The 72,089-nt window shown below is 38.6% G+C and overlaps 4 protein-coding genes and 1 long non-coding RNA gene across 6 annotated transcripts; 1 reads left to right on the top strand and 4 right to left on the bottom strand.

Moving 5' to 3' along the window:
- Positions 1-12,076: 12,076 nt before the first annotated feature.
- Positions 12,077-14,046, bottom strand: LOC120449639 (gamma-glutamylcyclotransferase). Of its 2 annotated transcripts, none has more exons than XM_039632230.2 (4): positions 13,721-14,046; positions 12,852-12,974; positions 12,550-12,683; positions 12,077-12,498 (listed from the first exon to the last, which is right to left on the bottom strand). In XM_039632230.2, exons 1-4 carry the CDS (start codon positions 13,730-13,732, stop codon positions 12,180-12,182), a joined length of 588 nt encoding a protein of 195 aa, XP_039488164.1. In that variant the 5' UTR covers positions 13,733-14,046; the 3' UTR covers positions 12,077-12,179. The 2 variants fall into 2 exon arrangements, with proteins under 2 accessions (XP_039488164.1, XP_039488165.1); XM_039632231.2 differs by lacking the exon at positions 13,721-14,046 and adding an exon at positions 13,241-13,381.
- Positions 14,047-14,521: 475 nt separating this feature from the next.
- Positions 14,522-15,581, bottom strand: LOC120449638 (gamma-glutamylcyclotransferase). The gene is made up of 2 exons (XM_039632229.1): positions 15,165-15,581; positions 14,522-14,877 (listed from the first exon to the last, which is right to left on the bottom strand). The coding sequence occupies exons 1-2, from the start codon at positions 15,509-15,511 to the stop codon at positions 14,565-14,567; spliced, it is 660 nt and encodes a 219-aa protein (XP_039488163.1). The 5' UTR covers positions 15,512-15,581; the 3' UTR covers positions 14,522-14,564.
- A 7,210-nt stretch (positions 15,582-22,791) lies between these two features.
- On the bottom strand, positions 22,792-23,813 carry LOC122756452. Its single transcript, XR_006356480.1, has 2 exons — positions 23,493-23,813; positions 22,792-23,147 (listed from the first exon to the last, which is right to left on the bottom strand). It is a non-coding gene; the product is annotated as an uncharacterized LOC122756452 (long non-coding RNA).
- Positions 23,814-35,733: 11,920 nt separating this feature from the next.
- Positions 35,734-52,308, bottom strand: LOC120448315 (somatostatin receptor type 2). Its single transcript, XM_039630263.1, has 4 exons — positions 52,255-52,308; positions 37,179-38,426; positions 36,800-36,847; positions 35,734-36,561 (listed from the first exon to the last, which is right to left on the bottom strand). Exons 2-4 carry the CDS (start codon positions 38,274-38,276, stop codon positions 36,046-36,048), a joined length of 1,662 nt encoding a protein of 553 aa, XP_039486197.1. The 5' UTR covers positions 38,277-38,426; positions 52,255-52,308; the 3' UTR covers positions 35,734-36,045.
- Positions 52,309-69,633: 17,325 nt separating this feature from the next.
- On the top strand, positions 69,634-70,077 carry LOC120447766 (bromodomain-containing protein DDB_G0270170). Its single transcript, XM_039629312.1, has one exon. It carries the CDS (start codon positions 69,637-69,639, stop codon positions 70,075-70,077), a length of 441 nt encoding a protein of 146 aa, XP_039485246.1. The 5' UTR covers positions 69,634-69,636.
- Positions 70,078-72,089: the final 2,012 nt, after the last annotated feature.

Genomic DNA, 72,089 nt, shown 5'->3' with positions numbered 1-72,089 from the left:
CGAAACTGGACCTGGGATCCCGGGGATCCTGAGACCTCTTCCATTGTTTCGGCCTGCCTTCCTTCCTTCCGTTTCGGTTTACGGGGCACTTGAGGAATATGTTTTACAATGATTAGTGTAAATATTTGAGGGCCAAACTGCTCACACAGCACACAATGCCGACTGCCCGAGCTCAAATTGGGACTCGAACCGAGAGGCATTTGTCGCTTAATTTTTGTACAAATACATTTCATTATATCGATGTTGCCCGGTGCGGTTTTGGTTTCACTTCCGGTCATGCGTCCGAAAGAGAGTCCATCATGTTAATTTGTTATTAATTGTGGCATGTTGATTTTTGTTTTGATTTCTCTTGTGCCGGAAGAAGGGTATTGTGTGAAGTGAAAAGCAACACTCTGGGAAAATTTCTTCAATATTTGTTGTTATATAAATACTAACTGGGCTTTAGGAACAGACATTTCTGCAGTTTATAAACATTTTAATTTAGAATATAGATTAGGTGGAAATCCTTTTCTCTGGTAACAACTACATTGGCCTGCAAACGACTGGTTCCCAACTTTAAAGCAATTTTAGACCATGCGGGCGCGTCGAATTTCCCGCAACTTGCATAAATTATAAAGCGGAAGAGCCTTTTGGATGGGAGCAGCTTAATCAACATCAGACACACGACCCACGTCGTAATCCCTTTACGATGAGCACCAGATCGAGTTGAAGGAAAGGGTTAAAAAACTAGGATGGGCCAAAAGGAGCGGGCGTGAAAAAGAGCAACAATGTGGGAATCCCCTGCCACACGGTCTTGCATGTTTTGAAGTATCTGCTGGATTCGGGATTCGGGATTCGGGGCAGCCCATCAATGTCAGTCATAAATTCATCACGCAAATCTGTTTTGCATTCGTGCGGTCACGTGACTTCATCCTCGGCATTAGATAATGTTTGACATTCGAGCATATTAATTGTTCAAATTAAATAGATCTGCTGCAGCCTCTTCGGAGTGTGAACAAAGTGCTGTTGCCACAACAACTTGAGTCGAGGGCAGATGCGAGTTGGTTAACTGGCAGCAGAAGTGGGCCCACAACTATTGGCAATTAAGTTAATTGTGCAAAATTCAATGTACGGCGAGCACCGCGGGACATCGTTGGCAAGTCTACGGGGTAGTTAGTATCGAGGGCGGATTTGGAAGTGTTTAAAAAAGAACTAACTTTGTTTTTTAGAAGAGAAGAGGCATGACAATTGCAGATAGTACTCCGACGATAAGTGTATGAGCATTTCCTTTTAATAAAGAAAGTCTTAATGTAACTACAAAATATCAAACATTCCTAAATGGTAAAATAAAACAAATTTGCTGTTAAATTACTATTTTTAGAAAACCTAGACAATATTTGTTTTCTTCTTTCTAAGAGTGTATAAAACAAAATGAAAATACTTTAAGAATTCTCACTCTTTCCTCATTTCTAATTGTAGGGCTTACTATATCGATGCCTTACCTGTTGAACTCCCCTCGTCGAATTCGTACATCCAAAATAAGCTGCTGCTCATTGTCCTCAGTTCCGTGGTAGCGTTCCTCTTACATAAGTGCAGACTGGAATTGTGGAACGGCATCAGCAGCACCATCGACAGCACCATCGAGGGCATTATAGTCATCGTCAGCAGAGTGTCAGGCGCAGCTTAGGCAAATAAATAAATATATATATAAATAAATCCTGGGACAAAGGACATTGCACAACAGTGTGTGTGAGTCAGACATACAAAAACAAATAATTACAAGTAAAAATCGCTGCGAGTATAATGGAGCAGATAATGAGGTGAGGTTGGGATGTGAGGTTGTTCGAGACCCAGACGATGCCAAGTCCCCGGCAATTAAACATTTTCAATAAAATTTACACCTGAGCTCATTTTAATTGAGTTGCAGGCGGTGGGTCTGCACTTGAAAAAGGATCGGCAGGAGCAGATAAACTTGTTCTCTTCCGGACTGAAGCGAGGTGAATTGGCGTGGAGTAGGACGGAGCCACTCGAATCCTTCAGATATAATTGCCCGGCCCGGGCAGAGATATTCAAGTTCAGTTCCCCGACTGTCTGTCTGCCACTTGAAAGCCCCCTCCTCTTGATTCCAATTGATTTTTGCTTCAATGTAGTGGAATTGATTTGTGTACGAGTCGCCCCGCCCACTCCACCAAATTAGTTGCCATAAATAAAAAAAAGAAAGGAATCCAAACCAGAGCGAACACAACACGAAAAAATTAAATAAGAAATTGGCAAAGAGAACGGAGCGGACAAGTGAAATATTTTTCTTATTTGGTTCGGAAATTTGCATAAATAAAGTTGCCATGACATCCCCGGGATATTGATATGATATGGAGAAGGTAGCCGCGGCTGGCAAATTTGCGTACGATTGCGTGATGCCCTAATTAAGGGCGGGTATATCGAATAGCAGTACCTCTTCAAGGAAAAATAAATACTTTTAAGGCAGGCATATTTAAATAGTTTTGCCTTTCATTTCATAATATCTTTTTTGATACTTGCTAGTAGTTGTGTTATAAATATGCTTAAATATTATATATTTTAGACGAATATTATGACTTATATGATCAGTTATGACTTCTTGGTTTGGTAAACGAGTCAAGTTTACTTAGAATCACGAGTTAGTTTACTTAAAACTACCTATTTAACTTGAAGGTACTAGAGATTTCTCAACACCGAATAGAGCATCTTAAATTCGAGCTGCCGCTTGCCATCGGAAAACTCTTATGACATCGTGAAATTCTTGCCTCAATAAACATAAATTTGCACTGGCATTCGTACAGAGACCCCAATAACACACCCCTCCCCGAAAGTGTGTGCAACCCTCAGTGAACTATAAAAATTGCCAATAAGTTGATCCCCGGTTCCCTTGATGGGAAATGGACTAAGGCGGAGGATGAGGTCCCGGAAAATGTTGTCGCATGCAAATTTGCTGCCTGATTTGTTCATTTTGTTTCAATTTTCGCTCGCCTCCATTTCCTTTTGCGCCTCAATAAAGTCCTCTACGAGTGCATTCCGCAAATAATTGCAATGATTCGCTTCCCCAAACAAAAAATTTGGCTGTGTTTGTCCTCTGCCCGGTATCATTTTCTATTTTCTGATTTCGATATGGTAATTTTGGATTCTTTTTTTTGCCGTACCGCCTTTGGCCAAACATTTGATACTTGACAATGGGAGGAGGTGCTGCCTGCTGTCATTATTAGTATTTGACTCCCTATTGAATCTCACAAGGAATTGTAGCCAAATTGAAAACTAAACTGATGGCCTTTGTCAACTCAATAATTTGAATGTTCATTAAGTATTAACAAGTATTAAAGTATTTCACACAACAGAAACAAATATGAATCTATTTGGAAAGACGGAGTAAGTAAAACGAGTCGAAAAATAATTAATATTATAGAATATTTTTAGTTGCAAAAAATGTAGTCGATTATTTTACGTAAAGATATGTATATTACATATTTAAAAATCAGCACCTGCTAATCGAGGCTACTTCCGTCTCCAATCAGTTAAATTAAATTTGTGAACCCTTTTTTTAGAAAAAGAAACCCTTGTCAGTTGGGGAATTAAATTCAGCATGACTTTAATTATATTTCAACAAATTTTAATAAGGCACCTCTAGACCGTGGTCGTCCTTCTATTTTCCAAATATAATTCAGTTTTTATAATTGCTGCCGGAAGAAAGGAAAAAATTGTTAACAACTTCAATTAAATTATCAACTTTCAGCACGTAAAGGTCTCGACCGATGGGCGAAGTCAGAAAAAATTGGCCGCTGAAAAGTTTTTCGGGCGAGTTTTAACTCAATTTGACTGCGGCAAAGTTTTCCATCTCCTCATTTTTCCTGGAAACGCTTAACGCGGCTTAATTGTGGTCACAGGTGCTGGAGGAAAAATTTTTATCGTTCTGTTCACAGTTTTCCAAAAAAAAATTGTGTACTTACCCCGAAGGGTGGGTGTCTGCAGCTGGGAGGATGGCTCATTTCGTTTAAGACAATTTTTATGACCTTTACGACTATTTGCCGAGTCGTTGCATTGGATTGGCTTTGATTGCGTTTATGGCCCTAAGCTTCTTGGGCCAGGAATAAAATTCCTCAATTTATTTGTTTGTCTTAGCCACATAAAAAACGCGTCTACACTTCGGACTGCTTTTTCGAGTAATTTGATCTTGGTCGCAACTTGCAACCCTTTTTCTTCCTTTGGAGACCAGAATCCTTAGCGCGCTTTTCAGCGTTGCGCATTTTTTAATTGCTTGAAATTTAATATTTTTTGGCGAGTCTCGATGTTTGTTTTATTTTATGCTAATTATATTCGCATGCAACGCGAAGCAGTCTCTGTTTTTATCTTCTCCCCCTCTTGTTGCCATTTTTTCCGAAAAGCCAATTATAAAATTTCATTTTTGCACTCTTCGCTTTTCAGTTTGTTATTGAAAATAGCTTTTGGCATTGGTAATCCGATAGCCGCAATTAGCAAGCGGAGTCCTGGGAGGTCAGACGAGATGAGAATTTAATAACAATAAGCAGATTGCCGGATTATTTTCACATAAGTGTAGCTTAAAATTAAAGTGATGGCTTTCGAGCGAATTGTGGACAATATGCTCAGCATTTCAATGTGTTACATTTCAAGGATTCTCCTGCTGAATTTTAATAATTTACGATACATAAATTTGTTTAATTAAAGCACTGGATAATGATAAAATTGAAATCTCTTTTCACCTTTATATATATGATATCCCAAACTAAATTTTAAAATTTCGCCAAAAGTCCCTAAACCCAAGTAAAAGGTGCCAGTGGATGCGCCTTAAAAATGCACACATCTATTTATATTTATGAGCTGACTCGAGTCCTGCTTCGCCAGTGCATTATAATTCAATAATTTCCGCGCTCGCATGGCGTCAGGATTTTTTAATTGCTTTTCAATAACCGGGTCGTAGGAAGGGGGGAAAGCGGAGGGCAGGATGTCCTGCGTGGAGCCTGTTTGGGTGCTGATAAGCCGCAGGATAATCATCGGCATGGCCAACGCGTTAAAATGCTGAAAAATTCATAGGTATGGAGCTGAAATATTTACGATGCGAATTAAAAAGCGCGCTAATGCAATTCACTCGGCCAGCGCTAATTTAAATTTGTAAGTGGCCCTGCAATATGCGAAAATAAAATTTGAAAAAAGAGCAATGCAATTTGCATTTCGAAACCCCGACGTGGAAAACACCCTTTGGAAAACATTTAAAAGCATCTTTCAAATCTTTAATGCATGTTAATATTTACTGCATTTTAAAAAGCAAATACAGTTCTTGTTTTAATTTTTTTGTAAAACAACGTGGTTATCCAAATGATGATGCCCTACTACGAATACCCTATGGTTTTTCCTATAAAAGAGCAACGCATGGCTGCCGCTGACGATGTGTGGTATGCAACAAATTGTTGCATGGCCTTTCAAACTAATGTTCGTTGCTGTCGCCCTCTCTGTCTATCCTGTACGCCGCTCTCGCTCCCTCTCACTCGGTGGGCGGGCAACAATGTTGTGTTAATGTTTACACATGTCCATGACACGACCACAATGAACACGATTCCGGAGCAGGCACCATTCCGGTCCCATTTCCAGGCCAGACCAAACCCTACACAGGCAGATTATTTTAAACTTATATCTTATATTCGAAAACAAATATTATTTAGAAATGGATTAAGTGTTTTTGATTTTTCTTAATCAAATGCAATGCAAATAAAGAATTTTAGGTCTATAAAATATGATTTTCAGCACTTAATACTTGTATTATATTTACTAGAATAGATTGTAGATTGAAACCCATCCAACTTATGTTTGTGCAGCTCGTAAAGTTTTGTTACACGAACATAGAGTCTTGTCCTTTTCTCGCGGTGTACCTGGTCAAGCCAATTCAATCCAATCCAGTCGGGTCTGTCCATAAAGTGCATCAGTTGCGCTGCACTGCACTTTGGAGTTCCGTTGAGCTGAGCTGAGTGGAGTGGAGTGGAGTGGAGTGCCTCAAAATGCACGGTGTCTGTTCGGGTGTCGATAGCAGGCCTTAATTAAAATTAACATTTTTTGCACAAAACTTAACAGGTCCTTTTTACATTGTGGGGCTATGCTTTTAGGCCAGAGTTAACTCAATTTGGGAGCCCTGGACACTGGGAGCCTGGAGTACCGCTGGGGATATGGGATGCATGGGTTGTGTTTTAGAGGGGCCTTTATCTCCTATGCAATATTTCTATTGATTCTGATGATGGTTATTTAATTTGGAGCGTCAAGTGTGCGTTATTGATGCGCACTGGATGGCCTTTGAGTGCATTTGCCGTTTTAATAGCCTGCGGATGTCAGGAGGGCTTCATTTTGTGGGAAGGCAAATTCCGGCGATAGGGGAATATTCCTAACGTGTCCTCGATTTGGGACTGCATAAATGTGTTGGGGAGCATAGGTGTAATTTGGCTTAGCAAATAATTACATAGAAATTGCTGGCATGAGTATGCATTTATTAAATTTAAATATTAATTTATTTTTAAAAATATCATAATTAATATATTATTTATATATTACATATAAGTATTAAACTAAATATTGTATTAGATCATCGCATATTTGTTTGAAAATAAACCCTAATTAATAAAGCCTTTCGATTTATTTGTATTATATATTTACTCATATTTTTAAGAACATTTATATACTGATAATAATATAGAATTGTATTATATATTATTCAGACTTATTGGAAAATTTCTCTTGTTTTTCTTTTCAGACAACAAGATTTAGCGCGAAAATAAACCTGATAATCTAATATTTATTCGCAGGGACATTTATTTCTGCTTGACTACACTATTTGCATGTCAAGCTATACTGGGTTTCCCCATAATCCGGGAAAACACAACATTTACGCACAGAAGGCGAAAGCCGCGCAAAAGCGTATTTAATAACCAGCTCATATTTCCACATAGTTTATTTGACTTTTTGCGAAAATGCATTTCCGCGCCAGTCGCGAGCAGCCGCCGGCGTCAGGGTTTTAACAGGTCTGCATGGGTAAATATCAATATTTACACCTTTAATTAAAAACGCTAACAAGGTTATTTAGTGTGTTGTGAACGTGGCAGAGGGAGCGGGGGGATTGGCCAGGAAATCTGGCAGGAAGTCAGCCGTGGCCTACAGCGAAGCTTCGGTTACGACGCTTTTGCCTCGGCGTTCGCTTATTTTCGACCCTTTCAGCCGTGTCCGGAAAAGCTTTTAAGCGAAAATGCCAAAATGAAAATGTAAAATTTATTTTTCATTCACTTGTTTAACTTAACATCAATGCACTGTTTGCAATGCACGCTCGTTTGTGCGGAAACTTGATGGAGCGGCGTAAAATTATGGCCAAATGATGAATTCAAATATTAATCATAGGGTGCACAAACCTGCCGTCATGATTTTTAATTTTTTTCCAAAGCTGAGCAAATTTTTTTCTGGTTCCATTCTGGAAAATTGGAAATTGAAGACAAAACTCGGATGTTAATACTATAAATAGTGCAATTATTAAATTTTTTCAATGCGGTGTCTTACCAATTTAGCTCATAATTTGTTATGTTCTGGAACTGCCTCAATCTATTATTTTCAAAGAATCTTTTTTAGTAACGGATATAAAGAGCATTTTTTTTTTAAATTTTATAAAGCAATTGGATCCGTAATCGAAGGGAGCTTAAAAGGAATTAGTCATCCGCTGGTCAGCATTCAGGCGACTTCACTTGCCTCTTCGGAGGCATCGACAGCCACTCCCGGATGCATTGTGTGCCTAAAATATTTGTCATATTGCACGTGCCACAAAAAGCTGCATTTGCCGCCCACGGCGCGAGGTGGTGACATTAAAATCCGGGCTGCGCTGCATGTCGTTTAATTAAAAAATGCCCCAAAAGCATTTACTCACACCCAACTTTGTATTTAAAAGGGCAAAAAACCAGTGCAAGCATTGATGCAATAGGAAGAAGGGATGTGTGCATTTTAATGAAAACGGAAACCAAATAATCAGCAAGTGACAATCTCCTAGGGTGGTGGTCAAGCTCAGATGGAAATATACTGCACTGGAAAGAATAAAAGGTACTACAAATAAATTTTACAAATTATTATGTTTTTATTTATTTATTTTCTGTAATTAAGGGTGAAAGTTAATACCTTACATTACTTAATTTTCTATATATAAAAGCTTTTTATTATTTTACTACCAATAGTTGGAATTTGTCCAGTGCAGAGTCGAACAAAGCGCCAGTGCCAAATGAGAAAAGTGCAACCCGTGGAGCGTATGAATTTAATGATTTAATCGCAGTCCGCCGCCCCTTTGGTGCCACGCCTTGTTGACACTGCATGCGTGTCAAGAGAATTTGTCAAAAAATGCAACCGCCGGTGGCAGCCTCAAGGGAAATTGGACAAAGCCAAGTGGACTTGGACCACGTGGAACGGGATTAGGGCTGCACTTGGCCAAGTTATTGACTTTGTGTCTCTGTCAAATCCTGGCATGTGGTCAACATTTAAGTGTAATTAATGCCCGCGGCCACTCGCCGGTTGCATTTTCAGCCGATCTCCTCCTCCGGAAGCCGGAATATGAAAACCAAATATTGCGCTTAATTTGATTAGCGTGTCTGCGCCCAGATTCCGATTGCATTTTTCGGTTTTATTTGTGCATCGCAGCCCGCGGCAGTTTTCGCTTCCGCAGTAGTGCTCATCATCAGAAATTGTTTATTATTCTTTTTCAGTACTGTGTATTTGAATGTGCGATGTTATATATGGTAAGCAGTTTTCAATACACCATATCTACAAAATGGAATGTTATACGAACTTCTAAGTAACTTCCCTTAGGGGATAGTTATCCCCAAGTTCCTCAAGTTTATTCCTTTCAATTTTCCCAGGAGGAGGCGGCTAATCGAAAGTGTTTCTGCTTTGGAAATTAATAGTTTTCCAACAGCAGGAAACTTTTAAACACTTTGAACTGTTCGAAACTAAATGCAAATGTGCCATCAAGTTCAGTTCCTTTTCTTGGCGGATTTTCTTAGGCGGGCAAATTGAATTTCACTTGGGTCCGTTGAAAGGTTTTCCATTCCCATAGTTGTCATTAACCCCCGCAAGTCCCGTGGGGCCTTTGACGCCTCGTGTGTGAAGCATAATTACAGGCACTAGCCAAGTTCTTCAATTAAAATTTATTTGGTTTTCGGTGGGGGGGATGGAATTCTGTTGAGTGTGTGTGTGTTATTCTTAGTTTTCATGTCAAACTAGAGAAGTTTTGGACTCGCTTCGATGCGGTTATGTGCGCTTTTTAATCCTTTGTGCCACTGACAAGCCAATTAATGATGATTTGTGGTCGCTTTGTGCAAACGACTTGCACTACACCTTATAGTGGGTTTAATGTGAAAAGAACAGCTTGCGAAAGAATGCAAGAAAAATGTAACAAAAGAATTCAGTTTGAAATCAAAAAATTAATAAATTAATTCATTAAAGTGTATCCTTTACGTATTTAATAAATTTATCATGTCCAAAGGCGCTGATGATGAATTAAGTAAATAGAATAGAATATACAAATATTTTTAGTTATTATCCAAGTAAGTACTGATGACAGATTTTGCAGTTAACAACATCAGAATTGGTTCTCTTAAACATTACCCTTTGAGCCCATTTGTTTAACTATTCGCACATTGAACACATTGTTCTCCAGCATTTCGATAAGGCTCGCTCATTGTTTAAAAGCTAAAAAACCCTGTGGCCATATCGAACACACTCTCACACTTAAGTGTCCAACAAAAAAGGGAAAAAACTCGTTGGCAGTCATAATGATGGCACACTTACCACATAAACCGCACGCACCACATATACCACCACATACATATAACCACCACCGAAACCGGATCCAACTCGGTGTGTTGCATGCCACCCACTTCGGGGTGGGGCAGAAGCGCCATAGAGCTGGGAAAGCCCCGAAAAAAGGGTTGGCAGGGAGGGAGGCTTGCCACTAAAATGCACGCTAATGAGTTTCAATTACGACCAACTGACAAGATGGGACGCTCTGAAACAGTTTTTATTTTTATTGACATGGCATTTGGGCGCCGCAGCCTCATTTCCCCCGCTTGTTTTCAGTTTCGGTGTCGTCGCTTCTGTTGTCAATTTGCGTAAAATTTTTGTCCTTTTTGAGTGTTTGCTTGTCGCTACTTTGATTGAAACTAAACGACGAGCTGAGCTGCGGCTGAAGGTGTGGGACGGAGGGGTTGGGGATCGCGAGTGCTTGATTTTAATTAAATTCCCATTCCCGCAGAATGCGGCACAAGCAGCTGAGCCTCATCGACCTTTCGTCCTGTGGCCTCAATGCCCGCTGCTCTGCATCTGTTTGTCACTTGTCATCCTGATTTCGGTTGCTCTACAGCGGGAGTACCTTGACTATTAAATCGTATTGGTCTTAGGACTGACAAAATTTCATAATTTTGTAAAGTTTCAAAATATATACATACATATCTACATTTACCACAATGATAATTCAACAAAATTGAAACCAGTAATGATTGTGGCTAAAATACTTATGTAAAACAGGCGCCTAATTATTGCAACTAAATCTATGAAAATCAAATTGCCTAATGTTTTTTTTATTTATTTTACACAGTATTTTATATTCCAACGCTACACATCCAATAAGGCGTATAGCAGCACCATTGCAATTCTTGTTTTTTAAAATCGTAAACTTTTATGATTACAAGAGCACCAGGGCGTTTGTTGTTATTTGTGTCCCTGCTCCTGGTATCCTGGTATCCTGGTGTCGTCGTTTACTTTGTGGCCTGTAGTCGGTGTTGCCATTGGCACATGTTACAGCAACCGAGACTCGTCTAAATGGTTATGGCGCCGAGCATTTTAAATAATTAATGGCCGAGTTGAGAGCGAGTGGAGTACAAGTGCACATCGCACTCAAACTCAAAGTCAAGCCGAAGAGCGGCAAAGTAAAGCAGCCAGCTCTACGGAGGCGCCACAAATGTAATAAAAATGTTGGGCCAAAACTTTGACCAAGATGCCGACACCGAGCAACGAAGCAGAAGTTTGCCGGCTTTGGCTAAAAATCGACTCGACTGCATTTCAATTCCCAAACGATTATAAACTACCGACCGTTTGCAAATTTAATTTACAACTGCACAAAGTGAACAAACCGCAACAAGAGCTCGAAACGAAGTTTCTACTTTGTTAAAGTCGCAGGGCAGACTTTTATTTGCCACCTACACAACAACTTTTGCTCGGGGGTCAGCTGCCAGTTCGTGCAACTGGAATTAGCTGCTAACTGGGGAGTGTATTTGCACTGAAAGGAAAGCAAGTGAAAGGTAGTTTTTTGATTTTTTTCAACCAAATTGGACTGTTGTCAAACTGCTTTTTAAAATTAATTTTAATCACAAACAATACCAATTCAAAGATAGAAGATATACACTGAGCTGTCCCATTGAGTAGATCAATTATTCTACGGAATATATATTATAATAATCGAAATTATTTTCCTTGGTGTGAGGAGTATAGAGAAAAGTTTGCCAGAACAGGAAATTATGTTTATTATTACTTTGGCACACACAAGTCGGACAGCAAGTGGCCAAGAGCTTTTCCCCGAACAATATGCAAATGTGCAGCAGCAAAAGGTGCTAAAAGGACTCAAGCAAGGAGTGCCTCAGTCCCATTCTGAGTCGCTGCCGAAAACTTCAAATTTAAATTAATAAGACAGCAGACGGTATCGCCCAGTTGGATAAGCTTCGTTAGCCTCGTGGAACATCATCATCAGAAGCAGCGTCTTTTTCCTTGGAGTGCTCACTAAATTGCACTTTAATTGCACTTTTGGCGAGAGCCAGTCGATGGGTAAAACTCAAAACTTTTGTTTTCCTTTTCCCTGCGAAAATTTTCGGCCATTTTCTGAATGGGGTGCAGACGGGAAATTGGCAATCATCATAAATAAGTGATTCAAATTAATTAAATTCAGTTTTGCGACAAAAGCTTTTTTCTGGGGAACGGTAATCAAAGTCTTGGTAAAGATTTCTGGAAGCTAAGAAAAGTTCAAAAGGATGTAAAAATAAATGCGTACACTTATAGTTCCTTATTATTTATATTATAAATCGAAATATAATACATTTTACCATAAAAGAACACAAATTGCCTCAAAATGCTTAATGATTGAAATATTTATCTGATCAACTAAGTTCCACTTCATCCAATTCAAGTTTTGCCTCCATAACTGCCACTTGTTTGCCATTGTGCTTGATGCCCCTCAGCCATTTGATGTAGTCCTCCGGAACTCCGGATTCCGTAGCTCCTTTTACCAGAACTTTGAGGTACGTTTGCGAGGGCTGGCGATCGAGTGGTATGATTTCCTGGCCACCTCCAGCATGGAGGTCTGTTTGAGGCTGATTTGTCAAGTGGTAGGCACGACAGGTGATGCTTGTATCAGTGCTCAATAGGTGAACGGGCACACTAATCGGGATATATACGCCATCGGGCACACTCTCCTGACTAAGAAACATGCGAAATTATATATTTTAAAAGCAATGGAGCAAAACATACTCATCCAAATCCTTTAGGTTGCACATATCAATCTCCCAAATGGCTCCGTACACATGTGATCCTGGAGTGGGTACGATTGTAGCGGGAGCGCCCAGCCAATTCCTCGATCCTGTGTGAAAGTCTAGTCTAAAGTTCTATAATGTATAAATTAAACAAATAATTTCATTGTATTATACAAATTTTAGGAACAAAGCTTACAAATATGGGATATTTTAATGTCAATAGTGTGTTTTATCAGTGTGGCAAATATATCATGTTAGTTATGAGTAGGTAATAATTATTATCTGTTCATTTCAGCTTACCTCTAATTTACCCACACCAATCCTTTTTGCAGTAGGATTTTGTATATGAATCCGACTGGCTAGCATATTGCTACCGAAACCGAAATAAAAGAATTTAGTGCCCATATTAGTCAGCAGGTGTACCTAAAAATTTAATAAAAATAATTTCAAAGTTTGTGTTTACATATCATAAAATTAAAAATAGAAACAAGAGTGAACGATTTATTCGAGTTCCCCGACTATGAAATACCCGTTACTCAGCTATTGAAAGTTAGTGAACGAAAAATGTCTACTTCTGGCATATTGATCAAATTAATTGGGAAAAAAGTAATATAATGAAACAAATTAGGGCCAGACCGACTCGGCTAGTGATCCTAATCAAAAATTTAGACACTTTATCTAATTCTTACATAATTTTCCACGGAACTATTATACCCTTTTACTCTACGAGTAATAGGTACAGTTTTGATAGCACAGCCCGTTTGTAAAACAGTGCGTCCAAAACTTTAAACTGCTTGTCTCGAAAGTTCGTTTACAACAAGCAGTGCAAAGGTTGATGTATTGGATAATGTAATATAAATGTAAAATTTTGCTCTTTTCCTACAGAAATTTGTATTCTTAAAAACAAAAGATATCTCAAAGCAAACTTATTCCTATTAGTAAATAAATTATATACACATTTAACGAAATACGAACTCTGTTTACTATTGTCTTCAAGTCGATTACAAATAGAACAGCCCAGCTGTTAAAAAAGCTTATTGTTGCTGAGCTTTAAAATCGTAAATCAAATCAGCTGTTCCCTTGAATAATTTTTATCATTTTATTTTTTATTTCAACTGGTAAATCTTACACTAATTTCAAACACAAAGACTCGTAATTATAGCACTTACTTTAGAATTCATGAAAATAGAACACGTCAACACTGAAATTTGTGTACACTTTTCAAACGGACGAACAGAATAAAGTGAAATGTCGCTGACAAAGTGATAACATCTGTTTGTAGAGCTACACTGTTCGCCAAGTTTCCTATCGATTACGTGGTTCAACAGATAGCAGCCGCTTTGTCTAAACTCTCGATTATAGGTATGGACATGCGGCCAAGGCTTTGTAATCAAATATTTCTGTTTACGAAACTATTTTATAAAATTATTTGGACTTAACAGTAATCAATGATTCTCTAATATAATTTAAGTTTATAAAAGATTTTTCTTAGATTCCTACAGTTTAGCTTGAATTGGCTAAGGTTCTTCGAATTTTCTTATGGTGTGAGTGGTTTGAAACTAAATAAATGACTGGGAACAACCTACAGGGAACTAAAAAGTGAACCTAGTTATGAATGTAAAACTTTATATTTGACTGTGCAGTGCGGACACCTTTTCATACGGACAATTTAAATTTAAATAAATAACTCTTCTACGGATGCTCATCAAGAATATATACGAAGAATAAAATTCCTTGATTTGTTACACTTTACAAATTAATATATTTGTTAAAGATTTGTTTTTAACAAAGAACGTCTTGACTGCATTAGTGTTTTGCTTAACAATAAACGCAATGGTTTAGTTTTATTAGTATTTATATATAGTATTATTTGGCTAAGTCTACACATATTTTGAAAAATCGTTGATCAAAATGTCCATGGCACCTAAACTCAATTTAAAGGTTAGAAAGGTAAAAGAGTTTATACCGAATAAGTGGTGCAAATCCAACTAATTTATTGAATGTTTTCATTACTTAGAGGGTTACATTTTTCAGTTCCAGTTTCTGCTCCATATCAGAATTCACTTTTCCATTATGCTTGATGCTCCTCAATCGCTGAACATAATCCTCCGGGACGGAGCTCTCGATAGCGCCTTTTACGAGGCATTGGAGATATGTTTTCGAGGGCTGTCTGGATAAGGGAATGGAGTCCTTGGGTAGCATGTAGAGATTGCTATTTGGCTGCTTGATCAGTAGGTAAGCACGGGCGGGAGTTAATTCGGATTCATCACGGAGTTTCACGTAAACCGTGCGGGGCTCATAAATGCCTTCACTAACGCCTTCTTGGCTGCGCAAAATATATATAATGAAGAGGTATTAGAAGTATAAGTAAATTAAACCGTGGATGGTACTAATGCTTTAAAAATATAACATGAGGGATCAAGAATATACATTATATAATATAAGTTATAAGAATATAAGTTAGACATTTTCTTATAAAAATTCATATTTTAAAATGAATTTTTTATTATAAAATTATGTATAAATTTCTATTAATTCATAGAGCTTTACAATTGAACGAATCGTACTGGAATAAATCAAGGCGCAATATATACTTATTTGTCTAAAGCTTACTTGTCTATATCCGGTAGATTACTCAGATCGATCTCCCACAGGGTTCCCCAGACATGATCATCGTTGGTGGGAACGATGGTCGCCACAGATCCGCTCCAACTGTCAAAATCGAGGGCAAAGTCCAATCGAAAGTCGGGTAGCAGGGCCGGTCCGACTCTCACGGCCGTTGGATTGTGGATGTGGATCCTTTGGATCAGCATATTGCTGCCGAAACCGAAGTACAGGAACTTGTCACCTCGAATCTCGGGTAGATTCAGGGTGGCATTTGCACCACTGATGCTGTGGCAATGAACTTTGGAAATGGCTACCAAAAGGCTAATAGCTCCGATAAAGCACCTACGATTCATTCTATAAAGATGTATAAAAAATTAAATTGACTTGACACCTGCCAGTGAACCGATCTGACTTGAGTTCGATTGACTACTGAAAGCTGAATTTTCAAGCTTGTCTTATTTGGACGCTTATCTCTTGATTGTGGTTACATGCAACGTCATATACGCTTTGTTTTGTATTAATATAAAAATATATATATTATATATATAATGAATGAACATATATATGAACAAGCAAAACTTTTCAAGAAGGTAAATGGTCGACATAGAGTTTCAAGCTGAGGTTATCTAATATCAATAGCTGAGAGAGCTTGAGAGAGCATCAAGTGTAAGTGTGTGTTTATAAACCTCAATTACTGTCTCCTTTTGTGTTGCATTAATGGACGCAATCTTGATGTTAAAATTTTGTTGTATGCTCTGAAAGCTCGTTGATTTATACAAGTGATGAACAATATATTTATATGTACTAATCAAAAAACAAACAACGAACAATACATTGAAATCGGTTGATAATCCAATTCTTACATAGCACGTCAATATTGAGTATTTTCTTAAAGTATTTTAACGATTTGTTTATATTTATTTGTTTATATATTTAGTTTTTATATTTGTTGTCAGCAGTGGAAAATTGATCAAATGCGTATTCTTTAGTGAACTTAAATTACATTAGAAATATTAACAGTAAAAAAATATTTTCACTCCGTTGCGTAAAAGGGTTAGGTGTTTTATAGAGCTGTAAAAAATACTATTTATTCTCAGTAGAATTTATCAAATTTCACGTTGGTTTAATTTCCAAAAAGGCTGCCCTTGTTGCAGTTGTTAGCCTTCCAATTTATGTCCACATAACAATTTCACCCTAAAATAAATTGTAAAAATCAAAACAAACACATGGACAATGACCGTCACCAAAAACCATATCGTTTGGCTTTCGAGTTCAATATTTGGTGACATGATGGGTAACATATCATGGGAAAAGGACAATTTGCTTATGTTTGTTCGGGGTGCCGGAGTAACAGCCGTTTGTTGCGCGAATATGTGCGAATGCATTTAAAATGATTTTTGCGATTTTATTGCGGATTTGTTGCACGTTTTCTATGGATGTTGGTGTGGCATGCGGCGGAACTCTGTCCAGTTTGACATGGTTTCTGGCCAAAGCCGAAACCAGATCGCTTCAGAACAGGACAGGCGACAGTAGTTGGTGAGCTAAGAGGTCTGACATGGTCGTCATGCCAACAGAACTTTGTGTTGATTTATGCGATTTTAACTGCGAGTGCCATGTGGAAACATATGCACATATTATCAATTATAGGCAGTATTTTAATGATTTTGTGGACATTTTATTTAATATATTAGGGCTGGAGTATTAGCAATGTATTTTTACTGCATGGTGAGATAATTCGAATTAGTTTTTTATTTAAGTTGGTTGTGCCATGCAAGTAATGTGGCGTAACCCTAAGATAAATCCACTTGCAGCCACTTGAGTACGTCACTTAACTTGGTGAATTTATGGGCCGCCTTGCCGTAAATCATTCAATTGGCTGCCTCGTCTCAGACCTGATGAACAGAAACAAAAACAGGCGCCAGCATAAATATTCATACTAGCGTGTCATCCCGAGGGCCCATTCAACCCGGTAAATACTTGTCATTGTCCTCGTATCGTGGCTGATTTTCACGCACACATGAGCACATAGAGAACACAAATGATCATCGTTTTCCTCATATTCAGCATTACCATTATTATCAGTGGTATTCACGACAAGCTGGGAGAAAGCATACGCATATTTACAGTCAAAACATATATATGTGATATCGGAAACACTGTCTACACCATGGCCACACTTATAGATACTCGAAGCGAAAGTAATTTGAATATGATGCCATTCAAGGTTTTCGGTGCCATCGGAATGCCAACTGTGCAGTTTTCATTTATTTCATGCACCTGCCGCTAGTTTTTGTCATGTAAATATCGCGCATCAAGTGTCTTTCGTTACGTTTTCAGTCGTAAAAAAACATTCACATACAGACAGCAGACACATGATAAATGGATTTTCCGCCCCACAAGCTTTGGATGTCGCATGCAGGACTAGGCTGCCTTTTCTCGTTTGCTTTCTTCATTTAAAGTTTGCCGCGCGGAAGTTGAACGCTTTCATGCACGCATACGGGGCGTATACGTATTCAAAACTCAAATATTTGAGCATAAGCATATTTTATGTCCTCGGTTCTTTTGTGCAGAGAATCCGTCATAAATTTAATGACGTCACTGGTAGATGATGAATAACACTAACGTGGGAAATGGGCTTTGATACAGCAATTTGTAAATTGCATTAACATTGCCTATTTATTGTCATAAACTAGGAAAAGTGTATAAAAAAATGTAAGCATATAGAGTCTATGTGTTAGAGAGCCTATGTTAATATAAATCATGCATTTTTCGACTAAAAATGCATGGAAATACTTTTGAGTGCCTAGTGAGTTGCGTTTTCATTTCATGGCACTACGTTCACTTTTAAATTAAGTTGCATATTAGATTAATTGTTCAGCGCTCTGAAATTAAGCATACTTACCATTAAAAGTGCATTTTAAGCAAATTAAATATTTAACAAGGCGTGAATGGATCAATTAACTGAATTTTCGCAGTGAGGCAAATAACGAAATGCTGTTTGCATTTCATTTGTATATTTTTTGCACAGTTTAATTAATTTTTAATGTTGCGCAAAGACAACAACGAAAAATCAAACTGAAATTGACGATTTATGGCTATTGTTGTAGGAGCGAAACCCGCAAAGGATCCACAACGTGTCCTGGTATAAATGGGAGCTCGAGTGGGTGTATCTATGAAATGAATTTCCCACAAGGCCTAACACGAGTCTGCCATTAAAATGATTGAGCCGCAAACCAAAGAATCTACAACAAACATCCGCCCAAATTGCCAAGTAAACGGATTAAATTTCCGATTTCCGATATGAAGAACAAAAAATGCAATTGGAATTGGCAAAGACTTGTAAATACCCTTCAGACAAAGCCTCATTATTAAGTAAGTCGCAAACTTTTTTAACAAAAGGTATTATAGAAAAGTAATAATTACGTGATTTTTTTTATAAATTATAAAGAGTATTTTTAAAATTATTGGTTACAATACCAAAGCATTACCTCATTGATCTACAATGGGTTGCCCTTGGTGAGGGTATAATTATAAGGAATAAGGACTGAAAGATTGCGTAATCAATTTAAGCGCTTGAAATATCAACAAGGCCTCGAGAACCGTTAGTAAGTCACGTTGTTTGATATCTGCCGACACACGGCGAGGCTTCTTGATATGTGCTCTTGTCACAGGGAAAACTTTTCGGCAGGTTCACAGCCCAAATATTTGCTTGGAAAAGTTGCAGGTTCGAGGGTGGAGGGTGGAGGGGCAAGCGTGTGGTAAAAAGAACATATTTTTGTGGCTTAACTCAAAAAATACATATATTTTTGCTAGGGCAATCCACAAAGGCGCCGAGGATGTAATATTTGAAGGATGAGGAGTACTACAAGCAGTATGCAGTAGGAACTTGACCTCCACTGAACTCACTTTACCAATCAACGTCACTTCAGATGAAAAATGACTGTGCCTTGTATAAGGGTTTCAACTTTAGTGCACATTTTTTCAATAAATTTAACACACTCAGCACACAGCTTGCACTTCAGCATCAAGAAAATATGAATTTTTTAATACACCCTGTGTGTACGTGTACATTATAAATTTGATTAAAACCAAGAAATTCTAATTAAGGAGCAGCTGACCACAAATAGTTGGATTTTTCAGTTCTCTGACAAAGAGTTAAAATATTTATATGTATCAAAACCTCATTCGACAAGCCACGTCACACGTTCAAGTTGGTGCACTCGACAGCTTTCAAATTAAAAACACAATATTTAGTGAATTGCGGATTCTAACTTGAATTTTAAATAAATGTTAAAATAGGCCTGAGATTTTAGAGAGCCTTTACACTTTCTTGAGGTGTTTTTAAACCAGCAGCTCTCATTGAAATTTAAATCATTATAAATTCAATTTAAAACCGATGCTGGTTGACCTGATTACCTTAATTCAGCGAATCTCAACCAGATAAGCATCCTCCCATCATCATAACTTGTATCGAGGGCATGAGCATTATTAGCTTCGCCATCGCCGACAACAAAGTGATAAACTGCTCGACAACCAGGCATCAGGGAGTCAATTATATAATGATGCGTCGATATCGCAGTACATGGTAGCTGTTGCCTCGCTTGACAAGCTCGTTAAAATTTATGCTTTGTTTGTATTTCAGGAAAATACTGGGAGTCCAGGATGCTCCTCGCATGGCGCACTCATTTGTGACGTAGTCCACAGGACTCGACAGGATACAAGGCGTTAGAAGCAACTATTATTCTGCACCAGTTGGCCAGTTGTGACGGGCGGCAACTGTCACAATAGCTGTCAGTGTTTGGACTTTTGTCGATGACCATAAAACAGAAGCTTAAATATTGGATCGCTTTTCGAAAGTGGATATTATGGGCTGGGCGGCACTTGTGGTTGATGAATGGGCACAGAATATTTATTGGAATAATTTAAGATTCATTTTTAAGCTAAGAATAGAGCACAATTAAGTGAAAGTTTTAATGGATTGTTAATTTTTGTATTCGTTAATGACAAAAATTAAATTGTGTATGTATAAACACAACCATATTCTAGTGCCATGCAATTTATTTTAATTAGCTCTTTGCTTAATTGTGAGTCAAATGATAATTTGTTCACTGACAATGCTAATTAAATTATACGAATAATTCGTTTAACTCTGTATATAAAGCAAAATCGAAAAACATGAAAATATATTTTATTGAGATATGCCTACAACTGTGCTTGGCAATTAAAATATTGTTATTACGAAAACAGAAAAAGTTAGAATATAAACGAGAATTCAAAGTGATTTTCGAAAAAAAAAATGTGATTTACAATGGCCATCGATAAGATCAACTGAAATGAAATGAAAAGTAAATATGGGCTACTGAATTAAACGTAAAAGCGTAACAAATAATAAAGCAGGAAAACTTCATTCGGTCAGTAAATATAATTTTTATGCCAGCGGCACACAGAAAAACGTTTCATTGGCTGTCCAAAGATTCCCCGCAGATAATAGTAAATATTTGAAATTAAATCTGTGTTTGTCCGCCAGTTAACCGATTGAGTGCAATCCAGAGCCCGCATTAAAATGCAATAAATCTGCCTCTAGCAGATTTTAACTTTGCTGATGAGAGGCCGCATCAGGCTGTCTTTTCCTATTTTCCGGACTAAAGTACCCAGTTGCCGAGTTCCTGAGTTCCCGAGGATGCGAGCACAGGACCCCCAGTTACTGGAGGCAGAACGCCATTGGAAAGCAGTGGAATCCTGCACATGTTTACATGACGTTGGCCTGACTGCAGTCGCGGCTGCATGCAAAATTAATAAGCCATAACAAGTTGGTTTATACTGCGGCTTCCTGGGACTGGGAAACCGTTCTTCTTAGGGGTGAATTAATTAACGAGCAGTGAAAGAGGCAGAGGCATAAAGTTGTGCATTCAAGAAATCTCACCCACGTCCTTCGCGAAATTTCCTCGCAGCCATGGTGTGGGTGAAAAAGCTGCTGAAGGTTGCTGAAATAATGGCCCATTGAGCTTACCAATTTATTCATAGAGAAAAATCTAGTTATTTTCTTAACCTATTCAAATGTAATAACACAGTTAGTAGTAAGTAAGTTAAGTTAAGTTAAGTAAGTAGTCTCTTAAATGACATTTCATAAACGAACCTCCACTCCCCATTTTCCGATTAATAAAACATCTCGTATTTATTGCTGGTTCATTTATTACCTTAATCTTTGCATTCTTTAGGCATAAACAACTTTGTAATGAGCCCTACCACGGCAGGCAAACATTCCGAAGATAATTGTAGTAGCGTCCTTTACCACAAGCAATGTCTCTATCAGTATTGTTACGTGCATTCACAGGGCTGAGGACCAGTCCCAGAATAGCCAGCATGAAAACTTGGTATACGTTCATCTTGTCGAGTAGAGCTGAATAGCTGAATGATCGGCTGTGGGACTCAGTCAGCTATTTATACCCTGCTGCACGCTGAAATTAATATGGACGCTCTATGTGGCGCTGTGATATGGCGATAAACGGTTGCCATTTAAGCTTTTTCCGGCATTTAAGCCCAATCATGTACGTAAGCTGTTCGTTCTAGTCTCACATTTCACCGCTGACCCTCTATGGTTGGATGGCCCACTCGGCGTATGCTTGATAGCAAATATGATGCGTTAACAAGCGAAATGAGCAGTCCACGGACGCACACTTCTCATTCCTCATTTCCTACCCATCACACTTCAGATCTCTTCGGTCTTTCTAGCCCATTTAAATTACATTTCTGTTTGAACTTGCAAAGCAAATCTAGTTCCCTACAAGCTCCATATCATCAGCTGCAATACTTCTCACTTACTTTTTTAATCACTTTCGCCTTCCTCATCGAAGGAAATTCAATACACACTTTTCACCGTCTGTGTTCTCTTTAACTTAATCTACTTAGGAAAATTAGCAGAAATTTTAAGGATTAAGGTGAAGTGAGTAAATGCTTCGATTGTGTTACATTAGAAATTTGTATGGCTAATAACTCATTTAACCAAGACTAAGATTTACATTGCTTTGTAAAATTGTTAATGTGATTTAGTGCTTTGAGTTAGCTAAAATACTTTAAACCCATAATATTTTCGTTGCTTTAAAAAACTTACTTCCTTAAATTGAAGTTGAAATGTGGCAAGGTTTTCCCATGCATTATAGTTGCAACTCTTTTCCTCGTTGGTAAGTATTTAAGATTTAAAAATTCAATTTGAAATTACGAACGTTTCCCTTCGAGCTCTTTCGCAACCACTTCAACCGATTCCCTCTTGCGTTTCCCAATGAATACTTAATATCCCTCTTTTCGGATAGAAAGCAAAAGCCGAAAAGGAAAATCGGAAAATCTGAAAATCTGAAAACCGGTAAAACTCAGCTAAGTGACGATTGCTGCCCGGAGCTTACATGGAGACATAATTACCCAGAAAGTAGGGCTTAAGTAAGGCATATGGCATATGGGCGAAAGTGGGCCATTAGGTGTAAGCTGATATTTTTATGCCCTGCAATCGCGAACGGAAACTTAAATTTTGAGTGAGCAACTTTAAATTTAGCGGAGCAAGTAACATTTGCTTGGGCTTGAGTTGGTGGATAACTTTTTGGAGCTTCTACGACTCGAATTTAATTAATTACACGAAAAATGCAGGGGAAGGAAGCCACCGGTAGTTGCTTTATTTCGGCACGTGATAAATTAATTTAAGGCAGCTCCAAAGCATTTCGTGTAATGTTTTTGCATACACATCGCCAGGCGACGTCAGGTGGCATAAAACTGGATCATTTGGTGGGCGGTAGAGGTGGCCGTGGCAGTGGGAGTGGCAGGTAGTGGGCGGCCGAAGAGGTTTAGGTTATCGAATTGGGCGTGGCATCAACTTAATTACGCTACGCACGGCAGCTAATTGAGTTCGTAGTCTAGCGAAAAATAAAACGCCATTAGTCTAGGCATTGGTACTCAGTTTCGCTTTTCGCTTGGCGATTACACGCAATTTCCATGGTCTCACTGTGGAATAAATATGAAGTTCTATGATTATAAAAGGTCTTCCTAATGTTTACCTAATGAATATTATTGTACATTTATTAAAGTTAAAAAATAACATTCTATGCTTATCTAGCTAGGCGTTCTAGTTAAAGAAACCCAAGCTATGTTAAGGTTCGTCACTAGTTTCTTAACTCTTTAACTAATCATTTATATAAATATATCTGTATAAATTTACGCAAACGTTAAATGTTTGCAGAAGGGCATTTTGGCCAGGAGATGGGATTCTTTAACCTCAGCGAGACCTCGACTTTAGACTTGAGCCAAAGGAACCAAATCGAGACTTGAGCCAAAGGAACCAAATCGAACCCATTTCACGATCTCCTTTCATCTGCACACTTGACAGCTCAATTTACTCAGCTCTACTCGCCTATTTTCGCTTCGGGACGCCAGTAATTATAACTTGGCTGTAATCTGCGTATTAATCTCAGTTTGTGTGGGCCCAGGAGACAATGAGGGCTTTGTCAGTTGGCTCAGGGCTCAGTTTCCAATTTTTTCCCCATTTTAACATAAAACAAATGCCAGCGAATTTATTTTGTTTATTGCTGCTGATATTTTGCCGCTTTTCGCCGGCTGCCTTTGTATAACTTAGCGCTAGGCACGAAATATTATTAATTAGTCTAGACGAGCACGAGACAAGAGCACACAACCCCTTGCTAAGAAAGCCCTAATGAGCATTAGAACTAAATATGTACATAGTTGCGGAGATTGGTTATTCAACTGCCCGTTGTCTCTAAAGTTTTTGAAAATTTAGAACGGGCTATATTGAGTAAAATTTATATTTAAAATAATAAAATAGAACAACTGGGCCGTAAAACAAACATTACATTTGTAAGCATTTATAGTTATACAACTATTCCAATTATACGAGTACAGGTAATTTTTTTAGTTCAGTCGTAAGCTCATTCCAGGCACATTCTAAATAACTATTGTATGCATCTGCATGCACACTTTAAGTGTGTAAATATAAAATAGATCTATAAGTTTGTGGTCATGGAAAATAGTTAATATGCATAGGTAATTGGTATTGTATGCATCTGCATGCACCCATTAGGTGTGAAAATATAAAATAAATCTATAAATGTGTGCCCATGTAAAATAGGTAATAAGCACATTGCAGGCACACACTGAATATCTATTGTATGCATCTGCATGCACCCTTTAAGTGTGAAAATATAAAATAAGTCGATAAAATAAATCATGCAAATAATGAAATAAACTAGTGGATATTATTGCGAAGAGAGTGTAGACACCAGACATCTCACATGTTGCTTTGCACGAGGTGAAATCGAGTCACACAAGCATTTTCCATGCAAAGTGTTGCCAGTTCAAGGACTAAACCCGTTGGACAAGTACTTAATTAGCCGACGTGGTCTTGAAGTGGCGGTTAATTCCTTGGCGTGGAGTCCTTCCAACTTGGCTCCATGCCACTGTAAGTTAATTCTGTCAGGTTCAGGGATCCGAACTTGGAGGTCGGCCTGACAGCATGGCAGACTGCGCCCATGTAGCTTGACAACTCTGTTACAGTGCCAGCCAACAGGATTCGTAAGTCCTTCGCCTAGAAACCAGTCTTTCAAAGTCAGTTCGAGCCACATGAATTTACTTTTCTCTAATAATAGAATAAAATAGATTGTAGATACATATATCACACACAACACTTTTACTATCTGTATGATACTTAAGGTTGTTTTGATTTTTTCAATAGCTTGTGCATGGGTTTGCAATGGTTGTTTTGACTTTTCAGCGCAAGTTTATTTCCTGGTTTGGCCACGCCCAACAAAAATACCCACTTTAACGCCCTCAAACCGGCAAGCACTGCCACGCCCACACTTTGTTTCATTGGTTTTTATTTGCCTTTAACTTTCTGAACTCAGGGTATTCGATAGTCGACGAACTCGACTATAGCTCTCTCTCTTTTTAATTGCAGTGCATATTTTTTGAAAAATCCAACAATTTATTTAAAAAAAAATTGTAAAAATGTCTATCAGGCCGGAAAATATTAGACACACAAACATTCTGAATAGTAAGGAACCATACTTTTGTTATCAAAGGGGTCAAACAATGCCCGAAAAGTTTAATTTCTGTTAAATGCAAAACACAACCGGAAGAATTTGATGCCAACCATTTTTGGCACCTGGAATTCATTTGTTTCGCCTGTTGTTTGAATTATCCCAGACAATTAAAAAGTTGCCGCCATCAAAATTAATGCTTCATTTTAGTGGACAACTTTGCACATAATTGTTGTTGTTTAGCTGCGGCCCCGCTGCTAATTTATGCATCACAAACGGACGCAGCAGATATTCAGGTGACATCTAATTGCATTTCGCATTGGGGGAATCGTCCAAAAAACATCCACATTCCATGAAACGTGCTGCGGGCTCTCTGAACTTTTTGCCAGCTCTCCACTTTTAATGAGTTGAAGTTGCCGCAATTTTACGGGTCCACGTGAAGTGGTTGGGTGGTGTGGTGGTTGAGTGGGTGGTGCTGACTGGCTGGTGCGAGTGGGTGGTGCAGGTCAGTGGTGCCCCGTTCACCTGCGGCGAAGGGGATGGCCGCAAATTGGCTCGTGTGGACGGCTTTGTCAACGTCTCCTATTGCCGAGTTCTGTCGAATTGAATCTTGGATGGTTCCATTTTATGCTGATGCTCTTTTGATGGGAGAGTAATGTAATGTGTCAACGTTAATTTTATCATAAGTGACGCATAAGTTATCTGACTTATGCATTAGTGAGTGCCTTTTCTATTAACAGAATTGATAATACTATCTTGTTGCGTTATAAATGAGTATAGTTCTTTGAGATTTCAATACACAGAGGACCACCCTCCTCTATTGACCCCAATCTGTTATCATTTCAATTTGCATCTAGCTAAGTAATCTGGATGGGTCCCTCCACTATTTATTTCCAAATATTATTTAAGTTTGCCCTGAATGTTAGCAGAAATAATGGCAGAGATAGTATGCGCTCTACTCGACCACTAAATATACCACTTCATTTACTTTCCACATTTCTGCTCGAGGCCAAAAACTAATAAAGCCACGAATTCATATAGTTTTTGGATTTTGGTTGCCACTTGGACTTAGTTGCATTTTCTATCTGGTTTATTTTGTTGATATAATAAAGCCAAAAGCTCATTAGCACTCAAACAACAAGCGGTAGCAGAATCCGCCACTTCCTTAATTATTTGTATGTTTCAGCTATAATTTTTAAATGTTTACCTTTGTAGGTGATTCTGCAGCAGCCAAGGGCAAAACGAGCTCTCCAGAAATAATAATAATTCCCAATGCTCGAGCAACTGACCAACAGAGTATCTCAACCGCAAAATCAAACATTTAGCCAGGGCACTCAAGTGCTGTCCTAAGATATGATATTTGCATTGGATTCCCTAGGTTATTGTTATGTCCCGAACCCTTTCACCTCATGCTGGTTTTGTCAGAAGCCCTTCAAATGTGTGCTATTCACGCCAGAAACTTATTTCGATTCGTATTTGTGGATTTGTGGGTAACTCATCGACCAATAATATCTTGTGGCAGGCAGCATTTGTCAAGCCCATTTAGCAAGCACAGTGCATTTATACAGATGGCACACAAGGCATACCGAACAATTCGGCAATTTGCTGCAGTTCTTCCCACTTAATATTGGCAAAACAATCACAATGTGATTGAAATGGATTCTGGGTTCTGTTTCACATGCACTGGTTTTCAGAGCGAAACGAATGCCACACGTGCCAAGATATTTGAATAACTCTTGATTCGGTGCGTTGGAAATTGTTCAGACCAGAAATATTTCTAAACGTGAAAGAAATATTTATTAAAAAAAAATATCTCTTTGAAAATACCAAGATAGTTTGCAATTTCCCATTCTGAATTCCTAGCCCATTGCCAATTACATTTAAACAGAATAAATCATTGGAAATTTGTCGTAACTTTGATTTTCTGGTTTTTGTATCGCGATTCGATATATAATTTGTTCGTGGGCTGTGGCAACTATTCATTCCCACGGTGCTTGGCTCCGAAGTGTCGGTTTCTCCTATTGAGTTACTCCTTCCAGTGGCCCCGCTGACCAGAGCAATCAAAGGATTCTCCTTTGTGGCCTCTGGCACCTTGACGCCTTCGTAGGATCCCTCACCTATTTTCTAATTTTCCTGCTGGCAAATTCAATTAGTTCCGCCTGCGCCGGTCGGTCAAGTTGCGTACCCTCAATCAATTTCCATTTATTCGAGCAACAATGGGCACGAGTGGGAGGTGCTCTCATTATGCTGTCAGCTTAATTATTATTTTGACATCGCCAGCTGTACATTTAATTACTGGGAATATTTCCATCGCTAACCTGGACTACAGAGGTACAACTGAGCAATTGCCTTGGTTTTGGTTTACTTTTCAGCACTTTTAGCTTTGTTGTTTACTCGGCGGTTGCTATTGTTTCCCCTGATTTTCCTGGGAAGAAACTTCTGCGAGAGTTGTATTCCCCGTGCTTTGCTTGGATAAGCCTTTACTGCCCGTATTTATTTTAGTTTTCTACCCTAAAAATAAAAAAAACAGTGTCGGCGGACGTTTATTCTGAGAATTCGAGCGACTGCAAAACTTCGGGGAATGAACACAGTCATAAAAATACCTAAATGCAACTTTCAAATGCAAATTTAAAAAATGTATTATAAATTAGCGATGCAAAATTTGCTTAAAGTTTTTGTTCGCTTCTTAATTTGGGCTTGTGGTTTTTAGGAATGATTATTTGGGTTTTGTAAGTATGAGTTATTTTAGCAAATCATTTCCACCACAGTTGTCTTTCAGATGCTCCTGAAATTATCTGTGAACTAAAGCATTCGTTATTAACGTACCTTAGACCTAGTTGCTTGTAAATTAAACATCAAAAGGCTTGACTGAATAGAAAAGAGAAGAAAAAGTAAAAGGCTCCTCATTCCAACTTCTGTTTCGTCCATTCATCTCGACGTTTACTAGTGTCTGCTGCTGCTGCAAATTAACAACATACATCATTGACCTGTAATCCGGAAAACAGGCAGCCAGAGCCGCAGACCCGTAGTCGCTGCCGTATTCGTACGTAAACCCGGAGTCGATGCCAAACTGCCGGATGGCGTCCGGCTTTGGATTTGGCCTCCGTTTAGTTTCGAATGACGCTTGGCATATCCGATGATCCGAGGGAATTGCCAAAGGTTTTACCGCCTTTGGGCAATACCTCTTAGTCGAAACTAACTAGTCCTCGGACATTAAAAAGAAATTCATTTTTGGTGTTATTTTACACTTATTCACCGTAGCTCCTTTCACATATTGTTTTGTAAGGTATTGAGAAAAAAGCATGGGGAGCACACAGTAATAAATTTTAGCAAATGCCAATTGGACATACCCAAGATAATCCGCAACCGGAAATACCAAACTATGCGGAAGACAAACAAAATGTTAACAATATGTTAACTCGAGCGGAAATATCACTTAGGAGCTACACGAATTCGGACACGGACAGCCAGCTTCTGACTTTCGTTTCGACCAGCAAAAAAAGATAACGAAAAATCGTCGAAAACAGAAACGAGACTTTGGGCTCGGGGCAATGGCTTCTGAGCTAGAAAAAGGCGGAAAGAATGTGTCAATAATGACTAATGGCCAAGTCGGAACCGGAGTTGGCTAAAATGGGGTTTTCCCTGCTGGCTGAAGACTTCTATTCCTATTCCTATTTATTTTTGCATATTTTTGAGGGCTGGCATTCGAGCTGCTCGTGATGTCAAAATGATGTGGGCTTTACCTTTTCTTTTTGTATTTTCCGAGAGCCCTTGTTGTTCCCTGTTGGGACCCGCTTTTAATTTGAAATTCACAGAAGGCGAAACTTTTCCCGAGAATGGTGACCCAATTTGGAATGAAATTCACTCGGCTTTAAGAGTCGGACATATCAGAATAAATTTTTTGTATTCCCAGTTGCAATCGCCCGGCTGTCGACAAGCAAAGCAACATTTAATTAATTTAGGCTTATATACTCGAATTCGGCTAACGAGAAGATTTCGACAAGTGCGAGCCTGGTAATGAAATCTAGTATTAAACAGCAAAATGTTTGCCTTAAAAAAATGCCCATCTGCTTACTTTAAGTACCCGAGAAAGCCAACAAGTTTAGTTATGATATGGTTTAATACATTTAAAGCTCAATTTAATATTGTTAACTGTATGCTGATGAACATTTTTTAACAGCTTTATGTATCGAAAATATAAAATATGTTAAAAAAATGTTAACCAGACTAATCAAGTTTAATAAAAAGAAACGAAGCAGTGATTCAAGTTGATGATACACAAAATTTCGTTACTAAAAAATTCCAATTGCACGCTTTATTTAAATCAAGCAAATTGACATTATTCGGGGAAATCGTTCTTTGATTGCCAATGCGACAATCATCGGTGCAAACACAAACACATCATTAGGAAAAAGTGAGCAAAGTATCGAAGCTCATTATGTGAAACACTCCCTTAAGAAGCTTTTCATCGTAAAAAGAACACGTGCCTGTTTTCATTCGGTTCGGGATAAAAATAAAACATTGCTCGCTGGCCAATTGGCAAATCTTTGTGGTCTGCATCCCACAATTATGGAGAGAAAATGAAATGCTCATCTGTCGTCAAAAAAAAGCACGAAGGAACAGGAGAAAAATGGCCCAAGGACCCAAAAAAAATTCCAGAAAAAAAAGAACTAAAGAGCCAGCGTGGAAATGGGCTAGATGAGGAGGCATAAATAACTATGTCCGCCCAAAGTAAACAGAAATAAAAGCGGGGCAAACACAACAAACTCAAATTACACACCGAAATGCTGGCGGTTGGAGAAGAGTGGCTGGTTTTTCTGGCTGAAAGGGCGGGCATTTCGAGGGGATTGCCGAAAAGTAGGCAACTAATGTTCGCAAATGTTTGCCTGGATTTGCTCTGGTCTAGTCTGCTTTCCATTCCCAGCCATATCCCAGCTATGCAGGTGAGGCATTCTCCTACCTCAGCTACCTTTGCTTTTCCTTCCGGTGTGTGCTTATGTAATTAATGTTTTCCTGCTGGTCCAGGTCCGGCAGAAACAGCCGGAACTGGAAGTGTGAGCCCAAAAAGTTTGCTCCCAACAGGAAATTGTTATTGTTTTGTCGCCTTAGAAAAGCAAAGAGCAGCAGAGCAACGCCAGAAAACCAAAAGTCAATTGCAAGATACCCTATTTCTGAGTTACGTCTTAGGGAAATTTAGAAGTATGCCATTTTGCTGATACAATTTCAATGAAATACCAAGGACAGATATATTGCCATTTTGCTGATACAATTTCAATGAAATACCAAGGACAGATATATTTTTAAAAATTTTAAGTATCTAAAAATCTATTATTTAGATAATCCAAAAACTATCTTAAAGCTAAACCAATTTATTAAAACTATAAAAAATATACACATGTCATACCATCCCTTTTATTTATTACTTATGAATAAATGTTGAAGATGCTCAAAACACTTGTTAAGAAATAAGGAAGCTTTTAAAGATTCTGCTCCAAAATATTTCTTAACAAAAATATCTAGTAGCAATCCATTGCATTAAAATCGGAAGTGGGGGTAATCTGGGTTTGTCCCATACTCAAGTGGAGCTATGGTTATCCCGGTCAGGTCATTGACTCCAAGTCCGCCCATTAAAGCTCGTCCTTCTGCGTGTGTGGATGGGTAATTAAGATAACATCCCAGGGCGTTGAAATGCGAGACGAAAAACGATTTCTTGTTTGTCATTAGGCTTATGCGGCTATGGTGAGCCTCAGCCAAAATGATTTCCCGGATTTTCCCGGAACTCGGTCGGCTTAAAGTCCCATTTTCAGGCATCTCCTTACGGCGATTGCTTATTCCCGACAGCGTGCCATATTTTTCAATAAGCACAATTGACACCCACTCGACCAGGGAGTGGCCAATGGCCATCCTGGACAGGGACGAGGTCCTTTGACAGTTTCCCGGGCCTGGGCTAATTTACGCCTTCAATTTGTACTGGCCGAGCACTTGTTATAATTGATGGCCAGTCGAGAACAGTCGCTCACTGAGACGAAATTCCATTAACGTTATGGGCTCACATCCTTGCTGGAGTAATTAAATAAATTGACATCCAAATCGTAGCATAACATGTTTCGTTTCGTTATAATTGTTATATGGCATATAAAATATGCATATGTTGTATACTATTTTTTCAGTGCATCCTTAAGGCGGAAAAGGCAGTCAGTGTGGAGCAGGAGGCGTCGAGCTTACCCGCTGGCTAGTAATTTACTTGTCCTTGCTTTCCCGCCTTTTCCTAGGTGACGGCTAAAAGCAGACCAGAACCCACCCAGTGGAGAACACTCCATATATCGCATATGTATATGAGCAGCATATTTCAGGCATTTTTATGGCTCTAGAGTAGAATCATAAATATAGGAATTGGAAAGGGAAAGGGAAAGGGAAAAGTGAAGGAAGATGGCAAACGGAATCCACGGCATGTGGCGTTGTTTACGGATGAAACTGCCTGACCATGGGGTTCCTAGTACCCCAGCTATTTGGCGCCTGGTTTCCTAATCTCTCCTCTTTCCAATATTCATCATCATCTTTGTCGAAAAAGTGTTACGAAAATGTTGATCGATTCGAGTTTGACTTTTATGCCCGCTGCGTGTTTGTCGCTTGCAAGGGAACTTTCTTTTTAGGGGTTGAGTAGCTGGTGTAGCCACCAGCCCTACCCTAAAACCCTAAACCCTAAAATATATATACAAAAAAATAGTGAAGATAATCTGTCTTACTGCAAAGCGCAACATTCGATATTCTATGACAATCTTTTTCTATTTTTATTTGTTATTTAAAGACTAATCTTATTTCGACACAGTGAAAATGAAAAGTTTTACTTATATCTAAATATACAAATCACCAGAAGAGCATCCACAGACCGCGTTTGCTCACCATTGTTTATTTTGTATCCTTCGCTGTTAATATTTTTTCGCAAGCTGGCTTAATCATCAATCATTTGGTGACCGTCTTATTCCACAGAATGCCATACAAAGGCTTTTCAAATTTGTTTCTGAGTTGCCACGTTCTGGTCTTGAATCGCAGCCAAGTATTCGGATGGAAAATGCATTTGGGCCCCAATTACTATAACTAAAGAAGCAACTCCTTGAAAATTTACGGTCCAACTCAGCGACTTTGGACTTTTCAGCAATTTGCAAATGCAGCAAAGTAGAAGAGGTGAATCGGAATAGTTTTAGTGTGCAAAATGCCTGGCGCTCCTGTGGCCGCAAAACAAAAATTGCGGAAAAACTTTCAATTTGGTCAGAAGCAAGTATCGGAATCGTGGCAATCATCAGCCAGCAACAAAAGAAGAAATCATAAAACACAAGCCAAACGGCGAGGGCTCCACCAAATGGAGCACACTCGAGAGGGCTGGCAAAGTGGATGAAAATGCTCGAGAACTTTTCAATTTGGTGGCAAAATTTGCGCAATTTCCTCCCTGGCTGTTCGGGCAAGAAAGGGTTAAACTTCCTCCGTATCCACATCAACATCCACATCGAAAGCTGCAAGTGTCAGTGGGGAAATTATGAATTGCTTAAAGTTGCTCAACCGCTTTTGTGGGTGCCCCTAACGAGGTTATTCAGTTTGCATACAAATTTGCATTAAATATGCACTTTATTGATGAGTGCGATTGCTCTGAGAGCCAAAACTTTTTAAATAACTGAACAGAGGGTACAAAATCAATAATATCTAGCAACAAGAGAACAAAGCAACGATGGGAACAATTCGAATTTCGGGTTTCATGGCCAATTTAAATTCGCATATTCACAAATTCATAGGTGTATAGGTATTTTAGATTATTTCAGCGTCTGGCACGATCCACCTGGCTATGCCTTCAGCTTTTTTCCTATAAATGATTCGCATTTGGGTTTGTATTCATTGAAATGTGTATTTAAGTGCGGTATTTGTTTAGGCAACGTCATTATCCGACTGATTGAGGTGCTAATGTATTTATAAAGCGACTTGGATTTATTTTTAGCCGCGAATGAAATCCGTTTCTACCGCAGCTGGATGCCTTTTTATCTGTTCATTTTCATTGCCCGATTTATGAAGTGTGAAGCATTAATTTGATTTCGTATGTAGATCCGAATAAATTAGGTCAAAATGTGCACGATTTACTGGGCAATTCTTTGAAGTCTGCGCCATGGATACACCTTCACTGTGACTTTGAAAATGCACAGATAGCGTCCGAAGATGTAGTTACATGTTTTCATAATTCAACCGACAGCTGAGTTTTTCCATCAATATGCCAATAACTTGCCTGTCTGCCAACCAGCCAGTGGCGTGGAGCCCATAGTAAGTGCTTTTCCAGCTCTGCCCTGACCTTAAACTTCAACTGGCAACTGGCTGGTGCTTGCAAGTGAGATGGCAGGGGGCAACCCATTACGAATGCGATTTCCCATTAAAACTCTTCAAGTGGCCGCGCATATGGCTATGTGCATCAGAATGCAGCCGGGCTCCACATAATTCCCTGCTTTGGATCCTGCTCTGCCTGCTAATGAAGTCCAGGTCCATCAATATGCCACCTATGTGCTTGAAGATGACCTTCTGCAAGTGCAAGTAAAAGCATGACTGACGTGAAAAACGATTGGAAAACTATCTTTCCCTAGCCCTAAGGAAAGTTAGGAGGTGTGACTATAATGCATTTTTCATTAAATTTTCCATTACGGTTTGTTAGTTTAAGGTTGAAAAGTTTCATTCCTAGCATCCGAGCTTGATTTTAGAACTCTGTAATAATCGAGTTAGCATTATCGCCTTTTCTTGCAAGATGAATATTTACTCAATTTTCTTACTTTTATAATGCAACATCTGTCGGAAAAGTCATTGTCCTTTGGGTAGTTTTCCCACTTTCTCCCCCGTTCCTGCCACTACAATTTCTTTGCTTGTCAGTTCTAGACTTTATGTTGCTTCCTTTGCTTTTCCTTTATTCAGGTTTTTGTGAAGCTTTCATTATATGCTCCGGAGTTTTTCATTGCATTTTCTTTGCAATGTTTTTGTATTTTTGTATTGCCTTTATACTCGTGTGCTGCAGATGTGGGGAATGGTCAAAAGCAGTTGCACATTAGACGAAGCATGAAAATAGTTTTTGTTTGTGTGTTGACAATTCTTTCGTTGCTTGTCTTCATTTTAAATGGAAACGATACACCATTCCTATATATAATTGTATACTTATGTATCACGCACGACCTAACAATCCGAAACATATGAAATCAAGAAAGAAAAGCATTCCTTGTGAAGGTAAACAAACAATTATTGTAAAGAAAACCATTCTCTGAAAGCTTGTGCATTCTTTTAAAATATTATTTATTTGTATTTCGATTTTTAAGCACTTACGTTTAGCTTCAATCAAGTTACACTTAAAATTGAAAAATGTTACATTTATATCTTTGGTTTTCTTCGTTTACCTGTATTTTTTGGACAATAATACATATTTTTATTTTATTTTATTATAAAAGGTATGCATAAGCCTATTTTACTTCCAAAAGTACAAATACAAATAAGGAGAAGTGTTTTTCCACATCCCCAACGATAATTCGGGCTTTTGTTTACAATAATTAAGTCAAAGTCGAAGATTACTGTGAGTTTGTTTGAACAGTTTTATTGTACAACTATTGTGTGTAACGCAAACAATAAAGGAGAATTCTATTGGAATTGTATTTGTTTACTATCTTTTTACACTATTTAATATTTATGGCCACAAAGTGTGTTGGTATGACTTCATTTGCATTCACTGAATTGAATTATCATCATTGAATGCACAATTGAGTTAATGCACGCATGTGTTTAAAAACACGATTAGCTTAATGTAAAATAAAATATACACAGCTAATTAATCTTCGTTTAAGATTATTGTTATGAATCGTTATGCAAATTGTTCATTTTACCGTTCATGGTTTTTTTAACAATCACATTGCAGTTTAATTCGATTTGTAGAGCTTATATTGAGTACTTTTAAAGTTTTATTTCCAATGGAATTATTTGCATTTATGGAATATTTTTTGTTTTACATTTTTACTTTAGTGAATCCTTGCAAATAGTCGACATTAAATACTAATTTAAATGTCGCTCTCCAAAGTCTTTTCTTGAACATTAAGATTAAACCTTTGGCTAACATTCGTTACTTTTTAAATTTTCAAACTGCTCCACAACCAGCTACACAAACTTATTCTAGCATACCAACGCTAAAAGGTTTTTAAGCTTATTCCAGAGGAGTATGTAAACTTGGAAACGACAATAAAAGTATGCACACTTAATTACTCTGTATGATAAACTAATACAAACACTTATCTGAAAAGCTCGCAAATGCGAAAACGTCCAAAATATGATATTAGCTACAGTTAACTGTCAGTAGAACTAGAACAACTTAAAATTACTTACCTAGCTATTTATTATTAAATCAGAACAGTATTTTATTTATTAAATATCTATTTCATATATTAATACCTACACTTTTTAAACCAATATTTAAGTACTTTTCTTATGAAAAAATGTATAAAGTTGAGAAAGTTTCGAAAAACTACTTCAGCCTGTTAGTAGGGATAAAAATACCAACAGCTTATTATATAGATAATTTATAATAAGCAAAGGATTATTTAGTCGGGCTTTTAAAAATTCCTTGTTGCTGAGATTCGATCTTATAAAAATGGGATTCAATTTACCCGTTTTCGCGTAGCTCGGCCCTAATGGTATAAAATTTTAATATCATTTCAAACGACCTATAGCAAGCACTCCGAGTGCCTCAACAGCTGGCGATCGACGGCCACATCGAGTTCCAGCTCCACCTGCGAATCTCACCTCCGGGCGATGAAGACCACCGTTTCCAGGGGCATCGAGGAAGCCCGGTCTTATAAGTCCGTGTGGAGCACGGGTGGCTTACAGTTGTTGGTCTCCGCATTGACCACCAGCACTGTGGCCGGACTGCCCACCTGGATCTCGGCTGGCACCTGTTGCACTGGCGGCTGGAGACAGGTTACTGCATCCGTGCCCGTCGTGGTGGTTGTCGTCGTAGTTGTAGTGGCCATCGGAGCATTGTTGTTCCTCGCCGCCGCCAAGGACTTCTTCTTGGTTTGTGCCCCACGTTGGGCGCCACCTTTTCCATTGCCCCCGAGAAGCCGCTCCGATTGCCTGCCCTTGCCGAACTTGGGGAAGAAACTGTTCTCCAGCTGCAACTGGGCATTTACATCCTTGCGTGCCGCACATGTGCAGGCCTTCATGAAGCTCTTCTTGAAGTTGTCGCTCAGGAAGGCGTACAGGATGGGGTTCATGGCCGAGTTGGAGTAGCTGAGGCATCCGCAGGCCAGGAAGACGGCCAGCTCCAGGCGAGATGCACATCGTTGAGGAGCGGAGCTGATCAAAGCCACCTGGAAAATGGTAAAACAAGGGGGTATTCTACAAATGCTATTTTAAAAACGTGCAGTTTATGGCAAGGCCCAAACATTTATTAATTTTTATACCTAATAAAACCCTACAAGTAACTAACAAAAAATTTTAAAAGCAATCTTAAAGGAAAAAATAATAAGGTACTGCACTTGTGTTTTGCAGTTCACAAAGATAATCTGTTTGATACCAGTACATACTGCAATGTATACAATTATTCACCTGTGAAATCCAGTGCGGAAGCCAACAGAATATGTACGCACTTATGACCTGCAGAGTGGAAGAAATATATTGTATAATCATATTATTATAATTATTTAATAAACGTCTTAGTATTAAAAATTGAATGAAATGAAAATTATTCGGCCTTATACTAGATAATTATATGGTGGAATAGCTTAGCAAGTAAGTGCAAAATGACTCTAATTTGAATAATTGGTTGTTGATACTGAAAATATCATATTATATATCAAATTAAAATATTTCATATTAGTATAGCCATTATAAATATGATTTTTCTACTTTTAGTCTGAAGGAAATACAAATTTGAAAGCCAGGGTAAATTCCAGAAATTGGCAAAATGTTGTATGTATATTATTACCGTGAGCACCAGTTTGGTGACCTTTCTGTGGGAGCGCTTCTTCTCCTTCGACTTGTGCTTCGGCCCCACGGTGTGTAGTTTCCTGATCACCAGGCAGTAGAACACCAGGATGAAGGTCAGCGGAGTGGCGAATCCCAGGACCAGGGAGTACAAAATGAAGGTGGAGTCGGTGTGCGAGTTCTGCGTGTCTGGCCATTCGATGTTGCAGGACACATTCCCATTGCTGGACTGCACTGTGCTGGCAAAAAGGATAACCGGCAGCATGAGCAGCACGGATGTCATCCAGGCGAAGGCCGATACCAACTTGGATACGAAGGGCGTTCGGTAGCGGGGCGAGGATATGGGATGGCACACGGCTATGTAGCGATCCGCCGACATGATCAGCAGGAAGATGGAGGAGGTGAAGGAGGTGATGGAGGTGCTCACCATGTAGGCCTTGCACATGTAGTTGCCGAAGGGCCAATTGCCCACCTGCATGGTGTACAGAAGGAAGGGAATGCCGATCAGGAAGCACTCGTCCGCGATGGCCAGATTCAGGATGTATATGTTGGTCACGGTCTGCATCTTGGAGAACCTCATCACCACATAGATCACCAGGGTGTTGCCGAACAGTCCGATGATGCAGACCAGTGCATACAGGATCATCGTGATGAGCTTCAGGATGAAGTTGTAGCTGTACGAACAGTCCGCACCATCATCGTCGTACTCCAAATAGTGACTGCCATTCTCCTGCGTCGGTCGATTCCTGTGGTCCAGGTGGGGTCGCACACTGGGCACCATTGTCTCATTCATAGTGCCATTTATGGATGGATACGACGCGGACTCCACGGACTCTGCGGGCTCCACGGACTCCAGTTGCTGCGGAGTGGTTCCATTTGGCGCCACTGCCAGCTGCTCTGTGGGCGTTATTAAGCTCGTTAGTGTCATCGCTGTCAGCACAAATAACAGAATGCCCGAATGGGCACAGCCATTGGTAGCGATGGTGGTCCTTTTGCTGCTGTTTCTGCGGCTTGCAGCTGCCCCATTTGGTGTCGAGTGTCCTTCCATGATGGCTTTCCCGCCCAGACATCCTCCTCCTCGCCACCAACCACCTTCCATTTCGATTCGGATTCTGTGGCTGACGGCTAATTTCCAGTTGGTATGTGGCAGTCAGTGCGACAATGCATGCTAAACCAGCTAAATGGCAAATATTTTAATTTGCTTTCCATACTTTATGCCTGTGACGTCACATGTTGCACGTTGCGGTTTCTGCAATGAAGTGATGTGGAAGCCCGAGAAGTATTAATTAGTTACGACCAACGGGTTTCAGCAAACAAACATACATGATACATATACATATATAGTGAGATATTTGCTTTAAAGAACGTAAATATTTGAAGAAGAATTTTCAGATTTGTGCAGCACTCACATAGAATTTAAGGTCTTACTAGCTATTTCGGAATTATGATTATGGCTTAATACAAATTTATGAAAGCAGATATTAAGCAGATTCTAGTTTCTGTTATGTTTATTCTCACGGTGTTCATTTCAGTTGGTATGCAGTTGGCTCTAACAAGCGCGTATTATTTACTGACAATATTGAGCACATGCTATCAGCATTTCATAAGACTAACCCAGCCCCGCCCCACACCACACCATCCACTTCGTAGTCCTTAGTCCTTGATGTCCTGCATCATCGTGCGAACATCTTCCTGCAGACAATGCAATCAACTATATGAAATTCTGCTCGTTTGCTTGTGTTTGCCTTCTTCGCACTGCTCAGCGTGAGAAAAAATGATTCGCTTTCCGGCGGGTGAAAAATGAAAGGCGAGTGGAAAATGAAGAAAAAAACAGAGAGTAAAGCGGCACAACAAAAGTACAGCCAACAACTACACGCAATTAACTTTTTCATAAAGTGAGACCAAAAGGCGAGGCGTAACTCATATAAACTCAATTTATTGTTCGTGCCAGGACCAGAAAAATAATTAAATAGAATTTGAAATGAGTCAACAGTTTGATGGTATGAGCCCGCAATACAAGAAGTGCCTTTAAAGTTCAAACAACTTTCACTCAAATTATTCATTATTATGTAGTGCGAACAATGGCTATCACTCAGTCATTTGAAAATGATGTGTTAACTTTTATAATTGGGCTCTACAGAAATATAATATTCTGAAATGATTTATTTTTAAGTTCTCGTCGCAAAAGTTTGGCCCACAATTAATAAGCCATTTGTTTTGAGGTTTCCAAAGAACTTAAGCGTTGTAGTGAAACGTCCTCCATATGGCGTGAAACATGGAAACTTTGCGGCAGGAGAAACCACAAAACATATATACTACACAGCTCCATGAAGGTCGCAAACTTCTCGGTCAGTAGCCAAGCTAAAACTTTGGCAGACACTGGCCAAAAACACGCCAATAAGAAGTGAAGTCAAGTTTTTCGTTGGCCATAAAACCAGCAATACAACAAGCCAAGGCCAAGTGAAAGGAAATAGCCGCAGGGGCGGAAACTCCACCCACCATTCAAAGGAAAATCAAGGCAGATAGCATTTCCGTTGATTAATTAATTGGCGTAATCCTAGTTAGATAAACTGCGCGACTCGCCAAGGAATTTATGATCGCTTCGCAGTCCGGAATTAAGTGGGTCACCGGCAGCTGGGCCTAACGACCTGGCCACCCGATCGGGTTAAAGTTCAACCCACCGCATTAAGCTCCTTAATTGCCTAGATGCAGATGCTTTGATGTCAGCCACATAATAATTGGTACATTAAGGGAACTAGCGAGACGGGAATTACTACCTTATATATACATATGTATATAGTATACCCTTTCTTTCTATAGCTATAATACTGTAAAGTTATAAATACTACTTACGCCAGAAATGCACTTTTAAATAATATATTTCGTATTTTAAATAATGCTTTAATTGTTTAGGGATATCTTGCCCATACTCTTATCTATTTAAATATCCTTGCTTTACACCCAATCGGACCAAATTCAAAATGAAGTATATTCTCATCTATCTGATTGCCCAAAATGCCAAGCTGTAGCTCCAAATGAACACTTCTTTGATATTCAAAGACACGACGGAAGACTGATTTCGTAGCCTGTTTCGCCGCACCTTGATTAGACGGACATATGTGCCGATAATTATGGTATGGTCGAAAGGAGTAGAGAGGCCACTCGGAAATGTCCGAGTGACCGTGGCCGTGTCCCGTTGTCTGCTCTTGCTCACTCGACAGCCAGCTTCTGGCCGGGACAAACAAGGTTAGCAATCAATTGCTAAACATGTTGCCATTGGCGATGATGGCACCATGCCTAACAAAAGTCCGACCCCGTTTTCCACACCCGCTCACCCGCTCACCCGCTCACAAAGGACATAAAACGCTTGACTACCGATTGATCCGGCCAGTGGAGCACAAGATATGTGATTTGGGCTATTCCCTCCATGTGACTTGCGATTGGTCTGACCAAGAAAGCAGGGTTCCGGTGGCTTGCGTTATGACCAAGTGACTGATGAAACCATAATTGGCAGCAGCAGCGCCATCGTTCGCTCCTAATGAGCCAATATGACATGGCCATCCCTTGCTATATTAGCTGCAGTGAACATGCACTGTGTTCGCTTACGCAGGTAAGACTGTACAGTGTACAGTAAGACTGTACCATAAGATAGATACATTAAGGAAACCATAAATACTGTTTTTAGACCCGAAATAACCTAAATCGTTCACAAGTAGATAAATGATTAAAATTATTTTAAAAAATGTGTTCCTTGGCCATTACTAAGCTTAATGCATTTATTAACTGCTAATTTACTTGTATTGCTTAGTTTTATTGTCTACCCTAAAAAGGCTTAAAGCCTTGAGAATTAACCTTAAAATAGAATGGTGGTTAATCCAAGTCCGGATCTATTCAATTTACATTATTATTCAAATTTGATGCTGCTTAGCAAAACTTTGTTAAACTTAAGTAAAACTAAATTGGAGAACCCGACAAAATTTTATGTATTTTCTTTTTTCGTGTGAAAAATACCATTTTGTTTTTAGCGCCTTTGTTCCACCTGAGAACGGTGGGCAAACTTTAGCTGTTATCTTTCTCACTCATTGGCCAAAGTCATTGTCATGCATAGAGTTTCCCATTTTCTCCATTTTCCCCGGTTCCCCATCTTCCAGCTCGGCTTTGTTCTGGTCGTCTGTGGCATAAATTTTCACTTCTGCCGTGAAGTGCACGGTTAAGTTCCACTTAGAAGCTCTCTTTCCTTCAGCTTTTTAACTTTAGAACGCTCTGTTGATTTGTTTTTCCAAGCATATAAACCGACATGTGCTCCTTTGATTTCCGAGTGTGGAAGCCATTTGCTTAATTAAAAATTTCATGCGATCTGTTAGGCAACCCACGAACCGCAAATAAACGCCAAATCGGCTTATGTCAACTAAGTTAATTGGTAAATGCACAAAAAAAACTCACCTATACCCATCCATTAATCTCTGGAAATTGGAACGGAATCATATATACATTTGCACATGGGTGAATTAGGCCGATTGGCCAACTAATGTTTGGTGCGCTCTATCATGATTCAATTTCACATTTCACGACTGACTCTGATTAGCTGCATCCAATCGAGATGCTAAATTAAAATCAAAGTAATTAAGGAGTGACGCGTGTAATTGACTGACAGCAAACTGAGCCTGATTGCATCGGAATTAGGATTTAAACTCATTTGCTCTTATTATTTTAGTGAAATAGCTTTAATCAGTGGCCTAAGCTTAAGTTGGTTTCGAGCGGATGCACATGTCTAAAGCAGATTATATTTAATTGCATGCTTATGAGCTATGCATGATGCAGACTAAATTATTAATTGTAATACCAATGGGAATCAAATTAGTAAAGTATTTAAGCCATATTTGACTCACACCACCTATTAGAATAGATTAAATGGGTTTTTAAATATCGCTTTCTGAACAGAATAATTGGGTCAAATTCAATTCGGGTTTTAATTAAGATTTAAATATTTTAATGAATTAAATATATATATATATTTTTATGTTTTGCAATTAAAGCTCCAGACACTTCTTCAAGCTTATACTACTTGTTTAGGTTCTCATAGATTGAGTTACGGTGTCAATTTCCACACATTTATCCCCACATATACTCGCTTTAGTAGATTTGCCTCCCACTGACGCCTGACAAAATATGTTGCCATACGTTATGTATTTACACCATGACCCGACCCAGGTCTCGACTTGAATCCGTGCTCATTCGTGCGGCGGCGGAGAGATCACGTTCTCACCTGGATGCCGGATTCCGTATTCTGGATTCCGGGTGCTACGTCATTGTCGTTTGGCCAGGTCATGATTTATAAATAATTAAATATTTATTTTCGCACATCGTAAATGACGTTGGCATCCATCGATGAGATAGGGTGGTGGCGTTGGCCACGGGAAGTTTTGCTTTGCCTGTTTGTCGTTTGTTCCCCACCACCATATGCTCATTAATATTAATAAGGCGATGTTTGCGAAGGGCAGATGGCCCGGCCCTCCTCCCCTTCCCCTTTCCAACGTTTTTTCTAATATTTCCCCCCTGATTTATCCCACCTCAACAGGTGTCGACCCACACGTGTCGCCATCGCCTGACGGCCTTGCCCTTGTGGGCCAGTAATCAAGTGAAGTGCCATCGACTCGGCCGCACAAAGTTTCAGTTATACACACGGCCTTCGGCCTGGGCGTTTTCGTTTAGGCCAGAAAAGCTCGGCTCGAATCCAATTTCCATTATCCAATTTAACGCCGACATGCTCGCATAAATAAGCCTCAGTGGATAGACCAACAGTGGAGGACATAAAGATCCGGATCGCTCGGCGGGATGATACTGAACCATTTCCCGTAGAGCATTCTAATGCAAATAGCAGGGACAGCAAAATCAGGATTTATATAAATCTCTTACTCAGCAGGAAGCAGGGAGAGAACTAAATAAAATGAGCATTAAAATTGGAAAACAAATACTAATTATTACCCGAACATTTAATTTAATATTTAAAAAGTAATGCTGCAAACAGGTTTATGTATTTGTTCACCTTAACCTGGTAGAAGAGTAGCTATTACATTTTGCCTCCTATTTATGATTGTATGACTTGAAAACTCAAATTTAGCTTAAGGATTTTCCGTTAATGCAGAGGCCTTGAAAGTCCTTTCAATTGCCCTTCAAAACAATTTGGTACACAGCCCTTGAGGGAAAAATACAATTTTAACGAAAATTTTACTTCTGAGCTTTAAGTGAGTTACTGAAATATATCATATATTAACAATATGTAAACAATAGCAGTCAAAGACATGAGCAAGCATTTACCATTTTCATGAATTTTTCACCGAAACCAAAATAAAGTGCACGAAAACAAAGGAAAATGCTAAGGTAAAATAAAACGCCTACATAAAAGGCACTTTGTTAACTTTGTAAGGGGCGGGCCACGCCCCCTGGACACGCAATTTTTACAGCTACCCATTGTGTAACTGTGTGTGTATGACATTGTGTAAGGTTGGTTTCCACCGAAAAGAAAGATAAATAAAGTACAATGCTACAGAATGCTATACGGGTATCATACTCAAAAGTAAGATATACATTTAATATTTGTATAAAACGATTTTTCAGCGACTTTAATTCCGTTCAAAGGAAATCAAAAATGATGAAATGGGAATGTCATTAATGTCACTAATAATTTAGTCAAATGTATTAAATCTATAGTATACAATTTTCTTTATAGCTCTAAGGACAATAATAATGTTAACATATTTTTTTTGTATTATTACTATGATTTAGGTAGTTTTTACTGTTTTTAAGTATAATTTAATTATAACTCGTTTTAATATGCTATATTTTTTATGTCACAATAGGACAAAAATATGAGAATTGTGTGCTCAACGTTTAAAAGTCAACTTCATGCTATTTTTCCGCTTACAAATATTGTCCTTTTTTTTTTTGATCTTTTGTTGTCTCAATAACTCGATTTTTGCTGCGTTCGCCGTCCAAAAAAAAACACCAATCGATTTAGAAGGTGGCATAGCCGACCTTTTGACGATGAATTTTCACGCAGAGTGTAAAAATAAAGGAAAATGAGCCACGCGCTCTTTCAGCAACATTTAATGTCAGCGTCAACGATGTGTCACGCCCAAAGCGCCCATTTTGGTATATCCACTATGAGATTCCCCCTCACCATTTAGACAATAAATTAATTTCTGGCAAGGGGCGCGGGGAGAGCGGGGGGAGCTGAAACCAGCAACAGCAAAATCAACTCAAATCAGTGTCTAGACGAGGTTGAAAACTATGGTCGGAGGGAAATGGAAATGAAAACAGACTAAGACAGCGACAGTGCGAGGGGAAAATTCAAGGAGCTGGGAAAACTCCTGAAAAGCGCGTGCTGAATTTAAAGACAACTTAGTGGGTTCCCATATCCAGTGCGGTGGATTATTCGCTTGTGGACTTTTCCGTTTTGATTTTCATATTCATTCTGGTTATGGCTTACAGCTCGTGCGTGAGAAGAATTGTGTCACGAAATCTTAGTGCTCGGGACAAATAAGCGAGAAACACAACACCAAGATAAGTGATTTCGAATTTATGAAGGCAAAACTAAGCGAAACCATAAACGAAAATGAAGTGCATGTTTGGGAAATTAAAAAATAATAAATAATAACAGGCAATTCCCATTTTACGGTGCTTTCTTGCTATTTTATTCAGAGATTTGAGATTCAAAGATACAAAATTTCCATAGCAATGACTACTTAAATCGCCACACGAACGTATCACTTTACAGTCAGCATGAAATTGAGAAATTATTGTTGTGCTTACAGAAAGTGATACCCTTTTGCTTTTAAGATATAAAAAAATTGTTGGCAACAAACTAAAATAAAATACTAACTCTAAATCGTATGTTAACAGATTGTATATTTATTCAGCATTGATAACTGTTTTAATTTATAAACATTACCTTGATCATTTTTGCAATACTCGTATACACTTTCAGTTTTAATAGAGTACCATGAAATAACATTTATTACACACAGATAGGCACTGAAAAGTTGGGAAAGAGATGCAAATGTGTAGAATGACTGAACAATAAAATGGAAAATATGTGGATGGGGGAATGCTTGTAAAATGCCAATGGAATGTGACAAAGTTGCGAGTCGTTCACGCAGTCTATAAGAATTTTCTCCCCTCAACCATTACATCCAACCTCATCATCGGCCTTTGACTTGTAATAAAAATATGTGGAGCAAAGGATTGTTTGCAAAAAATTTGTGGACTTTTTCTGTGTTCCTTGAAGAAAAACGGGCAGCAGGACGTGATGGTGCGATAAACGGACAGTGTCCAAATAAATCGTATCGGAACAGAACATACTATACAAACAAGCCGAAATGGAGGTCAACATCGTAAAAAGCAGCGACACAGAAGCAAAACATGTTTCTGTATATAAATATGAGTAGGCAAATGGGATGGGTACAAACTAAAACCCGATATTCAGATCATTGAAATTGTTTAACCGAACGGACCCACCAAAATTATGACTTTTCGAACATGACAGAGCCTAAGTAAGTTGGCATAAAATTTATGACCACAAAATAACCGACCGACTGTTGGTTAAGTGAAACATGAACCCATAAAAACGATGACTGCGCCTCTAAATATTCCAAATGAAAACAGGAAATTCCGGCAGAAAAGAGTCCATAAATTGTTCTGGCCAAGACCGAGGCTATAAAACACGCTAAATGGTTTCGCTCTTGATGGGATTAATAAAGTTAGAAACGCAAAAGTGTCATTTGGAATAACATCTAAGGAAAATATTAGTTTTGCTTGCTTTATGCATATGCTTTACTACGGGCTTGACGGAAATCCATAATTACACAATATTCGAATGAGAAAGTATCTTAAAAAGTATCTATTATTGATAGCAATCTCATGACGTCTCCAACAATTAAGCCCCACGTTGTATGTCATTTTAAGAACAATTAATCCCACTGGAAAACTTTATGCAATCTATAGTTTGACAAAGCATTTCACTCATTTTATGTAACAGGAACTTCTCTGCTTGTCAGGCAGCAAAAACAAGGAAAACAAGACAATCCAATTTTCACCAGCAATTTCTCAATGTTTTTCTGCCTTAGAAGTTTTTTCCTATTTTCGTCGTTCAAGCTGAAAGTTTTCAATTAGTCACCCGACTGCACAATTAAATTTTTCCGCCACTCGCAAGCGACACAGATTGTTCCCATGTTTTGGCACCGAAGTCTTGCTCTCTCGAAGGACTCTTCTGAAGGACCACCTATGGAATTGAATGGAAGTAGCACCAGCCACTTGCCAACATTTATCTTCGAGTTCGTCCGCAGCAGAAGAAAATGTTAAGGGAAAGCGGAGTCAGGAGAATTTCCTCCTAGAGACCAACTTGTCGTAATTCACTGGGAGCACAAGTTTTGCCATCGATAAATTTTCCGGACTCCAAACACTTGTTGCACTTTTAAGTTTTCAATCGGCTGGATGGGCAATCCAGGGTTAGGATAGGTTTTCTAAATGGACTGATGTCAGAGTAAATCACTTTAGCCGCTAAACAGCGATTACTATTTTCGGCAAATTTCCCATTGAATTCTATAAATTTATAGGCCGCTAGATAGAAGCATGGCCAATGAAAAGCACCATATGCTATCAAAAAGGCTTAAATGCTTTTGAGCTGATATACTGTATAATCCGTTAAAATTAAGGATTGTCAACCAAACTAAAAGCCGCGCATACCAGATTATATTTAAACTATTTTATTTTGCACGAAATTCACAAAATACCGCGTTGACAGGTTCCATGATTAGCTATTAACATAAAGTGGTCGCTGCTGATTTACTATACAAAACGACGTTCATATTATGCAAACATTAGCCATCTATTTTAGCCAAGCCGACAGATCCACGCATAACTCAGGACTGCCTACCGATTTGGTCTGATGTGTGTGCCCGCAATTTTGCCCAACATTTCCATGAAACCAAGACCGGCTGGCCTGACACGATGACGTGACAGATGTTGCCGCAAAACACACTCAGAAAAAATGGTTATGCTCTCATAAAAACAATGTGCAAAGCAATATCAATATTTACGTCATTTTCAGTTCCACAAACTAAGTACAAAGTTGTTTAAAGGCTATGTGATGTTAAACTTCAATATATAAATATTTTTTTGTCTTGAATTTTAAACAAATATATTCTTGTGATTGAGGAATTTCAATGTTTTCTTTCAGTGTGTGTTTCCACAAAATGTTGTAACTCCGCTCTAATTAAAATGAATCAGCTAATGCGAACATTTTTGGCCTTTAAATGGAATTCTCAATTGGCAAGGAATTTAAATCTACTGGCAAGCAGAAATGGATGAGTTCTACGACTCAATTTGGAAATGAAACTACCACAATGATGCAGTGCCACCTAGACTACGGCGGGCAAGGCAGAGCAATTCGAGGGCGAAACGCATATGGACTGCCAAACTGAACTCGGCTTGATGAACTGACGTATCACTGCGAATCGGTATTTTGACCACTCACCCTCACCCACGCGCTGCTTTCCCTTCCAAGTGTGGAGGCACAAGGACAAGATGGACTCGACTGAATTATGCAATGGACAGCAGAAGGAACTGTAGTCCAAGCCCACTGCACACTGCGGACCCAGAAAAAAACAGTGGAAAAATGATGGAAAAAAGAAGGGGATCGATGCAAGAGAGGATATATTCATTTGCTGCGAGAGAAAAAGAGGTTTTTTGAGAGGATGTTTCATATATAGTTCCACACCTACAAAGGTTTCTGGTTATTGCTTCTGTTTGGGTAATTGCAAAATGTAATTGACGCTCTTATCCATTGCACCGATTGAAGGCAGCCACAAAGTTGTAGAGGTTAAGTGGAGTAGGGATTAACACACATTCACTTTTAAAAAAAAACCTGACTTGCTGCAGACTTATTAACAGTTTTTACCAGCAATTTAATCATGTGACCGTGAAAGTGTACAGTTTAGTCTCGTTTCATTTATGGCAAATGCGATACGCAATTGTGGGCTCATTTAAATTATTTAATTTCGGTTGGCAATCCGCGAAAAAACTTGTAATTCAATTTCAGCTCATTGGGGCCATTTCGCTTTGCCCGACCCTTTTTGTTCGCGTTTTCCATCCATTTGGGTTAGACTTTTTTAACAGCTTTCGGGAGCACCTTTGACTGAAATTTCAATTAAAAGCGTTACAGGAAGAGGCCAAGTGATAGCACTTGATGAATTTCAATGGACGAAAGAAAACCGAAAAAATTATAAATCAAAGTGGAAGCGCTTCAGAAAGGCAATGAGAGGAATTCGGAAAGGGCAGTTCAAGTGACGATAAACAACTTAAAGGGTCAGGAATGAAATTTGAATAGAACTCAGAGTTTGGCCCTATTTCATTTTACTGCCAACTTTATTTGCTCTCTGACGGCCTCGTTCCCGCAAAACTTTTTACATTTTGTTACTGTTTTTTTTTACATAATTCACATAGCACAATTAGTTCGGAAATTTTTTTCGATCAATGGTGGAGACTCACTGGGAAATTAATTTGGTTTTTGCGGCTGCTTGCTGGAAAACTTTTCCTTTTCCAATTTAGATCAATTTTTGAGCTCATTATCTGCTTCTGGTAACTTTGTGAGGGGTATTTTTTCAATGCCGAAAGTTTTAATAGATTTATAAGAGCTTAAGGAAACTTGTTTTTATCACAGTTCTATGCTTTTATCGGACGTCTTAATTTGTTGTTTTGCATAGGCTGTTAATGGGCTTTGTTTAATTTTCAGGTAAAATTAGAGCAGTGTTTGGTCATTTGGGTGCTCAACTATTAAAATCAATTTAAATTCAATTAGAATTTCTAACCGAGTGCTATCTGGTGATTGTGGGTGTCTAAGTGCATCAAACAAGGCGGCTGCCTTGAATAGAAAATTGCAATTTTAATTGTTATTTTTTTTCAATTGGGTTGCACGAACAATAACGGCTACTGTATCCACAAAAACAATAACTAAAACCAGATCCAAAGTTTGCTATCAATACAGGGAAGTATTCTGCTGAGATGGAAACTTTGATTCTACCCAGCAATTGTGTGAAAGGTGTGAAAAGAGTCTACTTTGTTTATTCTTCAAAAAAGGTAAAGAATAAGCAAATTATTTGAATGAATTATAGGGCCTTCATCTTTTACTAAACTCGTGCACAACGATACGAAACCAATCGTTTTGGTACAAGCTTTAATAGGCTCACAAAACCACAGAAATAGCGGGTATCTTGCAAGTCGTAATATCGGAAAGCAATTTCTATCTGTTTTGTTGATATAAATGCACAGATACCGCGGTAGTGTTAGTGGGGGTCTGTCTGTGTTTGCTAGTCTGCTGGTGATAACAATGTCGATTTAATTACATTTTATTGACTCCACAGCGCGGACAGAGGTGCGGGATACATCCCCGAATAACGTGCGCGTCATCGTCATAAGCTCTTATCAAATAACAGTAGCACATTATGCCGTAATAAAGATATATTTACTCATACGCAGATACGTTTGCCAGATTGTTTTTGCAGTTTAATTACTCTTTCATTCTGAGCGGTTTTTTGCGTTTCTGATGAACTTAATTTGTTTTTTCAAAAATATTTTTGCTTTCTGAGTGAAGTTGAGCGACATGATGGAAGGAAACAATTCAATTTTTTGGTTTGGCTTTTCAAATGAAAACCGTTCTGGTATATTTAATTAATAAAAATAATGAAAGACACTTGATGTATTTTGTACATCAATGAAAATAATGAAAGGCAATTTCAGCAATAAGAATTAAAGGACCTTGTTGAATATCATTACCGATAATTAAAAGTTTCACCTTGCCATTCCTTTAATAAAGCTTTCTATTAGCTTACTTTACAAAATCTTCAACATAAGAAGAAATAACTTAAATAGATGAATTATTTTGTAAATATACTCCCAATTAGTTTATAAGTGAAGTAGGCACGTTTAAAGATAAGCTAAAAAATGAATATTTCAAAATATAATTATACGCACACATGGCAAAATAGCAGAAAGCTGTTTTAAAGCAAATTATAAATTTTATGATAGTTTATCAATTTTCACAAATTTGGGCATTTAATATCGCTGCGCTCATTTATTTGCGCATATAAATGGTCGTAAATTAGGTGCAATCGAAATGTGAATAAATTTAAAGCAGAACTCGTGCTCTATAAATTTATTAGTTTTAAAAGATTGTTTCCATTGAAACTGTATATCAAATTCTTGATGAAAATATCTGGGTTATTTGACGGCAATTCTAGGACGCTTGACTTCCGAGCAATAACATATTTCATGGGCTTAGATTGTTGCTACATTGTGTGTCCTGTGCTGTTGGGATGTTCTTGTTGTTTTTTAAACTGGTGCTGGCAATAAGCACGTAATTACTCACACAAGCAAGGGCAAGTGCACAGACACGTAGATGGACTCGGAAGAGTCGCAAATACAAACACATTATGTAATTACATTTAATTATCTGCATTGAGTTTGCGGTCTCCAAAGGCGGTTCCCCTCACACTTTTGCACTCGGTGGCACCCTCTCTAGTCGTTTATTAATTTAGCCTTTTTGTCTTGCTGCTGCATTGTTGAAACGGGAGTGAATTGGCCCACATCTGAAGCGGTTCCCTACCGAAAATGGCTCAGTGAGATATTTGGCAGTCTGCCCCCAAAAGTATGCTGCAATTCACTCTGACAGCCCCTGCAGTGAAAGTTGCACTTGCATTACGAGTACAACGCTATCGGCACTAAGAATTTTGAATTCCATCTGCTTTCATGGGTGCAGCACATGCGGTGGACTCCCCTTTCATACAGTTTTCTTGACAAATTTGGCAAACCATTTCGCTGGCACATAAAGCCCTTTTCCGCCAATATAAACCAGCCACCTACATAATGAATGTGGGTACAGTAGATATTCGTAGAAGGCAGAGTTTTTTAAACATTTGTTTTATAAAAATTTGTGATAAAGTGCCAAACATTTATAAGACGAACTAGAGTTTTTCTGTGAATTTTGGGATTAGTTCAATATCACTTCTTGATTGGATGATTTTTATGTCGTTTACTGTTCGTATAACACTTTTATGACATTGCATATGCGATTTGGTCGTTTTCTTTTGTAACAAAAAGCAAGACATGCGGAACAGAAGCTACTTGTTCTGGTCTTTAAGGCTCTGCTTTTATATCTTTTTATCCTCGACTACGGAGCCTTCCCTCTTTAATATTATATAGCCCGTACTGTCTTTTGTTCAACATGATTTTTCCACCCAGACTTGGAAGTCAAAATTGGTTGTAAGAAGGACTGGTATAGTTGGGCACGCTTTAAATGAAGTTTATAAATAATAAATCAACGAAGACTGTCTGGCAGGTTATACGTTTAAAGTAGATCTCTTGCTGGCCAATTCGTAACTGCGTACATCTTTTTTTATTTACTTTTAATTTGTCGGGCTATTTATATTTTAGCTTGTGAACTGTGGCTTGAAATTGGCCTAGTGGGGAAATTTGTATCCACCATTTGATAACAATTGCTCTATAATGTTATCTCGGCCATCAAAGCGCTATCAATTGTAGAAAACATTTTTGTTTTGCCTCAGAAAAAGGGGCCCAAAAGCGAATACAAAATATGTTTACAACACAATTACGGGAACAAACAAGTTGACACCCACGCAAACAAAACAATTCAACAATTCTGCCGCATTTCAAAGCATTTTAGGAGGCAAATAAAAATCCTTGAGGTTAAAGCACAATCACACACACAGGCCAGATGGAAAGGTTTCCATCCTTCAACTCAACTCAACGCAACTCATCTCGACTCGACTCGACTCAACTCATAAGCCATATAAATTTCCGGCTGTCGTCTTTTACCGCTTCGCATAAATTTGACACTTTTTGCATTATTCGGTTTTTTGCTTTTTGTTTTCGGTATTTTGTTTACTTGTATTATGGCTTAGGGGAATCGTAACTTGTGTTTATGCACCGAACGAGAGAGAGCAGTGCCTTGGAGTTCATTTTAAGGGAGATTTATAGTACGATATGGCAGAAATAATATTTACCTTGACAAAATTGCGTTTTTCGGCAGTTTTCTTTTTTGGGAGAATTGTGAAAATTATTACTGGATAAGAGAACACGTTTCTTTGATGTGCAGTTTCTGCGTATTTCTGGTTTATTAAATATTCACGAGTTTTATTTCTTGCTTGAAATTACATTTGGTCGGGTGAGATTCGGTTATAACTAGCCGTTTAGAAAACGCTTTGATTATTTTGTTTCCACTTGACTCCAAAATCGGAAATGTTTGAGCCAAGTTCTTCAGACCGTTTCGCGAATGAATTCAAGTATTAATTTGTATTTTCTTGAAGAGCAAGGCTTTTGGACACGTTCGCATCGTTTTGTTGACAGGCAACGACTGAAGCCGCCCAAGAAATTCACTGTCTAACATCAAATACGATGATGATGATGGCCCATTGAGTGGCTAAAAGCCAGCAGCCGAACAGCTGTTCAGCTGTTCATCCGAATGGCGGTTCGTGTATCTATATGTGCTATATATCCACCTTTTCCTCGGCTACCGAAATGCGACTGTTATGCGAATTCCGATTCCGAAAATGATTTCCAGCCGACTGCTAACGCTTAACATGGCCAAGTGGGTGGTCTTTTGGCCAACAGCTTACCTGTTTGCCGGGCACTGTTAAGAAACAGTGCCTTAAATATGTTCGTTTCGCTATCATAATGGCACTAAATGTTACGCCCCACCGTGCTTATTTCTTCAACAAGGTGTTTATATTATTTAATATTAGTTTTTATGTTAATGGGTTTTTAATGCCCGCAATTCGGAGCGTTTAATGTTCATCGTTCTTTGGTTTTTCATTTGATGGTGGCCCCTTTTATGTCGGCAGCACATTTGTTTACAAACAAATCGGTTGCGTCGGGCGGAGTCAAGAACGAAAATAAATAAATACGCTGGCCAGGCCATAACAATTCCCACCAATTATCGGTAATAAGTCAGACGTCGATTTATGAAAGTGTCAATGCAATCTTTTTCGCTGTTTTCAGTTCTGTGACGTCAACGCTTTGAAATGCTCTCTCATGCATTTGTATTCCAAATAAATAATCGCCCATATTCCATTTGGCGGCGTCTTTGTTTTCGCCAGTTTTCCAGAGGCTGGGGATAGGTTGCCTTGATACCTGAAAGATGATTACTTAGATTATTTAGTTAACGCACCAGAACTCTGAGGAAATCCTAATATACTAAAATATCTAAAAATATACTAAATATGCCTGTAATGTATGGAGTACATATAATCTCTTGATAATGTATTATTCTATATAAATGTAAATACGTATAGCTTATGAACAGGTCATTGTTTCAATACAGATATTTAAATGAATTATTCATGATAATGTATTTATATGAGATAAACCTCATATAATAAAATGATAAATAACGATAAAAATGTCTTAATAGAAAAAAACAAAAAAGTACAAAAAAATTAGTAAAAATCGAAACAGCAATCGTATTCGAACATTATGCTGTTAATTGCAGATATTGTAACACATGAATGCAAATGAATAATACTTTATCGCCATTGAACATATGCAAAAGTTCTATACTCTAAAAAAAAACCTATATTAATAGAATAACTCAAAATGTAAAAACTAATTTCAAAAATCGAGAAAATGTTTTGTACTTATAGCTTTAACTCCTATTTGCTGAAATTATTTTCCTTTTGCAGTTTAGGTTTACCAACACTTCAGTTTGCCGACCTAGCAAACAATGTATTCACCATTTGCTTGTTCAGACCGGGTTCATTGGCCGGGCTTAAAAGGAAAAAATTGTTTGTTTTTTACTTTAGACTACTGTTGTCACTCGATCTGCATGGGCAATCAATTTTCGTGTATCCTTATAGAGCAGCTTACTGTTTGATCCCGCTCATGTATTAATTAACCACTGCGGTTATTTCGTTTGTTTTTATTTTTTATTCCTTTTAAGAGCGCTCACCCAGTTTATTAAAGCTGTTCATTTTTAAAGCCGCTTTGGCTCTGGCTTCACCCATAAATTCCCGATTTATACACGTTTAAAATGTTTTTACTGCAGAACACGGCGAATCCTGCAGCTCCGGAAACTGCATTAAAATGCGGAGGATGGAGGCGATAAAAAGAGGGGTACCGAGGAATGTTGTTGAATGACTCGGATTGAATTGTTGCCGACGGAGTTTTACTTTTTCGGTTATAAAAGCGAAGTGAGAAAGTCAAGAGAAACTGATACCTCGCAAGTTTCTTAACAAACTTTTAAAGGATGTTCGGTTATAAAATATAAAAGAAATGTATACAAATTTTGTGGAAAGAGTACAAATTTGTAAGCCCTTCTTTCTTGACGAATGCTATTACTTTCATTTACCATTTATAAACTTTAAAACAATATTCCTTTTGTTACCATATATAATGCCTAGAATTGTTTTCAATACTATTCGCTTGGACCATTATTTTAAAATCTCCTAGTTCCAATTTTGTATCTTAATCTTAATTGCCAGGGAATCTCCTCGCTGTTACTTTTATTTTTATGAAAATTATTTACAGCGTAATAAGCCGTTAGCTATAAATGCCGCGCATGCTGTTTGTCTACGGTATGCGGGCCAGGATCTCCACAGGACATGCAATTTACCATCCCTCTCCCGCCTACTTCTTCTACTTTCCAGCCACGCCCACCTGCTCAGTCTCCAACTGCTGAGTTTGTTTGGTGGCGAATGCTCGGGTATCTCTTAATAAAAAGCAAATTAGCTGAAGCACATTAAATTGATGTGGCAGAAGGAGCTCGGGTGCAAGAACCCGCCCCCAGCCCGGGTGAAAATTTATACTTTCATCTCACTTCCTCGGCTGTCTACGCCATTCGGCGTCAATTTAATGCCAGGCCATAAAATTTGAAAGGCTAAAAAATTCACCCAGAGCTAGCAAGGATTGTTCATATGAGTATGAAAATCCAGTCATAAATGTTGGCTTGCTTCTTTCTATGCTTCTTTCCACGACGGTCATCTTTTTTTACTGCCATTAGAGCTGGACAGTAAAAACTTTTAATGCCGGTCAGCTGCTGAGGAGTGAACGACAATTATGGGACAGGCTAATGGTATCTAAAATGGCATTTAAGGACTATATTTACCAACAGGCGTGGCGTTAAAATTGAATGTGTCCTAATGTTTGAACTTGTGTTACATTTATATGCCCGTAAGATAAATGCAGTATTCGATGTATTAAAATGAAGAATGGGCCTAGGAAACCAATAAATTGTTTTCAAATTAATATAACTTCTTGCTTGATAAAAATAATTGCCAGGGCGTCGAATGCAACATCCTTCCTGTAATTTATGTGTCAAATGTAAATGCTCACCTAGCACCTCGGCCTTACCCCTGAAGGCCATTTCTTTGGTAGTTTCCTTTGTAAATTTCCCTCGCTTCATTAATTCATTATACCCGCTAGTTGTACACGAAAAGGATATCCTAGATTCGTTGGAAACTATGCACCAGTTACCGTTTGCGATCCTGAAAAGAAGTATAAAAGTCGAAAACAATAAGAACTAGAAGACAGACATGCAAATTATAGATACACAAAATGTATGCAAGTTTGTTTCCGAAGCTTGCCATTACTTAAATTAATTATGAATTATCGATATTGGTATTTTTTATTTGGTTATTTTTCTTTACAATTTCTTCAAAAGAAACTTAAAATGTTTCCCTCGCACTCCTGGCAGCTGAGTAAAGAGCATATTGAAGTCGAGAAACGCGAATACAGCGTTCTTTCTTGTTTTAAATTACATGCACGAGCTGTATGCAAATTACAGGCGGCGAATGTCCGCCTCCCTTAAATTAACCCTTCCTCTTCCACCCATAGTAAGTTTTTGCAAAATCAGGCATTTAAGTGCGCTTTAAATGACTTCCGCACTTTAATAGGGGAAATTTTGGCGACGAATGAGACGCATGGGGTCATTATTGCCACGCACTTCTTTGACCAGCGGATACTGACGATTGCATTAAATATGCAAATTGGCAACCTTATTAAATGAATTTTAATTTATTATTATTTCTCTGACAAAGCAAACAAAAATCCCACAGCAAGTATAACATGTTAATTAACATTTAATTGCGAGGGTAATCAGCATAAAATGGGTTAAGTAAATGTTTAAAGTGATTAATATATCGAGAGTTCTGGATGTGGTTTAAAATACATTAATTGGAAATCTCCGTTGCACAATAAATATTTCAAGCAATATTTGCCAAGTTTTTTAGTGATTTGTTAGTTATTATTCAGGACTGAAATCGCACAAAGAAATAAATATAAAACAAACTTAAAAATAGAAAACCCGCTTAAACATACTAAAAACTTCGTTCCCGTTTAAAGTATTTCGCTATTTTGAGAGCTTGCTTTACGATCACAGAATTTGCAAAAGAAATCACGTAACAGATTTGCATATTTATGGCTCTTGGGCTATCTCAAACAACCGCCACATGTGGGGAGAATAAGGAAAACTACTGACTGGATGAACTCAAGAACTCTTAGATTGGTTGAGTGGCTTTATCGTAAGAATATGCCACCAGAAGGGTTTCCAGTGATTTGCAAAGAATGCGACGATAATTACACTTAAAGAAATACTGAAAACCGCCGAAAAAATAAACTTCTCTATTCCGCCAAGATTTACTTCCTATTTTCCATCTATCCCTAGTCAATGGTAATAACAAACTTTTCTGCCTAAAAATAATATTTTCCCTCAAAATTGGTTATTTTACTATAAATAAAAAAGGATTTTGTGGTTGCCCTTACGTTTTCTAAAATATTTATTTCGCAAGTTGTGTCAAACCAAATTATGCTTTTATTGTAGCTCAATATATTAAAGTTCAACTTTAAAGTATAATATTATATAGATCACAATACTAAAAGTACAAAACGAATAAAGTTCATCGTATTCGTCTTATTGGCATGTAACTAGATAATTTGCCAGAATAAACATATTAAACATAAATTAATTAACTTCAATTTCCACCCGCATCCCAGTGTGGCCCAATGCATTGACCCATATTTAAAGGGCAGTGGGCTCAACCATTTTCCACTTGGCTGGAGGAGAGCTCGTAGAAAAGCGCGTCGATGTACAATTAACCCAATTGCGAAGTGTTGTCAACATGCCGCAAGTCAACTCAACTCGAGCATTGCTGCTGCGTATACGTAATGTGGATTGTGGACTGTGCCACCAACACTGTTGCCTTTCTGCCTGTCTGGCCTGCGCGTGTGTGGGTGTGTAGGTGTATGGGTGTGCGTTCGACTGGTGTGCTTGCTCGTGTGTGGCATGTAATTGAGTGTGTGCGTGTTACATTTCCTCGTATTGTTCAGCAATTTCCGTTAGCAAAGGTTTTGTTTGATTTTTTGTTTTATTTTTTTCTATTTTACAGCGCTTAATAAGGAGAAAGTAGTCCTACTTTGCAGGAAAGCTTTAATTGTCTTAGAAGAAGTTTTCGTCTACGGCTTTGTTATCCTTTTGCAAGATTATCGTAGAACTGAACATTATACACAACAAAGACCATCCATTATAGCTAACTACTTCAATATTTCTATATCCGCCACCTTTTGAATCACATAACTGCCAAAATCGTAGATGTTTCTAGGGCTACTCCCACAGCTTCATTTTCAAATGCCACGCTTTAGATGTTGTTGACCGCTGCTGTCTTGATGAACAGCCGTATTTATTGCTAAATACTACCACAACACCTGGCAACAGAGTCAACATGGCGTAAGCGCAATTCCACTCTCTCCACGGACAAGTTGCACCTGGGTAACCAGTCTATGACTCCCAGCATCTCGAAAATACACTGGACCGAAAGTACATGAAAGTATGGTAAGCGACTCCATTCCGGATAGAATCACGACTTATTACGGCATATTGAAAAGTTCCTGAAAATTAATTCCTAATGTTCCTAATGGGAGCAAAGGGGGCGATCTTCACGAGTCATTGGAAGTCAACTTGCTGATGTCGAACAATTACAAACTTTTATAACTTAATTCAGTTGGTACTTTATTTCACTTTGATTCTTTGGAACAGAATGATGTTCCACTTGAAAAGCTTTGTTCAGTTAGTAATTATGAATGGTCTGTTTAACCATTTGGAGCACAGATTAAATGAGTTCAAAAATTCCACTTGATTGTTCACTGCAAGCTATACATGAAATGAAGAAGCTTTCCAGTTTCTGGACAGAATTTAAGCTTTAAATATTAGTTAGTAATATTAATGAATGTAAATATTGCAATACACTTACTTACACTTTATAAAATGACTCAATCTATTTAGATATACCTTAACCATTAATCAAGAATATTTGAATAAACCGACTAAGCGCAACTCTTAACCATTTACAGCAGTAAAGTCGATATCGTGACAGGTTGCATCCATTATTCACTCATTGATTACTTAAATGGATTGTTTCTTTGCCACATAATCATCGTTGCGGGTCCTTCTCCACCACATTCTTCCGGCATATTTCATTCGCATCGATACTCGCTATTTTTCCGTGTCACCCCCTTTCCAATCTCCTTGCGACTTCAATGAACAGGACTCCATTGAACATTGACACATGGCCCATGGATGCCATAACTTCGGGTACCGAGTGCACTCTCCCCTAATGGCTCCAACTGCATTGCCCCAAATGATAAATGGTCCAGGCGATATCTTAGGCGGTTCTATAGAACTTGACTTTCTGCAAGGATATTTATGTGGTGGCAATCTCGTTGCACCAGAAGTACCTAATAAACCTCTCTAGTGGAATGCAATGACCTGTTTCCACCCCCCCCAAAAACTTGTTTAAATTTCATTCGCCCAACTTTTGCATCCATCGCTCTGTCGACCGCCTAATTTCAATCACCCAACGCCGACCATCATTTAATTTATATGCTTGGCCAACTCCTTTTGACGTGGCAGCGCGGCGTGAAAAAAAAACGCAAAAATACAGCGAATTCCCTCTGATTCCGTGGGCAGAATAGCCACCCAACCGCAGGATTTCCCCGTCCCATTTTTCCATCATTCTCTCACATGGCTGGAATTTGTTTACCCGGCCTTATTCAGAGACCTAACTTCTTATTGGCAATACAGTTACACTATTCCATACAAAAATATTTATTTATTATAAATATATTTAATACATATATATATTTATATTATATTTATATATGGACGTAATATATTTATATTATTACATTATCAATATCAATAATAAGGTAAATATAACAAATTTGAATCTCTACAAATATTGCCTTATTTTTGAGTTCATTTACATAAGTTATACGATTAAAGATAATAAATAATTTATTATTATATTATATATAGAATTATACATATGATATAATTATAATAAAGTGACATTAAAAGAATTCCCAAAAAAAAATGTTTTTACACTTAAAAGAAATAACTTTGAAAAAGAAGTACCATTAAAGGGTATTTTATTAGGGTATAACACTACATCGTCGATCCTTAAGGGCTTTCTATTTTTCTTTTTGGCGGGCACTCGAATTCGTATTTGTTAAATTGAAATTCGTTGCGCTGACGACCGCTGAAAAGGCAAAACAGCAATCCAACTGCTCTCCAATAGCCCATTTCCATTCCCATTTCGTTTGCCTCGCCATTTTTCAGCCCCCCATCGGCTAAAAAACTCTCAAAGTAATTGATGTAAACGCAGCTGAAGGGTTACCCCAAATACTTTCCGCATCGGTTTTTGTGCAGTATTTACTCCCTGTTCTCAAATCTAAGGATCGTCCTTGCGGTGTTCATACATCATCGAAAAAAACAAGATAAAAAAGGGAGATGCGCGTGGTGGTCGCGCTTGGTCGTTTCCTCTTAAAAGTCAATGGCCACTGGTCTGAAAAGGCTTTAATTTTAGTTTCCGCCCCTTTACAATCGACGCGACACTCAATCTTTGACCATTTCTTAGTTAAAGTTCAATTTCAGTGCAATAAATGAAAAGGTGTGTCTGTGCTCTTCCACACAATCGTTCCAATGATTGCAAATCGGCTGAATGACCACCACACATAGCCAACCAGTTCAGCGTGTATACGGTAAAGATGAACGTTTATGCGGGGTAATATTTATGAAAGTTTATTTCATAATTCCTCGAAGTTAAACATATTAGGGAATTATTTAAGAACCTAAGTCGCTTAACTTTTACTAACACACAGAGTGGATTGCATGGATTGTGATTGGAAAACTATAAGAATGTAATTATCATGAACTCAACTTACGTATTATCCTGAAGACAGTCTCCATCTCGCTCCCTCTTATGGAGACTGCTCTTCCCTGCGAGCGTGTTTGGTGTGCCCCCAAGTGAGTGCGTGTCTGTGTGTGCGTGCAAACGTCGTGCGCGTGCCACAATTTTAAGTTCAAGTGTAAATAAAGCCATAGCAAGAGGCGAACGTGAGCGAACAACAAAATGGCAATTACCCCCAAAGAAGTGAAATCCGCCTTCCCGTCCATTTCACTACCTTTCATCTATCTCTCTCACACCCCTGATGCTATCTCTTTCCTCGCAGCTGCCCCGAATCGCATCGAATTTTTATGGTCGCACTTAAGTGCAAATATTGGCAAGGTAAAACAAAAGAAATGCGAGACAGAGAGGGAAGCAGTAAGACAGAAAGAGAGGGGAGTAAGCCTCAAGTGCAGCAAATACTTAGAAAGAGAGAGGAGAAGTGCCAGCGATTGGCATCATTTGATTGCATTTATTGGCCACTTGGCCAACAGGAACCCCATTGACGCAGCTCAGAAAATATTTCACAAATAGCCCTTTGCATATTCACTTCTCTTATTAAATTTCAATTGCTTGAAAATGCCTGGTGTCACCGAGAAAAAGAAAGCAAAAGAACTAGGCCCTGTCCAGTTTGTCACTTCAATTGCAACTAAACAAGAAACTGGAAATATTTGATCTATGTACCATCTGATAAGTATAGATAAAAATCCAGCTCTTCTCAATCTGCATAAAAATCGCTTTATTTCCTCAACGTTTTAATCCACACTTTATTCTATCAAACGCTTGGCGATAAATTTTTTAAATTTTGATTTAAGTCGCTTAAACTCATAACTATGTATATATGTACATAGCCATTTATATGGATTATGGTGGCTTTCAATTCAACCACTTCATATTAATCTAGCTCTGACTACTTGGCCAGCCCTAACGACACCTAATTATTTTCAGGTCCCCCCGCCATAAAATAGCTTAGCATAATTAATTTATGGCTTTGGACCCCCATTGAAGTCAAGTAATTTGTGTCTCTTGCTAAATGCTTGCCACTTGGCCATTTTTCGAATATTGTTTTGCTAACACATGTTAGCATAATGAATTACAGTGAGCTGAGTCGCAATAGATCCCCCACCAAAAATATCCACGTAAGCGAGACGCATCCATCATCATCATCGGGATGGCAGGGTGTAAAAGTGTTGCCTACTTTCGGGATTCGGCAACGAATCTGACACTTCTTCGGATCTCTCCTCACCTGGCGGGCTCCTCTTTACACCTGAGCCACCTGTCATCCAGAGAACTCCCTCGATCTCTGACCAGGCGTGCGTGATATACGAGTTTGTTTTCCACCTTGTGCGGCGTGCTCACCCGCGAAGTGTAGAACCTCGTACATGACTTGTATTTCATTTGAAATACAATTGAATATTTATTTCAAAGAGCTAGAAGGGAGATTCTAAAGGAAGTATTTAAATGTGCTCGCGCACTGATTAAATTCAGATGCCATAAACGAACTATATTATATAAGAAAAATAGTGAAGTTATATGTCTATTCTAAGCAGTTATAATAACTAGTTGGTAAATTAACCATTGATAGTAGAATATCTACTGTGTAGGTCCGTGTGTGAATGTATATTGTTGTTCTCTGTCAGAATGAGGCACAAATTAATCGCTCTCCATTAACTTTGATTTATGATTCTCGCTTGAGTTTCCCTCATCTAGAATATGAGGGCGGGGAATGAAACAACCAAGTTGGGCGTGGCCTGTATTTACTTATTGCTTGCCATATTTTGCACATATTATTTATAGTTTTGTTACCGCTTTGCCACCCGGCTGTCTCAGAAAAAGATGGGTTTGGTGGGTAACAAATGATGTTCGGGGTTAATAGACGGTCAAAGCATTTACTTCATTTTATTTGGGAGCGGTGCATATCAGAAAAAAGTAAAAAATATCTTAAAGTCTAGAAATCCAGCCAGAATATTATATCATTTGATTGGCTTTAACTGCCAATCGCTGCGCTTCTTACTAACTAGCGCATCTGCAATTCTATTTAGTTAATAGCAATGCGGAATGTTGACAATTTCACTGACGTTGGCTTTTTAATTCTATTCTTTTTATATGCGAAATACTGAACATTTTGCTTAGCACTCGCCGTCACAGCTCGTTAGAATCAGAGGAATTTAGGCGAATTTATACATTCCGCCCTGTGATACCTCCATGCAGCTTTTCATCTCGACGTTAATTTGATTTAGACACATTGCTGAGCGAACCTTTTCTCTCTGACCGAGAGACTGCTGTTGTGGCATCACTTTAGCCATTAAAATTAATTTCATTTGATGCACAGGGTATTTAGTAAACAAAGTCAGCGCCACGCAAGCGTCATAAATTGGCTGCTGATATTTCACACATGCTGGCCAACATTCGAAAAGAGGGGGGAAAGTGGGGAAAGTAAGGCCCATGGGAGGTGGTTATATATAATATACATATTCGCCGACCAAGTGGCGCTAATGAAATGCTTAATTTACCATATTCCGATCATGGAGCTGGGCAACCTTTTGCCAAATGGTCCAATGAGTTACTCACGTTTGGATTGAAATCGTTAGGGGCACGTGTTAGTGTTGTGCATTTTAATGAAATTTTATTGCTGTCGATTTTGAATTTTCCATACTTTGCTTTTAATTACCAATAAATTGGCTTCTTTGCGTGCTGAACAATTGCACCAGTGATTGACTAGCCTGCAATTTAGCTGCATGTAGTAATATTGTTAATAGTGTCATAAGGAGTAAAATAGGTAAATAAACAGATTTTCTAATCAGTAATCAACACTATAGTTGTTTTCGGTTTAGTTGAGATACGTTCTCCTTCAATTCACTTAAATTTAAGGCAAAAAAGCGGTAATAAAAACATATCAATACACACAGAAGAAGGTTTTTGACTTGATTCCAAATCAGGTCCCTGTCGATGGTTCAACTCACTTCGAGTTGCTCTTTCTTTTCCGTCGCCTCTGCTTTCCCTGCGTTAAAATGTCATTCAAATTACGCAAATGTGAATGTGGAGAGAGCCGAGGAACGTCTTCACGTATCACTTTGCGTTAAATTTGCCACAGATGCATGAACCCTGAATGGAAGAAAGCAGGGCATCCAGAAAAATCCCAGCTCAGCACAATAATCAAAGTAACAGCCCACAGTCGCACTATACAAACGTATACGAGTATGTATAGAGTAAATATTTTTGGTCATTGGCTTTTGCATAAATTGTGAGGAGAAAGCAAAGAAGCAGCAGCGTAAAATCAAATAAAATAAAGTAAAATAAAAATATATTTATTTTTATATGCCATGAACTTTCCTTGTGGAAACTACACACATGCCGCATTTAAGCCGCCATTACGGCCCCAAAAACAGCAAAGGGAAGTTAGGAGTGGGAAGTGAGGAGTGGGGATTTCACTTGTCTATTTCCGGTTTGTGCGCCATTTTTGTCGCCCAACCGCCGTCTTTGTTGTTGCTATCATTGTTGCTTTTTGCGGTTATCTAAACGCTTTGTTTTCGTTGCTTTTTGCATTTCAATTTCGGCTGTTTTTTGCCCCCAGTTTTGGCCCTCTCAAGCTGGCTTCCCTTTTGTAGCGTAGCAGACTTTCCCTTCCCATGTATTTCCCATTTTTGCCGTTATGCCCTTTTTATGGTGATTTTGTTTATTTTGCTTTCCGGACAGCGGAAATTAGCCCGTTTTAAACGGTGACTAGATGCCCTTACAGATGAAAATAAAAAAAATGCTTAAAGTATATACATACCTAGACAAGTGTTGAAATGATAGCCTAAAGTTCCTTAATTACTGACAAAGCATTTGAAAACGTTAAATTTAATGCTTCATTTTTATTATCATTCAGATTCTGTAATCTTTAAAAATTTCATTTTCATTACATTTTATTTGCCATGAAAATATATAAATATATTATTATGTTGTATTTGATACACCATTTTACAAATTGAGAAACTTGTAATAGTATGAAACACATAGAAAATAATCTTTGAAGTAAATATTAGGGTGTTGTTAAAAGGAAACCATTCTGAACACCAATGTACGTTTTTTTGTCTGCTTGCAACTTTTGGCTTAAATATGAATATACCCGAGAAAATGGGGAGTATGGCAGGGAAACCCACCATGAAAACATTCAAATGATACGCTCCATTTGGTGTGCTCCTTTGACTGGATATTGGGGGACAAGCTTTAATTTGAATTGGTTACCAAGTGTCCGGGATTGACTTGCGCATCAGGGCGTAGGGATTTGAGGGGTGCTCTTAGCATTTTATATAAATTCATGATGGGCCAAACGGAAAATTAAAACGATAAAAGGAGCCTGCATAAGGCATGAGAGTTGGGTAAGTGGATCCCAGCCCAGAATGGAGGTTCCTTTTCGGGTTTTCAGCCAGTTTTCCCGGCTTCTTGCCGCCAGTCAAGCAGGCATACTTAATGAGCGAGGTATTTTCGGCACACTGGCTTGGAAAATGAAGCGCAGGCTAAAAGGTTCCACAATCATATATTGTCCTAGCAACAGGCATAATATTAAGGTTTGCTTATTTATAGAGCCTTGTCATACATTCTTGAAGTCGCTGCCAAAATAAATTGATTTGAATATGATAGCATTTAGTCGGTTATTGTAATATTCGTAAGATTTCAGACAAAATGTCTTGCTTAAAGCTCTATTTAAGGTAATTTAAACTGACAAATTGCATTAAACATTACATATAGCATTAACTAAACATTTACCCAATTATTCAATTGCCTTGTAAATCTCTATGGCACCTGCAATTAATTTAATAAAAGTGTTTACTCAACATACCTGTCCCAATCAAGTGCCAAATTGTCCGTAAATGAGTCAAACAAAGTTGATTTATTACAAGTAGAGTGAAGGGCAAATTACACAAATCATATTTGAAGCAAACTGCAAACTGCATAGAAGCGTTCTGCAGCATGGCTGGATTTCCCTAGAGTTTTCCCAACCCAAAGGGCGGACATTTATCCATGAAAATATTGAAATAAAACCAGCCATGTGCTCGCGTCTGAACGAAAAAGAAAAAACAACCAGCCAAGGAGTTCAAGGCAGTGAGATGAAGGGATTTAACTATTCGAACGACAGCCTGACATTGGCTTAAATCAACAACGGAGAGTTGGGCCCTCGGGGCTTCTGGCTTGAAATGGAGTCGAATCCCCCCTCACATGTGTGCTCCATATGTATTATTTGGCATTGTCTATGGCTGTGTTGTTGGTAGGTTGTTGCTGCCGGAGGACAATATTGTATGCCATTCCTGCAGTTGTTCTGTGACATGCATAACGGGATTTGAATCTGCTGCTTTTTGCGCCTCGCATCAAAAATGTAAGCAAATCAGTCAAAGGATGTTGGGCAAAAAGTGCACAAACGTCGGCCAACTCGACGCAGCTTGGCAACCAGAACTGCACGGGGTCGGGAATAAAATAAAACGAAAAGCAATATAGGTCAACACTGCTTGCTAGACGGCCCGCGGCGTGTTTTGCTCCAAAGGCAAATAGAAAAAGCTTAAAATTTAATGGACAATGTTGTGCATAAACAGATTTAGAGTCGAGTGCCTGGAGCGAAAAAATGTGCGTGCTATTCCACCACATTGTGCTGCCAGTCAACTCAAAAGCACGCGTATTTATACAAAAGCTTTGTTTGTCAAATGCGAACTATTGGCAAGTGTTATGAATATGCCTTTTGGGTCTTAACTTTGTTTGACAAATATCAATATCTTCAGTTTTAAGAAGATAGAGACAGTTGTTCCTTATGTTTAACTAGAAATGCCAATCAAACAGGTGAGCAGGGAAACGGAAAAACCATATTTTTCTTTGTTCTCATCAGCTTTTTGTTATCCACCTATTGTCAAAATAAATAAAAATCAGGTTTGTGCTACATACATATTTATAACTTAATTCTAAAGTAGTTCCACTTCAAGCTTTGCGCTTAATGAATTTCAAAGTCTCTCATCATCATCATTGCCTCTTAAAGTGATCATTATCATAAAGACGGCCACCTTAGCTAAATTTGGGCAGACCACGCGAAAGAAACTCCTCCCAGGACCTCGCAATTTATATGTGGGCTTGATGGAGCATTTCTCCGCCTGTCGAATGTCGAATGCCTCATTGATCCGGGACATAAACTTGTCGGTTTGCTTATCTCTTTGTTTAGACAAACATATTGGCAGACGCGCGAGACATCATAGACAGGCACTTAGCGATGGGCTTAGAGGGTTAATGCTTGGGGGTCAGGGGTTAGACAGACAGACATGCTAACTACGGCCATGAATCAGCCCCGTATGAGAGATGAGCCAGGTCGTCTCACCATTGAGCCCCAATACCAAGTTTGAGTCGAGTAATTGCTTTCCGTCTGGGGATGAGCTGGAGCTGAGTTCATAAAAATGCCATAACTCGACTGCTTTACCCCCTTAGTGTTCTTGGCCATTTCGTTTTTTGCCGAGCTCCTTGCTATAAATTTACCAATTTGCCATGGCATTTGTTTTTACAGCTCCAGACGACGATGCGTGGATAAAGCTTATGCAAATTGATCCGCTTAATGGTGTGCGATTTTTATTTGTCATACATCACCCGAATACACCAATCCACCGAACAAAAGTGCAGTGGGGTCACTGCACAAAGTGGCTAATCGACAAACACAATGGTAATTAACCCAATTTGGCTGGCGGTGTTCATGCTGCCTATGCTGATGGCTTGGTGGCGTTTCGGCCCAGTCCAGCAAAACATTTGCACTGCAATTTAATGAACGGGGTAACAAGCGACTAGCTACTCCCTTTGCCTCCCTTTCCCCATTCCCTCAGTCCCTGGAAAAGCCACTGATGTTGGGGAAATCCCTCCTTGTTATGTCGAGCAAATTGCCATCATGTGTTCGTGGGTGGAGGAACCTTGCCTCAATTGCAATTTGAATGGCGGGGCCACAGCCACTTGGCCCCGATTGTTGGCTCACTTTAAGTAGGGTCGATGGGATGGCATTATGATGCTGATGTAGTTCCTGCATATGTTAACCATGCAATTGGCAGATTACGAGCTCCTAAAGCCACTTTCTATTGCGTAATTACACCGACAAGAAGCTTGGGCTCTTGCTCGAAAAATATTTTCAGAAGGCACAAAATGCATTAGCTGGACAATACCTGTGGATGTCATTATACCAAGTAATTAGACTAATTAAGTCATTTCAATAAGTCGTGTCCATAAATCATCTAATTAAAAAACAAACTTCTAGTCATGTCTAAACATTTTTTATTAAGAAGCTTCTCGACTAAATAGAAAATGAAGTACCATATAAGTACCATAAATAAATAAAATTCAAAGTTTTTTACCCTAGCTATCTGTCCAGTTAGTTTCAACAAGGTATTGTGCAATTGTTTTTCCCAAACCATAATTGTCAGTATGAAAATCCATAATAGATTTGCTCCTGGAGATAAAATGAAATAAAACCCGAAAACACTTTTGACCCAAAAAAATAATGGACATAAATAAAGAAAAACAAAACCTCAGTTAAGGCATCGACCGCATCATTGTCACTCAATTTGCTGGTCTGACATTTGAACTGTTTGAACCTTCCGAGTGGGCCAGACATTCTGGCCAAAAAGAAAAACTGCAGCCATCGATTTGGCTAAGAGTAAGAGTAAGAGTGCGATTTGCGGCAACCGCGGCCGACCAACAAGTGTGAACCTTGGGGCAGGCGTAATTTGTAAATGTCTTAACATGAAATCAAGACACAAAAACAGCCTTGGGCTGCTAAGAAGGCCCAAAAAGGAGCAGCTGATCCATGCATGACTTTGCCACTTCTGCCTCCAATTTCAGGATCCCTCAATATACCAACTTTCTTGCGTTTCGGCCAAGTCATGAGCCTTGTCTTCGAAGCGCACGACCCAAAAAGGCACATTTTGTCCCTTGAAAACTGTTGACAATTTGAATTTTTAGCAATCACAGCCAGATGGTCTTTAAAATAAAAATCACACTGCAATTTAATGGAACTGAGTTTCAGGATTTCTCTTAATATCTACCAGCGAATTATGAGATCTTTATAAAAAACATTGAAATGATTACATTACACTTCTTATTATTGATTAGTAAAACCAAGTGCAAAAAAGATAAAATTAGGTTTTTAAACCGATTCACCTTGGTATTCACACTAAAACATAAGGCATTATGTTTAATACAAATGTATCTAAATAAACTAACCTTCTTTTCAAGTGTAACCAAGCAAAGAGTTTAAAAGCGTATTCCGCAGACTGGGAAGGAAATCACAGTTTCCACGTGCTACAAGACAAAGGATGTTGGGCAAGTTTTTCAGCAATCTGCATGTAAAATATTTAACACGAAATGTTTTTGTCTCCCATTTTCATTATATTTCAGCCCGAAATACTGCCCGGCCCCAGGGCTTCCATGGGCTCGAATTGGGGGAAACTGGATGGGATTACATATATTCGTATACATATATATGACTCCGGAGCGTGGGCTGAAAAATAATGAGCGTCATGCTGCGTCGCCTGATAAATATAGCACACACAAATTTATATATGGGCAACAGTTGTTGATGCCATAAGCGATAAATTTTCGCCAGCTCATGGCAAATTGTGATTATGCTGAAGGATGCATAATGTGTGTGTATGAATGCGGATATATTTATTAAGGAGTGAGCTGACAATTGTGTGACCTGTGTGTTTTGTCGATAGGCAACTTTCCAGTTTGACGACCTATTTCGAATGGTAGCTCTGAATAGAACTAAGTTTCATAAAATTGAACCATTTAGTTTTCACACAAATAATTTAATTTAATAACTTGCTTAAAGATGGAGAATTGATCTAAAAAACTAAGAGAAAGTAAACAATATGAAAACAGTTGGCTCAACAATAGCTCGAGCGATATTTGAACAAAAGCTGTTGACTTTTAAACTGAATATCACAGTGTGTATCCCAACTTCAATTAAACAATAAGCTAAACAATAAGCAGAGTTTATTAGCTCTTCCGCTAATGAAAGATTCTTATATTTACTCACCATCCAACTGTCTTATGCCCAGAAGAGTCAAAGCAAACACAGATTGGTTGGCTGGAACACAAGTGCAATCCTATTTCGACATATAAAAAGGTGGTTGTGCTCCAAAGTTGTATAGTGCGCCAGTGACACAGCTCAAGATGTGTTCCAAACTCGTTCTTTTCGTGGGGTTAGTCGCCCTAATCGCTGCTGTATATGCTGCCGATGATCCCGCATCGCCATCGCCGGCATCCCCAACTACTCCTCCAGCTTCGCCGACATCACCAACCTCGCCAACTTCTCCCACATCACCGACTTCACCAACCACGCCGGATGCAACTACTACCACCACCACCACCACCACTACCACCACCACTACGGCAGCCACTACGACAGAAAAGACTCGCAGGCGCAGGCACAAACGCAGGATCATCCGGGTCCATAGGTTGAGGAGGGGCAACAGAGGAAACAACCGTCGCGGTGGATTTGGAGGACGCAGATCCCGTCGAGGCGAATTCGGAGGTCGCCGCTTCCGTGAGGGAGGTGACCGTGAAGTGGTGATCCGTGAGCGCAGAGTTGGTGGATTTAATCGCTTCCTTTAAGATCTACGGGCAAAACCCTGAATAAAATGAAATCGATATATTAAACTCTGGGGTTTCCCTGTTTTTATTTAGTATTAAGTACTAGTTCCTCTAGAGTTAGTCATTGCATTTCACTTTTAAATGAAACGATAATGCTGTCCGGATGGTAATAAATGTGGTATTTATGAGTATAATTTTGGCATAGCCGAAAACTAATTCCGCGTACAATGGAACCCCTCCAGTGGACTTGCGGGGCGAAAGTTAATCAGGCACCAAGGTGCGCTTATTATATATTAATTTAGCAGTCAGTCAAGTCTGCCGTGCCGCAAACGCGATTATTTTCGGCCTAGTTAGGCTCAACTTTATGGCCTGGATCTCGGCACAATGCATCTCGGCACAAGTTGGTAGACGGAGGGTTTCTTTCCTGTGCGAAACCCCCCCACCCAACTTCCCATCTAATGCCCTTTTGTTCTGCTGGAAAGGCAAGCAGCACACTGCAGCTGTTGCCCCATTAGCCATGCAGCGTCGAAAATTGGCCAAGGACATTACAAGTTTTTGCAGCACAGTGCAAATTTAATTTCGCACGGAAATAATGCTAGATGGGTAAATGGGTAGATGGATGGGTATGGTGATCTCTTAAATTTCATTGGCAGTGCGCAATTGATGCGCGATTCCTCTTCAGTGCTTCGGCACATTCAATTTGGTTGAAGCTGAATATTTATATCGTTATACGAGTCCTTTTTAAATAATGTATTCCATTTCAGCATTCAACAAGCCCGTTCGTTAAAATAAAAAATATCCCTACATAAATAAACGGAGATGACAACTTGACTTGACCAAGCGTAATCAAATAAATGATGACCCCTCGATATAAAAAAGCAACCCAAACAATTGGTCCTGTCATATAAATTCGACTTTTCCCTGCCTTTGCCTGTCGAATTGCGACTGCGAAAAAAATGGTGAAAGTTCGATCGAGGGGCTGAACAATTAAATCGGTTTCCAGGGGGCGAGGGGAACCTGAATTTCTGTTTCTTTTGACAGCACATTTCATTTCATTCACTTAATCTGACTCTGACTCGATTGGCGATTGTGACAATTGCATCTCGTATACCATTTATGCCATTTCGCTTTAAGTATTTATATATTCTGTGTAGTCCTTATTTCTCATCTAGCCTGGTATGTCAAAATATCAAATACACACACACTGAATAAATGGCAAATTGCTAATTTCAATATTTTCATCTTATGTGTTTTAATATAAGAGTATTTTATTTGTTTAAGCTTAGACTGTGCACAGGACCTTTTAAAGATTAAAGTCAAGTCTCGCTTAAGATACATTAAATTCTCCTACATCGATAAAAAACGTATTTTTATTTTTAATCTGATTACTGCTAGTATAATCTATAGTTTTAAGATTTATTCCTTCGGCATTAAATACGGTGCAGTCACTTAAATTTCAGATATTTCAGATGTAAGCTTTCAAGCTAATTTCAGAGTCTCACTTTTCAATGATATAGCCAAAACACACAATCAGGCCCCGAGGATTTATAAAATTGTCCCTGTTCCATATTTTTAAACGAATTCAGTGTACTTATTAATCTACGACGCATTATAAAATGTTAAAAATTACGCAACAAATTGGATTTATGTAAATGCAATCAGCGGATCAAAATTACTTACATTTATGTAAATCATTTTTATTACCTTCTTTTATAACTTGTTAAAATCTTATCGCGATCCCACTTCGGTTGTATAGCCGTGTAATCTGAAATTAATCTTTATTATGGTTTCATGATAATGCACTTAATAGGCTAGCTGTAATTTATTTTACATGCATTGCATAATGAAAATAAAGAAGTACACAATTCAAACTTTAAATGGGTGGTATTTTAAAGGTGAACTACAATATGTAAGCTAAACAAATACATTTTATATATTATAGCATTAACTAGATCCGAAGGAAATATTAGCATATTTTGTTCATCAGTTTTCTGGGAATGACAATGGGCGATGGTACTAGACACCGACGTAGA

Source organism: Drosophila santomea, chromosome 3L (assembly GCF_016746245.2).
Source record: "Drosophila santomea strain STO CAGO 1482 chromosome 3L, Prin_Dsan_1.1, whole genome shotgun sequence".
Taxonomy (NCBI): Eukaryota; Metazoa; Arthropoda; class Insecta; order Diptera; family Drosophilidae; genus Drosophila; species Drosophila santomea.
This window is presented reverse-complemented; position numbering and strand designations above follow the sequence as displayed.

What these genes read in the sequence shown, in the direction of transcription:
- LOC120449639 (XM_039632230.2), bottom strand. An exon ending in TTGGTGTGGGTAAATTAGAG is followed by an intron (nt 12,684 to 12,851) that starts GTAAGCTGAAAT and finishes TATACATTATAG; the next exon opens with AACTTTAGACTAGACTTTCA. An exon ending in AACCTAAAGGATTTGGATGA is followed by an intron (nt 12,499 to 12,549) that starts GTATGTTTTGCT and finishes CATGTTTCTTAG; the next exon opens with TCAGGAGAGTGTGCCCGATG.
- LOC120449638 (XM_039632229.1), bottom strand. Translation starts at nt 15,511, where the DNA reads ATGAATCGTAGGTGCTTTATCGGAGCTATTAGCCTTTTGGTAGCCATT. An exon ending in AATCTACCGGATATAGACAA is followed by an intron (nt 14,878 to 15,164) that starts GTAAGCTTTAGA and finishes TATTTTGCGCAG; the next exon opens with CCAAGAAGGCGTTAGTGAAG.
- LOC120448315 (XM_039630263.1), bottom strand. Translation starts at nt 38,276, where the DNA reads ATGGAAGGTGGTTGGTGGCGAGGAGGAGGATGTCTGGGCGGGAAAGCC. An exon ending in TCACCAAACTGGTGCTCACG is followed by an intron (nt 36,848 to 37,178) that starts GTAATAATATAC and finishes TCCACTCTGCAG; the next exon opens with GTCATAAGTGCGTACATATT. An exon ending in TTCCGCACTGGATTTCACAG is followed by an intron (nt 36,562 to 36,799) that starts GTGAATAATTGT and finishes ACCATTTTCCAG; the next exon opens with GTGGCTTTGATCAGCTCCGC.
- LOC120447766 (XM_039629312.1), top strand. Translation starts at nt 69,637, where the DNA reads ATGTGTTCCAAACTCGTTCTTTTCGTGGGGTTAGTCGCCCTAATCGCT.